Source organism: Rhineura floridana, chromosome 6 (genome assembly GCF_030035675.1).
Source record: "Rhineura floridana isolate rRhiFlo1 chromosome 6, rRhiFlo1.hap2, whole genome shotgun sequence".
In the NCBI taxonomy this organism is placed as follows: Eukaryota; Metazoa; Chordata; class Lepidosauria; order Squamata; family Rhineuridae; genus Rhineura; species Rhineura floridana.
Window position 1 is genome coordinate 1,329,429 of NC_084485.1, and position 66,719 is coordinate 1,396,147.

General features: G+C 51.3%; 6 protein-coding genes across 13 annotated transcripts in view; 2 read left to right on the forward strand and 4 right to left on the reverse strand.

Moving 5' to 3' along the window:
• Positions 1-391: 391 nt before the first annotated feature.
• Positions 392-6,510, reverse strand: ZSWIM3 (zinc finger SWIM-type containing 3). 3 transcript variants are annotated; one of them, XM_061630731.1, is made up of 3 exons: positions 6,191-6,209; positions 5,212-5,354; positions 392-3,194 (listed from the first exon to the last, which is right to left on the reverse strand). In XM_061630731.1, exon 3 carries the CDS (start codon positions 3,188-3,190, stop codon positions 1,133-1,135), a length of 2,058 nt encoding a protein of 685 aa, XP_061486715.1. In that variant the 5' UTR covers positions 3,191-3,194; positions 5,212-5,354; positions 6,191-6,209; the 3' UTR covers positions 392-1,132. The 3 variants fall into 3 exon arrangements, with proteins under 3 accessions (XP_061486715.1, XP_061486716.1, XP_061486714.1); XM_061630732.1 differs by lacking the exon at positions 5,212-5,354 and having other exon boundaries at positions 6,191-6,510; XM_061630730.1 differs by lacking the exon at positions 5,212-5,354 and having other exon boundaries at positions 5,573-6,275.
• Positions 6,497-15,956, forward strand: ACOT8 (acyl-CoA thioesterase 8). 2 transcript variants are annotated; one of them, XM_061630734.1, is made up of 6 exons: positions 6,502-6,688; positions 8,984-9,120; positions 11,615-11,840; positions 12,553-12,710; positions 13,235-13,426; positions 13,536-13,742. In XM_061630734.1, the coding sequence occupies exons 1-6, from the start codon at positions 6,543-6,545 to the stop codon at positions 13,652-13,654; spliced, it is 978 nt and encodes a 325-aa protein (XP_061486718.1). In that variant the 5' UTR covers positions 6,502-6,542; the 3' UTR covers positions 13,655-13,742. The 2 variants fall into 2 exon arrangements, with proteins under 2 accessions (XP_061486717.1, XP_061486718.1); XM_061630733.1 differs by having other exon boundaries at positions 6,497-6,688; positions 13,235-15,956.
• Positions 12,855-21,252, reverse strand: SNX21 (sorting nexin family member 21). Of its 2 annotated transcripts, none has more exons than XM_061630735.1 (5): positions 20,784-21,252; positions 17,303-17,365; positions 16,489-16,781; positions 15,800-15,957; positions 12,855-15,153 (listed from the first exon to the last, which is right to left on the reverse strand). In XM_061630735.1, the coding sequence occupies exons 3-5, from the start codon at positions 16,757-16,759 to the stop codon at positions 14,482-14,484; spliced, it is 1,101 nt and encodes a 366-aa protein (XP_061486719.1). In that variant the 5' UTR covers positions 16,760-16,781; positions 17,303-17,365; positions 20,784-21,252; the 3' UTR covers positions 12,855-14,481. The 2 variants fall into 2 exon arrangements, with proteins under 2 accessions (XP_061486719.1, XP_061486720.1); XM_061630736.1 differs by having other exon boundaries at positions 15,052-15,153; positions 15,807-15,957; positions 20,784-21,248.
• A 15,891-nt stretch (positions 21,253-37,143) lies between these two features.
• Positions 37,144-43,081, forward strand: TNNC2 (troponin C2, fast skeletal type). Of its 2 annotated transcripts, none has more exons than XM_061630739.1 (6): positions 37,144-37,254; positions 38,706-38,757; positions 39,496-39,639; positions 39,720-39,834; positions 42,215-42,351; positions 42,805-43,081. In XM_061630739.1, exons 1-6 carry the CDS (start codon positions 37,252-37,254, stop codon positions 42,834-42,836), a joined length of 483 nt encoding a protein of 160 aa, XP_061486723.1. In that variant the 5' UTR covers positions 37,144-37,251; the 3' UTR covers positions 42,837-43,081. The 2 variants fall into 2 exon arrangements, with proteins under 2 accessions (XP_061486723.1, XP_061486722.1); XM_061630738.1 differs by having other exon boundaries at positions 37,156-37,263.
• A 2,198-nt stretch (positions 43,082-45,279) lies between these two features.
• UBE2C (ubiquitin conjugating enzyme E2 C) lies at positions 45,280-49,562 on the reverse strand. Its single transcript, XM_061630737.1, has 6 exons — positions 49,180-49,562; positions 49,052-49,079; positions 48,199-48,285; positions 46,890-47,094; positions 46,139-46,198; positions 45,280-45,532 (listed from the first exon to the last, which is right to left on the reverse strand). The coding sequence occupies exons 1-6, from the start codon at positions 49,275-49,277 to the stop codon at positions 45,474-45,476; spliced, it is 537 nt and encodes a 178-aa protein (XP_061486721.1). The 5' UTR covers positions 49,278-49,562; the 3' UTR covers positions 45,280-45,473.
• A 4,885-nt stretch (positions 49,563-54,447) lies between these two features.
• DNTTIP1 (deoxynucleotidyltransferase terminal interacting protein 1) overlaps positions 54,448-66,719 on the reverse strand; it is a 15,818-nt gene continuing 3,546 nt past the window's right edge. The window contains exons 3-13 of one of the 3 annotated variants that reach the window (XM_061630741.1): positions 63,136-63,232; positions 62,719-62,808; positions 61,988-62,056; positions 61,653-61,709; positions 61,349-61,410; positions 60,868-60,913; positions 56,585-56,643; positions 56,327-56,387; positions 55,467-55,538; positions 55,183-55,238; positions 54,448-54,808 (exon numbers count right to left, since the gene is read on the reverse strand). In XM_061630741.1, the coding sequence (XP_061486725.1) occupies positions 54,661-54,808; positions 55,183-55,238; positions 55,467-55,538; positions 56,327-56,387; positions 56,585-56,643; positions 60,868-60,913; positions 61,349-61,410; positions 61,653-61,709; positions 61,988-62,056; positions 62,719-62,808; positions 63,136-63,232 (817 nt within the window). In that variant the 3' untranslated portion in view covers positions 54,448-54,660. Of the gene's footprint in view, positions 54,809-55,182; positions 55,239-55,466; positions 55,539-56,326; positions 56,388-56,584; positions 56,644-60,867; positions 60,946-61,348; positions 61,411-61,652; positions 61,710-61,987; positions 62,057-62,718; positions 62,818-63,135; positions 63,233-66,719 lie in introns of all 3 variants that reach the window. The other 2 variants (XM_061630740.1, XR_009763311.1) reach the window with 2 other exon arrangements.

Sequence of the window (66,719 nt, forward strand, 5' to 3'; positions counted from 1 at the left end):
AACATAAGTGGAAGCCGAAAGGGGGTGGGAAGGAAATAGCTCCCAAAGGAGCGATGTCGAGCAGAGAAGCTGCAGGTGGGGAAGTATTACACACCCCACCCACCCTGCCTTCTCGTTACCCGCTCCCAAAACATGATTTTTGCCAATCAAAAGCCATTGGGTTTGTGCGCAGTAGCCGAGGCCTTTAAGTGGCCGGCAACGCTAAATGAAAAACCTTCACTCCATTCCACCAGGCTGCTGAACGAATTACCTTCCCAAAAGAAACAGAGAGAAAAAATACCCTTAAATTATTATGGCAAGATTTGTTCATCACACAGTTTGGACCTCAACTATATTCTGGTCACGGGGCAGACTGGAAAATAAATTCAACAACAAAGAAGCACAGCCAAACTTGTATTTTCAACAATATATTTGATCTAAATACATAGCAGCAAATCTAAGTACATAGCAGCAAATCTAGTCCCTGCTGGGAGAGGCTTCGGAGCAAAGCAAGCAAGCACCAACTCAGCATGGCCCCCCTCCCTTCCCAATCACCTTGTCTGCCACTGTGAAGCAGCAGGCCTGCACCTCAGGAGCGTTAAGGCAGGAACACAACTGGAACAAAGATAGCATTGCTTGCATGCGTTGGGCCTAGATTCTCCTCTTATGAAGCACCAAAATACAAACATTGCAGGATGGTTTGCATAAAAAGACACGTTAACAAAAAGAAAAAAGGGAGGGCAGAGGAAGCATACATTTGAGTCAAGAGCAATGAGTAAGGTTTGGCAAGGAAGACACCAAAGTGAACTCGCAGGACAGGAGATTCCACGGAGAAGGCCCTCCATGGGAAGTATGATTGTCAGGCCTGCAGCCATGCACTGCAAAACCTGAAGAGCGTACATGGGTCAGTGTCACACTTAGTCAACGCGGGCCTCTGTTGTGTTCAGGTCTGGAGCAACCACGCTGCCCTCGATTTGCTTGCTAGTTTTTATTAAGAGCAGCCTCCGTGGGGGAGAGAAGAGACCATTTTATTGCTGAAAAGCTAAACAGCAACCCTGAGTTTCTTTAGTTGGGAAGAATCACTGTGGGCTTGGAGCTCAGTCCGGGCCACCACCAGCCACCATAACTCCACACTAGACTTCTCAGGGGGATTTCAAGCCAGAGAAGTCTGGATGTCTTCAATAGCGGGAGCAGAAGTTACTGACGTAACGTCCACTTCTTCCATCTCCTTTTTTACCCAGAGGAAGGGGAGGTCCCCCACATTCCGGATATTAAGGGGCTTCTCCAACGCCTCCTCCCCCCGCAACTCACAACACTTAGTCCAGATGTTCACAATCATCTTGAGGGTAGAGGAGCGCTCCTCCAGTTCCTCCCCGTCGCTCTGCAGCAAAAGGTTCCCGAGTTCCTTGCTGAGAGACTGGATTTTGTCCCCTCGCTCCTCAGATGCTGATGCCACTAGCACCCCCTGTGTGCCTGTGGAGTGCCCAGGAAACTCAAGAAGGTTCTTCCCCAAGACTGAAAGGTGCTGGTATTTCTTCTGCCAGCGCTTGCCAACCATGGCTTCTCCTACTACCTGCCTATTAGCCAGCAGCATGGACAAGATGTGCCGGCAGGGCAACTGGTAGCGGCAGTGGAAGTAGCAACTGCAGCTCTTGCCGTCTTTGCTAACCTGATGAGTGTCCTCCAGCAACTGAACTGTGGTCTTGTTCTTGGTGGAATTCAGGAGCTGGGTGGACTTCTGCACCACATCCCATTCGTTCAGACACAACTGGTAAGCCAGGTCAGTGCAGGTCTCCCTCAGAGCGGCCAGCATGGTGGCCACAGGCTTGGCTGGACTATGTTTGGTGAATTGCTTGGGAGGCTCTGTGGCATTTTTGACTGGAGGTTGCTGTGAGGTGGTACTCGAGCTGCGTTTCACGGAGGCACGGGTCTGGGCTTTTAGTTCCTCCATGAGGCTGCTGCGGCTGTCCTTCTCCAAGCTGCAGAAGCCCTGGTTCAAGTTCTCTAGGCCTTTGGTGTTGAAGCAGTCAGCATATTCTACAAAGCGAAGGATGCTCGTCTCCAGGGACAGCTGAGTGCTGAAGAGGTTGGAAAGTTTTTGAGTGATAAGATCCAAGCTGTCTATGTAGGTGCTGCAGGAATGGAGGCCCTTCTTAGCATGCATGTACCACAGCATCTCGCAGGAGAACCAGTTGGTCTGAAGATATTCATACAAGCCTTGGTCTACTAGACGCTTCACCTGCTGAGAGAGCATGTCCAGATTTGAGCTGGAGGTGGAGAAGACAGCTTCCCTCAGAGCCAACTTTAAATTATGTTTCAAGGAGAAAGAGGCATGAGACTCCTTCAGCTGCTTCTCCAGGAACCGCACGGTGTGAAAGACAGACAGGAGGACCTGCGCCGAAGGAAAGAGCTCCTTCAGAGTAGCCCGGTGGCGGAAGGACATGTCCACAAAGACCACCTTGACCTTCTGCCACTCAGGGTTGAACTCCTTGAAGACAGAGAACATTTTCCATGCGTTCTCCTGAGTGTCCTCCTTCAGAATAGCAAAGTGAACCAGCTTCCCCACACGGTCCTTGCTCTCCACAAGGAAAGCATACAGCACGTGCCCCCTCTCACTCTGCACCTGGTGCAGCAAGAGGCTCTCAGGAAATTTGACAAACAAGCTCTTCATCTTGCTGGTCTGGAAGTTCAGCCTCTCCAGGTCCTGGTCACTTCCAACACTGATGGAGGCCAAAGAACCCATATCGACCCGCAAGAAGTTCTTCATCACTTCGGCAACTCGAACCAAAGCAGAGTTAGAGTTGTCTTTCTCAGTCTGAGGGATTTCTGGCTCCTTGCAAGGGGAAGGTGGGAGAGAGGGAGTCTCCTCCGAGTCCATTTCAATCTCCACTTCGACCTCGACACTGGCGTTACTGTCCATTTTGCAGGCTTCTGACTCTTCAGGCTGCTCCCTGCGCAGCTTAGCTGGAGGGCTGCTGCAGGCTTTAGAGCTAGCCAGTCTGGCTGCCGCTCTGGTTCCAGGTGGGGCATCAGAGCTGATCAAGGAAGCCTTGGACTCTGCATGGACATGGTTACCATTCAGCTCACTGATCACTAGTCGGTCTATTTCCTCATTATACTGAAGGACAAAATAGGCCGGGCACAAGTTGGGTTGTTGCTGCTTCTTCTTGCTATATTGTCTCGACCGGACACAACCAAACTTCACCTGCATAAACCTGATGGATTGAAGAGAAAAAAGGGAAGTCAAGAGAGCCAAGCTTTGCTCTGTGATTCAGTTCTGCAATCTAGTGCATATGTTGCCCTGCTGGGCCAGTTCTGTGGTTAAGAACATTGCACCACTCCACAATGGTTAGAGGCAGTGGAAAAGTCTGTGGTCTAGAAAGTGGTGTTCAAGATCACAGAGCATAGTCTAAGGACAAACGATGCAGTAACCTTGCTGACGCTAAGCAGGTCTGAGGCTGGTCAGTGTCTAGATGGGAGATGGCACACAAGGGGATTCACAGGCTTTTCATTCCATGGTGGAAGAAAGGCAGAATATAAAGGTGCTAACTAAAAATAAACCCTTGCTGAGCCATGAGAACTTCCTTTGGTAGCTTCGGAGACGTCATTATTCGCCCAGCTGATCTTAGTCTTCTGGTGGGGACAAACAGATGAGAAACAAGTTCAAGCAGGGCTTGAACAGGGGCTTTTATTTATTTATTTATTATTTGATTTCTATCCCACCCTTCCTCCCAGGAGGAACTTCCTGTATGGACCAGCACAGTCCTGGCCTGCCTCACATGCCCTGTAGCCTTCCCAACCACTGGGGCCCCGATTTTGCCAGCACTCTGATACAGAGTACCTGATATCTTAGCTCTCACGGTTAGTGGAATCTTTCAAAGAAAGCTTGATATGCTGCCAAGAATCCTAAGTGAGCCAGTGAATAATATATTAGAATGGAATCTCCCTTTCCAATGGGAAGCTCTACGCCATTGCTCAATAATTTTAGATGCCAAGGCTGGGTAAGCCCACAGCAGCCATTTGGTGAGCTAGGTACAATTCTGTAATCCCAATTTATTTGCTTCTGGAGAAACCTGTTGGACTAGGAAAACCAGGCTGGAAATTAGATAGTGTGATCTAGCAGATGGGGCATTGGCCTAAGACCAGAGTTTAAATCCCAGCTCAAACAAGGTTTTATCAGTTCGCTTCAGCACTCCATCTACCGCCTTGTTGTATTATGAAAGTGCGGTCTACAAATTTTGAAATAAATATACAATGGGTCATTTCCAACAAAGTCAGTCAGAGTAGAGCCACTGAATCCAATGAACACAAGTTAGTCATATCCATAGATTTCAATAGGTCTACTCTGGGTAGGTTTGATATAACCCAGTGGCAACAATGGCAGCCTAATTATTAGGATTACTAGGAGAATCGTAAGATCCCCCGTGGCGCAGAGTGGTAAGCAGTGGTAACGCAGCCGAAGCTCTGCTCACGGCCAGAGTTCGATTACAACGGAAGGAGGAAGTTGAATCTCCCGTAAAAGGGGTTGAGGTCCACTCAGCCTTCCATTCATCTGTGGTCGGTAAACTGAGTACCCGGCATATGCTGGGGGGTAAAGAAAGGCCGGGGAAGGAACTGGCAAACCCACCCCATATATACGGTCTGCTTAGTAAACGTCGCAAGACGTCACCCTAAGAGTCAGAAACAACTCGCACTATAAGTGCGGGGACACCTTTACCTTTTACTAGGAGAATCAGTGAGTTATTGCTAAAGTGCCATGAGATTATAATTCTAGCATTATTCTGAGTGGATCACCAAACTCTCTTAACAGCAGCAAAGTCCTAGCAAAAGATATTTTTGGTGTGGGAATTTTAAAAACAATCCAAAAAGGTGCCCACCCTCTTGACCAATGACAGATACTACGTGGAGACCAGATGCTTTTGCAGAAAAGATCCCTGCCAGCAAGCATGGGGCCCACAGCCCAGTGATACAGCCCAGGCTTTGCATGTCAAGGGTTCAATCCTCAGCATCTATTCTATACAAAAGGGTTTCAGGCATCTGGGCATGGAGAGACGTCTCCACCTGAGATCTTGGAAACCTGCTGCCTGTTAGAGAAGACAGAACAGGCTAGAGAGACTAATAGTTTGACCCAAATAGGGCAGGTTCATACAAGGAGAGGTAGAGGCAGCCAGTGACTTTGGGACACAGAGGTATGCATCACTCAGAAGCTTCTGGCTTTGCCAAATACCAGACCTGAGAGAGCCAATGCTGTGAAGAAATAATTGCAGGAACAGGAACACTTATGAGGCTGCTTTGAAGTAGTTTGGTAAGATGCAAGGACCAATCAACAGGGCTTCACATCAACATGTTCTGTGCTTGAGGCTGGAAATCTCATTCTACAAGAACAAGGAGGGCTGGTAAAATTTCTGGAAAAACGAAGAGCAAGGGCTGAGTATGATAAGATGGCCTGCTTTAGATATCTTCAGAGTTCAATGGTGAAAAGAAGGTTGGTTAAGTGGGAGCACCTCAGAAAAGGCTTGCATGAGCAGATGCGGGGCTGGCATGAGGATAACACACAGAGCGCCACAACAGGCCCAAGCACATGCACTCTTACGTGACATCCTCACGGATGTGGGTCCCGTTCTTGCGGTTGTAAAACCGGACAGAGACGCAGCTCTTCAGGCCGTACTGCAGCCGGTTCTCTTTCTTGTAGGTGCTGAAGCATTCCCGGAAGTCCTCGTAGTTCTTGAAGCAAGAGCCAGGCTCCATGGCCGCCAAGCGCACCCACGCAGGTCCAGCAACCTGCCTGCCTCCTACCCAGAGGCCTGGCAGGGCATCCTTGCCTGCCCTTCAGGATAACGGTGGAAGGGGGCTCTCTTCAACAGATGGGTTGCCACTGGTGCTGCCTCACTTGGGCACCTTTGGACTTCCCAAACCGGGGAGGAGAAAAGGAGCTCTCCCTCCCTCCCTGGGTTCTCCCCTTTGCCTCCTCTCTGGAGAGAAGCAGAGACTTAACCCTTTCCTGCCCAACAAGTTCTCCTGAAAGGGAATAAGGATTGGGGTGGTGGGCTTAACCCCTTCCGGTCTGGAAGGTTCCCCTGGGATGAGAGGGTGGCATATTAACCTTTTCCTGCCCCAAAAGGAGAGGTTTAACCCTTCCCTGCCCAGAGTCTTTATTTCTCCCCTAGAGAGAGAGGGATGGAGGAACTGAAAGAGAAAGAAGGCCCCATACCCTTCCAGCCTCCCTTCCCACCGACCCTCTACGACCGCTCTAGAGATGGAGACCCAAAAGCACCGCTCCGCCTTCCTATAACTAAGGGGAAAAGGCCGCCCCCCGCAGGGGATCCACCAATCAACGCTCATGTCGCTGCACTGACAGCTGCTGGCCCAATAGGAAGGCGGGATTCCTCCCCACGTGACGAAGGACCGAACGGCTAGCCGACCAGTCGCACGACAGGTCCCCGCCTCCGCCTTCAGGGCGGGAACTTCCCGTTTCTGCAAGCCGAGGCAGGAAGTAAGCGGAGACGAGCTTCCGTTTACGTTACGCGCACTTCCGGTGGGCTCCTGTCAGGTGACCGTTCAAGATGGCGTCCCCCGCAGATGTCGGCCGGCTCCGGGCCCCCGATCGGGAAGGAGAGGGAGGCAAAGACGAGGCCGCCCTGGGGGACCTGCGCAGCGTCCTTGTCACGAGCGTCCTCAACCTGGAGCCGCTGGACTTGGACCTCTTCCGGTCAGAGAGGCGGCGGGGCGGGCCGTTGCGGGAGAGCGAAGGGGTTGTGAGCTCCTCGGGGCAGGGGCCTTGGCCGTGGCAGCATGAGCGCCTCACAGACAGCGCCGCCTTTTGAGCTGCCTTTGACAGCCGCACCTCAGGCTGTGCTGGTAAAGCTTCCCCCCATTAGCGTCGGGGGATCCTGGACCTGGCAGGTTTCCGCCGGTAACGCACCTGTGAAAGGCAACGCATCGCAGAGCGACGTCACTGAGGCTCTCATGATATTACTTACATTTATATCCCGCCTTTAAACTTTTGGGCATTTGGTTGGCCACTTTGGCAGCTGTGAAAATGGCAAATTCCATGCTAAGGATCATTGGAAAAGGTACTGAAAATAAAACTGCCAATATCATAATGCCCTTACACAAATCTATGGTGCAGCCACATTTGGAATACTGCGTACAATTCTGGTTGCCTCACCTCAAAAAGGATATTGTAGAGTTGGAAAATGTTCAGAAAAGCGCAGCCAAAATGATCAAGGGGATGGAACAACTCCCCTGTGAGGAAAGATTGCAGCATTTGGGGCTGTTTAGTTTGGAGAAAAGGTGAGTCAGAGCAACATGATGGAAGTGTATAAAATTATGCACAGCATGGAGAAAGTGGATAGAGAAAAGCTGTTTTCCTTTTCTCATAACCCTAGAACTAGAATGCTAGAACATTCAGGGCAGACAAAACAAAGTGCTTTTTCACACAGTGCAGAGTTAAACTATGGAATTTGCTCCCACAGGAGGCAGTGATGGCCACTGACTTGGATGGCATTAAATGAGCATTAGACAAGTACATGGAGGATAAGGCTATCAGTGGCTACTAGTCTCCATAGTCAGAGATGGTATGCTTCTGAGTACCAGTTGCTAGAAACCACAGGAGACAAGAGTGCTCTTAGCCACTGTGGGAACAGGATGCTGGACTGGATAGGCCATTGGCCTGATCCAGCAGGCTTTTTTTCTGTAGTTATGCGCTGGGTTAGATAGGCCTTTGGTATGATCCTGCAGACAGGCTCTTCTTAGGTTCCCACAATAACAAATAACACATAATGTTCCTTCTGCACTTACAAGGAAGCGTTCCTTCAGTATGGCAACACCTACTCTCTGGAACCACCTGCCTATTAATATTAGGCAAGCACCTTTGCTGTACTGTTTTTAACACCTGCTAAAAAATATATATTTTCAGACAAGCTTACCCAGACATGTAATGTGTTTTTAAAGCTATTTATTATATCTACTTTTTGATTATTTTTAATGTCTGATAAGTTTTTAAAGTTTGCTTTTATCAGTATTTTCTAATGAATATTTTATATTATTCTATAAAAACAGTTTTTTAAATTAGATGGTAAATAAATCTTTTAAAATAAAATAAATAAACAAGTAGAAAAAATTAAAATGTAATATAATAAAGCTATCAGTGGATTCATATCCATCTTGCAAACAAACACAACAAATTGTCAGCTTGCAAAAAGTGAGAAAGCCCAAGTATGGGTTGTATACAACATAATGCTAAGTCACTCTTTCCATCAGCACAAGGATTTCTCCTTTGGCAACGGGACATTCTCCGCCTCTCCTCCTCCCTGTGTGTCCATGTATTCTGCTCTGAGGTTCTCCCCTAACCCATACCACCCTTTTTCTTTGTGCGAGATCTTATCCCAGTGTGCCTCTGTGTTGGAATTGCTTTTAAGATGTTTTTAAAGATTTTTTTTTAAAAGATGTTTTAAAATATGTTTTGTTTTAATATGTTATACTTTTCTTTTTACTATGTTTTAGAGTGCTTTTAGTGTTTTTGTTTGCTGCCCTGGGCTCCTTCTGGGAGGAAGGGCGGGATATACATTTAATAAATAAATAAATAGATGATAACTTGAATGGGGGCTTTGCTCTTTGAAAGAAAGACCCTTACTCTGGAATAACCTGAGAAAGAAAATGGGCTCTTATGCTTCCCCACCTTGCCTGAACAACAAATCAGAATTGTACACTGGGAACTGCTACTCAATAGAAATTAGCATGTTCTGGTGCTTGACCCCAGATAGTTTGAGAATGGATTGTAAGGCTCTGGCTTGCCATGTAGAGAAAAAGCACCAGCTGCGCTTGATATGACCCCACATTATCTGCCCTGTCCCCACAGCCATGGCTCTGATGAAGGGAAGCTTGCAGGCAGGGCTGCCCCTTAGTCTGTGTCAATAAGAACAAGAAGCCAAAGGGCAATTGGCAGACAGAAAGGTGCCTTCTGCCTTGGCTAACCTCTCTTTGTCACCTTTCTTTTTCCTAGTGGGAGGCACTACTGGGTGCCAGTCACACGGCGACTGTTTGGTGGGCAGATAGTGGGCCAGGCCTTGGTGGCAGCAGCAAAAGCTGTGAGTGAGGATGTTCAAGTCCATTCGCTGCATTGCTACTTTGTGCGAGCAGGTAATAACGGACTCTGGGGAGGGAGGGGTGGCATCTTGGAGTGACTTGTAGGCAGACCCTGGGAAACTGCTGAACTGACAGTAGAAGGTGATCAAGCCCCCCCTGAAATACAGGCATACCCCGCTTAACGTTGCTTCACTTAACGTTGCCTCGCTATAACGTACATGCTCCATCCGTCCCCATACCCCGTTTAATATTATTAATATTAATATATTATTAATATTAATATTATTAAAAGTATTATTAAAGCTAGATTAACTAAGCACATAGAAGAACAAGCCTTGCTGAAGCAGAGCCAGCATGGCTTCTGCAAGGGAAAGTCCTGTCTCAGTAACCTATTAGAATTCTTTGAGAGTGTCAACAAGCATATAGATAGAGGTGATCCAGTGGACATAGTGTACTTAGACTTTCAAAAAGCGTTTGACAGGGTACCTCACCAAAGACTTCTGAGGAAGCTTAGCAGTCATGGAATAAGAGGAGAGGTCCTCTTGTGGATAAGGAATTGGTTAAGAAGCAGAAAGCAGAGAGTAGGAATAAATGGACAGTTCTCTCAATGGAGGGCTGTAGAAAGTGGAGTCCCTCAAGGATCGGTATTGGGACCTGTACTTTTCAACTTGTTCATTAATGACCTAGAATTAGGAGTGAGCAGTGAAGTGGCCAAGTTTGCTGACGACACTAAATTGTTCACGGTTATTAAAACGAAAAGGGATTGTGAAGAGCTCCAAAAAGATCTCTCCAAACTGAGTGAATGGGCAGAAAAATGGCAAATGCAATTCAATATAAACAAGTGTAAAATTATGCATATTGGAGCAAAAAATCTTAATTTCACATATACGCTCATGGGGTCTGAACTGGCGGTGACCGACCAGGAGAGAGACCTCGGGGTTGTAGTGGACAGTACGATGAAAATGTCGACCCAGTGTGCGGCAGCTGTGAAAAAGGCAAATTCCATGCTAGGGATAATTAGGAAAGGTATTGAAAATAAAACAGCCGATATCATAATGCCGTTGTATAAATCTATGGTGTGGCCGCATTTGGAATACTGTGTACAGTTCTGGTCGCCTCATCTCAAAAAGGATACTATAGAGTTGGAAAGGGTTCAGAAGAGGACAACCAGAATGATCAAGGGGATGGAGCGACTCCCTTACGAGGAAAGGTTGCAGCATTTGGGCCTTTTTAGTTTAGAGAAAAGGTGGGTCAGAGGAGACATGATAGAAGTGTATAAAATTATGCGTGGCATTGAGAAAGTGGATAGAGAAAAGTTCTTCTCCCTCTCTCATAATACTAGAACTCATGGACATTCAAAGAAGCTGAATGTTGGAAGATTCAGGACAGACAAAAGGAAGTACTTCTTTACTCAGCGCATAGTTAAACTATGGAATTTGCTCCCACAAGATGCAGTAATGGCCACCAGCTTGGACGGCTTTAAAAGAAGATTAGACAAATTCATGGAGGACAGGGCTATCAATGGCTACTAGCCGTGATGGCTGTGCTGTGCCACCCTAGTCAGAGGCAGCATGCTCCTGAAAACCAGTTGCCGGAAGCCTCAGGAGGGGAGAGTGTTCTTGCACTCGGGTCCTGCTTGCGGGCTTCCCCCAGGCACCTGGTTGGCCACTGTGAGAACAGGATGCTGGACTAGATGGGCCACTGGCCTGATCCAGCAGGCTCTTCTTATGTTCTTATGTTCTTAATGTTCACTCGCTTCGCAATAATGTACATTTTATTGGCATGACGCTGCCGCCATCTAGTGGTAATTGCGTGCAGTACAAGTGAAGACAATTGCTTCACTTAACGTTTATTTTCACTTACTCTCCGGTCCCATTGCGAACGTTAAAGCGGGGTATGCCTGTAATTCTGCCAGTGGCCAGCTTACGATCCAGGGAGGCTCACAGGCAAGGCATGATGAACGAAGAGGTCCATTTGTGCTCATTTGGCCTCCACATCTACAGATCTGAGGGAGTCTGCTTCTCATCATGCAGATTCTATTTTCTGCTGTTATGACTACTAGCCATTCCTGGCTCTATTCTTTGTATTCTTTTAAGCTTTTCCCCAAAGGCCAGCTCACACAGCTACTCCTCGTAGCTGTGTAGTTCCATTGCAGTTGGGAAGGCCCATAGTTCTGCGGCAGAGCATCTGCTTTGTGTGCAGAAGGTTCCAGGTTCAATCCCGTGACATCTCTTGGTAGGGCTGGGAGAGACTCCCTGACAGAAACCCAGGAGAACTACCACCAGTTAGCGTAGACAATTGTAGGCTAGATGGACCTATGGCCTGACTCAGTAAAAGGCAGTTGCTTATGTTCCTACATGATTCACATGGATTCCTCATTGAATTGTCTTGAGGTCTATCTCCTTTTCCTTGGCTTAAGCCTGCTGTTGCTTTTAGTAGTGAATGGTGGTTTGTGTGTGTTGCTTCCCTTGGCCAGTGGGGGGCACAGCTGCAGCCCCAACTCTCCGGAAGGGCAGGTGAGCTGACCACAGGTCCTTCCTGCTTGTAGGGGACCCCACGGTGCCGGTCCTGTACCAGGTGGAGCGCACTCGCACCGGGAAGAGCTTCTCAGTGCGCTCAGTCAAGGCCATCCAGCATGGAAAGCCCATCCTCATCTGCCAGGCCTCCTTTCAGCAGGATCAGGCCAGCCCTGTGAAGCACCAGTTCCACATGCCTGAGGTGCCCCCCCCGGAGGAGCTGCTGACCCAGGAGGAGCTCATCCAGAAGTACCTACAGTGAGTGGCAGGCACCCCTACCTCTGCTGGAGCGGACAGCGAGCTTGAGGATATGCTTGCAGCTAAACTGACGCCTTCCTGAGGCAGAGGCTCCCGGCTGGCCCAGGCAGCTGCCATGGCTGGAGTGGACAGAACCACATGAAGTGGGGGAAGGGTATTCATTAGGAGGGCCAAACCTTTTCCTGGCCCAGCTGTACGGAGCTTAGCTCTGCATGTGCTTGTAGGTCAGAGCTCGCCTGGGGCTCTGCTGCAATTCCAGCAGTCCTGGGCTCCCTACCCTGCCCTGCCCTGCCCTGCAGACGCACAGGCCTTTGACACCTCAGATGTCAAATGGCCCACCCTACCTTTGTGATTGTACCTTGTTTTAAACTGTTTTTAATGTTGTATTTTAAATCGTGTCCCACTCTGGGACCTTGGGGTAAAGGGCGGGTAACTAATCAAATAATAACCACCCATAACAGCTTCTGCCAGCGTTGGCTCGTGTCTGGCTGAGATGGGGGCAGCTGAAAATGGGACCTGCCCTTTCAGCAGCCAGACCCTCCCCAACCTGCATTTTCCTCCATGCCCTCCAGATGTTGCTGGGACTACCTGACCACTGGGCTTGCTCCCTGATGGGAGTTAGAGTCCAACAATGTTTGGAGGGCCCGTCCCTCCCCGGTTCCCTGCCCCTATCCCTTTGGTTCACCTCGTGCTTGTGCCTGCTTTTTCAAAGGGACCCAAACCTCCTGGAGAGGTACAGACAGGGACTCAACAAGATGCTGGCCCAAGAAGTTCCCATCGAGATGAAACCCGTCAACCCCCCCGACTGCTTCCACCAGAACCCACAGGAGCCGAAGCAGCTGTTCTGGGTGAGGGCCAGAGGCCACATTGGTAAGATCACGGATGGACCCTTCCAACATGTTCCCCTTTGTCAGCATCCTGGGGATTTGTCGCATGCTGCCTGTCCCAGAACAGATCCCAAGTCTGAGGCCCAGAGAAGCCACCTAAATCAAATATGAATGTAAACTTGCATGCTTTAGCTTGAACCATTGTTTATTCATTTTACAGAACTGAAACACACACACACACACACACTTTTGGGCAGAGATGATTGTGGAGGGGGAACATGCAGGCTCCTGCCCTGGAACTATAGGGCTTCTTCTCTAGGTTAGCACGTCTCCAGAGCCAGCTTCCCAACTCTGATGCCTAGGAACCTGCTGTGGAGGTCATTTGGGCCTTGCAAGTTTGCACAGGGCTGTCCCTGCGTCCCTCTGGCTCCTGCATGGCAGAGGGCCTTCAGCAGTCTCCATGGTGCCCTCTGACCCCTCCGCAGCTGCCCCTCCCCACACACTGTCTTCTCCTTCAGACGCTGTAGGACAGGGCTGGCCTTTCAGCCGGTGCCATCTTCGTTACAGGTGAAGGTGACATGAAGCTGCACTGCTGCGTGGCTGCCTACATCTCGGACTACGCTTTCCTGCATACAGCCCTGCTGCCCCACAAACACCACAGAGTCAGTTTCATGGTCTCTCTGGATCACTCCATGTGGTTCCATGCCCCCTTCAGAGCCGACCACTGGATGCTGTACGAGTGTGAGAGCCCCTGGGCTGGTAAGGTGCTGCCGGATGTGCAGGGTGGGTGGGAGAGAGAGACTCTGGGAGAAGGAGCGGTCTGCTTTGAGGCAAACAGTGCTCAGCGCCCCCCCTCTTCCACACACAGGTGGGTGCCGGGGCCTTGTGCACGGACGTCTCTGGCGCAGGGACGGTGTCTTGGCTGCCAGTTGTGCCCAGGAAGGTGTCATCCGTGTGCAGGAGCACCACACCAGGAACAAGCTGTAGCGCAAGCGCTTCCTGTCCCGCTGCAGCACTTACGAGGAGGCACAAGTGGGGCCCACAGGACCTTGGCCGGAAGACAAGCTGAGTGGGTGGGATTTGCACAGAGACCCAGAGGGAGGAGCACTGAGGAGCATTGCTTTATCGGGCAGATCAGTTACAGACTGTCCCCATCGCTAATAAAGTGTCTGCACCCCGCCCTGCAAGGCTCTGGTCTCCTGAGGCTGCATGTGGGGGGACGACCCAGATGCCACCCCTTTCCCTCTGCGCTACCCCACGGCAGGAGGGAGAGCAGCGAGCCCCTCTGCCCACCATGGCACAGGACAGCACAGCTGGGGCGCCAAGGCAGAAAGGACCGCCTGCAGCCCCCTTCCCAAGCTTCCCTTCTTCACCTTTTGGGGTTCCAGCACTTCCCGCCCAGCCCAGCCCAGCCAGCAGCAGCAGGGGCCAGCAGGACCGGCTTCTGCCACCATGGCCTGCCTCCCAGAGGCGTGCCCTCCGCCCCCCAGAAGCTGAACTGGCACAGCGGTCAGTGTCGAGACAAGCATGGCAGACGTTGCCATCCCTTTCCCCATCAAGCATTCAAGTAACATCAACGTCCCCCCGAGAAGCAGCGCGTTCCTCTACTGAGTCCTAGAAAAATCCCAGCAGTGCTCCTCTTTCGGGCACTGCGCTCCTCAGGCTGGTGAGCGGGCTGCCCTGGCACACGGAGGCCAGGTCGCCCGGAGTACAGCCCCTCTGGACCTGCTCGCACCCCAGCCCCGCCCTGCGCTCACAAAGCAAAACCAGCCAGGCTGCTGTCCCTGAGCACCTGCTGCTGCACGAAGGCCCCGTCAGGGCAGCGCTTGCTTGATGAGCAGCTCCTTCAGGGTGGGCAGCAGCAGCCCCACCTCTCCGGCCTCCTGCAGAGCCTGCAGCCGGGCCTCGGCCTGCCGCTTGTCCCTGCCCAGCATCCAGGAGAGGTGGATGTAGGCCTGCAGGAAGGGGGCCAGGAGCGGGTGGCGGTCCTGGGCCTCCAGCAGCCACAGGGCCTGCTCGCAGGAGGCGTGGGCCTCGCCAAGCTGCTCCAACTCCTGCTGGCAGACGGCCAGGCCAGCCAGCGTCAGCAAGAAGTGGCCAGAGTGGCAGGCCCCCAGTTTCTCCTGGAGCCGCTGGCTGTTGGTCCAGACTGCCAGGGCCTGGTGGTACACGCCGCTGCAAGTCAAGCGCTGGGCCCCCTGCAGGTCATTAAGGAAGAAGAACTCCAGGTAGTCAGCTGAGCGGCGGATCTCCGGCAAGGAGTGCAGGTGGGACAGGAATTGCTCAAAGGCCCGGCTGCGCTTGGCAATCGTCTCGGCTGTGAAGTTGCGCCGCAGCCGTTTCTGGGGGAAGGAGACGCCTGCCATGTCACTGCCAAAATGGCGACGCAAGCGCCGGTTCAGCCGCTCAAAGTCCGAATAGCGGCGGGCGATGGTGGCAGGAGCTTTGTCAAACTGCCCTGCCCGGATCAAGTAGATGGTGTAGAGCTGTGGGCAGAACAGACAGGGTGAAGGGAGCTGCCCAGAAGTGAGGGGACCCGCTTCCAACAGCAAAGCTGAATGGCAGCAGGCAGGCAGGCCTTCCCTCCCTCTAGCTGGCCGGCCATGTGTGGTTGTGCCCCACCCTCCACAGACGAATCCCCAAGTGCCAAGGAATTGCTCAGAAGCAAGGTGGGGGAAGCAGCAGCAGCGGCGTTACCTGAGGCTCTTCTGAGCCAGCAATGCCCAAACCGCAGCACAAGGAAAGAGAGAGAAGAGTCAGGGCCAGACCCCCCAGGAAGCCCCCCAAACCCAGCCAATAAGGCAAGGTGTGGCAGATGGGAGACTCACTTAGAAGGCAGAGAAGACTGTGAGGACGCTGCAGGCAAGGACTCAATCCAGGGCTAGCTAGCCACCCTCTTCTCTCTCCTTGCCACAGAGCTGGAACTGCCCGAGGGGATCCCACGGCTCCGGCAGATGGCCATTTGGCTGGGCCTGGCTCAAGGCCAGGACAGCTAACTGCTTTCCCCTCTCCACGGCCCCCTCCTCCCTACCCGCAAGAAGTCGGCTCCTTCTCCAGTCAGTTTTGCTGCCCCAGAACCCAGATCCTTTCCCAGGCCTGGGATCCTTCCATTGCCCTCCCCCCATCACTCACCACGTACTTGGAGTTGCGCTCATTGACCACGTTGGCACTGGTGACTTCGAAGAGGAGGCGCTGGGGTACGAAGCTGCCCCGCGATTTCCGCCAGAGCTCCTGCAACTGCCGCGTGAGCAGGTTACTGCCCCTGCGCTCCGTCGAGGGGGGGCTGTCCTCTGCACCAAAGGGGGGGGGGAAGAGAAAAAAGCATGTATCAGAGGAGAGTGGGGGGCTTTCAATTTGCATCTTCCCACTTTGGGTGGCGGCAGTTCCCCGGCTGCAGCAGTGGGGAAACTTTGGCCCTCCAGATGTTGCTGAATGAGAAGAGCCTGCCTGCTGCATCTGGGCAACGGAGGCCCATCTAGCTCACCATCCTGTTCTCACAGCGACCAACCAGATGCCCATTACGGGAAGCCCACAAGCAGGGCCTGAGTGCCTCCGACTATGGAAACAGAGCATAGCCACCTTGGCTAGTAGCCCTTGATATCCTCCATGAATTTGTCCATCCCTGGCCTGTGGCCATGTTTGCGATGGCTGATGGGAGTTGTAGTCCAGCAACATCTGGAGGGCCAAAGCTTCCTCCCGTAAGCTCCTGCCTACGATTCGCCATGAAGGTGCCACCTGTACACCGCCACTGGCGTGCCCCATAAACCACCACTGCCACCCTCTCCACGGCCAGCTTCCCGCTTCTGGCTTCAGGGTCCCACCTCCGTTCTCCGTGGTCTCGCCCAGCAGGCCCGGTTCCAGGGACTCCCCCTGCTCCCCTCTTGCCTCGCTGGTGTCCTCTTCTTCCTCTTCCTCCTCATTACTGGTGAAGCTCAGAGTCCCGCTGAGCCGCGTGGAGAGGCCCTCCGTGTCATCCTCTAGCTCAGAGCTTTCCGGAAATTCTTCCGCTTCTGAGCTGCAACCCGCCAGCCCGTCCCGCTCCCCCTCTCCAGCCAGCACATGCCGCAAGCGGTGCAGGATGCGAGATGCCATCCAGCTGGGGCCGCAGGAAACCCTGCAGGAGAAGAGGCAGTTTGGCCTCAGGGTGGGTCACCCACAGGAGGCCTCCAAGGGCAGGGGTGTCTCCAGAGGAGCCCAGCTCCCAGGCTGCCCCACATCATGGCTCTTGTTCTCTGGGGCTTCCATGCTGCTGGGCCCCAAGGCTGGTGTGGTGCCCACCACCAAAGAAAGAAACAATGGCAGATTAACCCTAACCCTAACCAAGAGACATCCCTTACGTGGTAAAGCCAGGCTGGGATGCAGTATGGCCGGGCCAGCTGGATTATTCTCTCCCCACCGCATGGCCAACTTTAGACATGTGAGTGGGAAAACCCGCCTGTTCATCATGAGGCCAGGTGATGGACAGGTGGGTTGTCCCACCCACCTGTAGCAACTGGCCCGCAGAAATGGTGGGGGAGAGATGGCAACGAAGCAGACTGCTGAGTTCAGTCCCGCTTCCTGCAGTGGCTCCACTTGCCCAACCCTTGGAGTCAGGAATGATGTCAAAATGAATACCTTGATTAAATTAAGACTTACTTAGGAAAGCTTGCTTTGCGAAGGCTGTTTACACTCCTTTTGTCCTCAGCCTGCCGCTTAGGGCTGATTAAAAAAAAAAAAGTTGAATGTATCAATGATACCAAAAGCATTAATTGCTCAACACTAGAAATCCAGTTCAGGCCCAAGTATTAGGCAATGGCTGAAAGCCTTGAGGATGGGAGAATCTGAGTCCTGTTGCGAGACATAGGAAGTTACTTAATACAGAGTCAGCTCTACCTAGCTCAGTTCTGCCCACCCAAATTGGCAGCAGCTCTGCAGGGGTCTCTTGCCGATTACTGGTCCAGATGTCATGAGAACACTGTAAACAGGAGGCAACATATTTACTGTATGTGGTTTGGCCTCTGATGATGTGTATACTGACAGACTTGCAACAGGCAGCCATAAATCCCCAGATAAAGCTCTGGGTAAGGTGGCCAACCCTCTCTGACCTACCAGTCCTTCCTCCCTGGGCTCCTTCTGGGACGAAGGGTGGGACATAAATTTAATGAATAAATAAGTATGACCTCTGTCTCGCAAGGTGACCCTTCTAGCCTTCACCCTGCTCTGCCCCTTTCTGCCCCATTTCGCTTTCTTTTAGAAAGCATTTTGTGCCCTCCCCCATTTCAAGGTGATTCCAAGCACATGGGGGATGTTTTTAGACATCCACCTGCAACTACTGGGAGAAGTCATCTGGAGATCGGTTGGGCTGCAAGGTTGCTGGTCAGCAGATGACATAGAGCTCTACTTCTCCTTTCTAGCAATTATTCCAGGGAGATGGTAGATGTTCGGAACCGGTTTCCGGAGCTCATCTGGGATGGATGAGCTAAATCCTGGCAAGACGGGGGTCCTGTAGGTTGGAAAACCCACAGATCAGGATGGAGCTGTGCAACCTGTCTTAGATGGAATTGCATTCCCCCTGAAGAGTCGGGTACACAGCCTGGGGACTCTCCTGGATTCAGCACTCTCAACGGAGGCACTGGAGACATGAGCAGCCAGGAGTGCTTCTGCAGACAGTGGATCTCGCTCAGTGATACATACTGTGGTTGCATCCAGGCCGGATTGCTGAAATGGAGGGGTGGGCAGACTTCAGGGGTCTACATTGTGCTTTTGCTAGAACTCTAAGCTCTGCCAACCAGAGCCAGGTGCAAAATGGTGGCTTGGGGGGTGGAGCAAATTATGGCTCCATAAGCTATACACTGGAATAATCTGCATATAGAAATACAGATCTCCTACATCTGAGTTGCTACAGGTCACGGATTAGCCAGTGTAGTGCAGAGCTTGGAAAAGTTACTTTTCCAAGCTCTGGTGTAGTGTAGTGGTCATAGCGTCGGACCAGGACCTGGGAGCCCAGGGTTCAAATCCCTGCTTGGCCAGGAAGCCCATTTGGTGACCTTGAGTGAGTCACCATCTCTCAGCTTTGCCTACCTCCCAGGGATGTTGTGAGGATCAAATCAGGAGGGGGAGAAAAATGTATGCCACCTTGAGCTCCTTGGAGGAAAGGTGGGAGATAAATGTAATAATAAATACTTTCAAGACTGGCCAGCAGAATGGCACAAAGAGCTGGTCAAAAGCAACCAATTAATATTCATATTTTACAGGAGGGGGTGATATGTGACTAACACAAATGCAGAAGATTGGTTTTTTTTACTTGCTATGGTTAAACTATTTATCAGAAACCCTTGCTGATGTACTGTAAATCCCTTGGTAGGTCCTGGTCTACCTTCTGCCCACCCCTGACTCTGGAGGGGCCACTCCGTGTGGGCTGCCTTTGGAAACAGCTTGGAAACTGCCAACCTACAGAGTATGGCAGCTAGTGTGCTGCTCAGGGCCAAGCATCCCCCCAGTTCTTTATGATCACACTGCCTTTGTTTCTGGGCCCACTTTAAAGCTCTGGCTTTGGCTTTTAGAGCCCCAACCCAGGCGTGAGGCACGTAAGGTCCTCCTGATGTTGTTGAATTCCAGTTCCCATCAGCCCCAGCCAGCCTGGCTAATGGCCAGAGGTTTGGGGAGTTGTCCACCAACATCTGGAAGGCCACTTTCCCCTGCCCTGCCTGGCTTGGGGCCACTTTGTCTGAGGCCCTGTGCTGTGGTCCGTCTACAGGAGAGCTTAAGTTGACAGACTTACAGGGGAGGGGGAAAGGGGACTTGGTGGCGGCCCGGCACTTAAGGAGCATTTGCATCCCCAGGAAATGCAAGTGGCCTCATCTTTGGAAGTTTTAAATCAAAGTATATGAAATATTATTTCAACGTCCTGTTTGTTAACGGCTGTTATTTTTATTAATTGCTGTTGATGCATTAATGCTGCTAAGTTTTCAAGGGGTGAAATGTGGTTTTTCCTGGCCTGTTTTGTTAAGTTTGATTATTTTGTTATGATCATGTTTATATGGTAACTTGTGCCCTGCTTTGGAGAGGCAATTGCACATAGTAATTAAAATTAAGTAAGATGATGAATCTTTGATTTGGGGCTTTTTTGCTCTGCATTTCAAAATCCAGACTACAGCAGCCAGGTGCTAATGCGGCAGGCAGGCAGGGGCAGTTTGTAACGGGGTCTGATGAGGCAAGGGTGGGAATTAATAGCCCCCAAGTTCAGTCCTGGAGCAGAGAGGGAGCAGCTGCAGGCAAGAGCCAGCCAGCCAGCTCGGGTGCCTACCTTCCGCCGCTCCCCAAGAGAAACCAAAACAAGGCCAGCGCTCAGCCCAGCCCGCTCCCAGCCCCGGGGGGGGGTTGTGGTTTCTGCCATGACGGAGCAGCTGGGAGAAAAACACCCCCCAGCAGCAGCAGCAGCTGCCTCCGGCCTAAATATGCAAAGGCGCAGGAGCGCCGGGCCAGAGGGCAGCCTCCCGTCCCAGTGCAAGTGGGCAGAAGGGGGCCACAGCAAGGCAAGCCCTTGGTCTCTCTTTGGAGGGCAGTTCAGGCCCTGGTGCGGGGGGGGGGCGGAACAGCGACCCTGGCGGGCACTCTGTTGTGCTTCCATCCTAAAGAGGCGCTGAAGCATAGACCTGAGGCATGGTTAATTGAGGGGGCACACTCTGCACATGCACAAGGGCACCCTGCGGATCCCCTCACACATGGCAGGCCTGAGCCCTGGCGCTGCGCATCGGTTTGGGGGGCTGAGCCCTGGCCTCGGACTTCAGGGTCGGGACGCCGCTGGGCCCCAGGGCTGTGGGGTCGGACCTGCCCAGAGCCCCCAGCTGCGGCGGAGCGGTGTGCCCAACTGAGGAGGGGCAGTTGTTGGTCGAACAGGGCCGTTGGGCGCGCCTGGATGCGAGGAGAAGAGGGTCTCGCACGGCACACTCTGCAGATACTCAGAGGCTGCGCGCTTTCTCCTTGCCCCACATGCCTGGGGGCGGCTGAAGCCCGCCTCAAATCAACACCCCTGCGCCGCCTCGGAAGGCAGCGGCCCGACGACGTCTCCTCCCCCTCGGCAGGACCCCCGCCCGTTTACTAGCGGGCGAGGGGAAGCCCAAAAGGGCCAGTTTACCTGGAAGGAAGGTGGGGTGTCGGCGAGGCTCGCGTCCCGCCTGCTCCCTCCCTGCGTCCGTCCGTCCTCCTGGGCGACCGAGCTGACCGCGCTGCGATGGCCGCTCGAGCTCCAGCGGCTCCTCCTCCTCTCGATCCTTCTCGCCCTGCGCCGGGAAGGAGGCGCCGCCCAGCGGCCCAGCTGGTGTGCCCGGGATGCGCCTGCGGCTGCGGGGCCGCCGAGTCGAGGAGGGGGCCAATGCGAAGCCCCGAAAGCGGCGCGGCGGCACAGTCGGGGAGGGGACGAGGACGGAGCGGGAACAGGACAGCCCCCCCGGGAAGCGGCGAAGGGGTTGCTGCCCTCGAGGGCCTCTCCTGCCGCCGCGATCTGCTCGTCCTCGGCTCTTCCCTGGAGCGCTGCCGCTGAAGCAGCCTGTCTTGGGGCTCCCCTTCACGGCTGCCCAGCGCCAGGTCTCTGCCCGACGTGTGCGGGCGGCGCTTCTTCCTTTCGCTAGAGAAGTGAGACCGCGGCGTTGGTCGTGGGCGCCCAGAGAAGCTGAACGGTGGGGTTCAGGACGGGCGGAAGAAAGGCCGCCTTCACCCAGCGCAGAGTTAATACATAATTGTCTTTTATGTAGTTTTATTATAATGTGATCTTTAGTGTGTATATTATGCATGTGTTCGATTTTATTGTAAGCCGCCCTGAGTGCCCTATTAGAGCCTAGAAGGGCGGGAGAGAAATATTTGAAATAAATAACTAAAATGAACCGTGGAAGTGGCTTCCGCAATGGCTACGCTATGCCTCCACGGACGGAGGCACCGTGCTTCTGAATCCGTTTCTGGAAGCCGCAGGAGGGAAAAGCCCTGTTGCCCTTGGGCCCCGCTTGCCGGCTTCCCTTTGGGGCATCTGGCTGTCCCCTGTGAGAACAGGATGCCGGACTTAGGTGGGCCACTGGCCTGACCCAGCCGGCTCTTCTGATGTTCCTGTCAGGTCAAAGGGCGCTTTTCACCAGGAAGAATGATGCTATGTAACTCAAAAGCTTGTGCATTCCCCCACCAACATCAGTGGAGCCAACAGAACAGTTTTCTGTTCCCTGTCTCTGGTATCCTCTGCAGGCAATTCCATGTGTAATAAATGGTGATGATTACAATGTGGCCCTCAGCAGCCCTGCCAGATTTTAATCTGGGTTTGGAAGAAATTGCATCCACAGCTTTATTTGTGAGGAGAAAACTTGCCAAAACGGTGTGTGAGAGAAGCCAGCCAGGGTGGTGCAGATGTGTAACTTAATTCTGCACCTAATGGTCTTGGGGGTAGGGCAACTCTTTAGACAGTAAAGAGCACCATTACTCTGGCACATTGCTCTGTTGAGCGGGGCCCTGGACACCTGCCCAGAGAAAGCCCTGCCCTGCTGGCACCACGGATGAGACATGATGCCACCCTTTAATCATGCTGCATCTTTCTTTCGGCGTGTGTGCCTCTGCTCCATAAATGGAAAGCCCTTTCTTTCTACTGGGCGGCTGCTCTGGCGTTGTGATAGTGGCAGGCTATGTGGTGCAACAGACGTCTGACTCTTCTACTACTGGTTGGAGACCAAAGTGGCCTCCAAGGAGCCTGAGGTTGTTGGCCTAGGCTAGGGGTGGCAACTTCATGCTTGGCAAAAGATTTCCACGAAGGAATCTGTGACTTACCCACCCACCCCTTCGTCCCAATTAAAAATTAAAGTTGCACTTCTAGGTACTCACTCACACATAGTCCTCTCGGAGATACAGCCCATTGAACTCAGTGAGACCTACCTCTCGGGAAACATGAAACTGGGTCAAGACGCACATGAAATGTATAACTGCATTTGTAATCTTATCTACATTTATAAGGCCATGCCAGTCTCTTGTGACACCTTAAAGATGAGCAAGTTTATTTTGGCAGAAGCTTTTGTGGACAGAGTGCATGCATATTATTAATTTGACTGTAACTCACAAAAGCTTATGTCGTAATAAATTTAATTTTTAAGGTGCCCCAAACTCTTGGTTGTCTCTGTCTAAATGTTGACAGGGTAAGTTGCTCAGGGCAGAGAACCTACTTTATTTCTGATGTAAAGAGCTTTGTACCCCAATGATGGGACGTAATTAATGAAGTGGAGACAATAACATTTTTCTACCTCATAATAGTAAAACTTGTGGACAGCCAATGCAGCTGAATGTTGAAAAAAAGTACCTCTGCACACAGCAGAGATATGTGGAATATTACCTGTGGAATTCCCTCCCCTTAAATATTAGACAGGCGTCATCTCTTATCTTTTCGGTGCCTATTAAAGACCTTCCTCTTTCAACAAGCCTTTTAAGTGGAGACTTTATCCCAGTCCGCTTCTGTGTTGGAATTGCTTTTTAATATGTTTTTAAACTTTTTAAAAAAACAATTTTTATTTTATTTTATTTTATTTTTAGACCGCCCTATAGCAATAAGCTCCCAGGGCGGTGTACAGCATAATAAAACAGGTTAAAATACAAGTGGATGTAAATACAATACACAATAAAACATAATTAAAAATTTTCAATTTTCAATCCAAATTTTAAAATTTTTAAAATGCCTGGGCGAAGAGGTAGGTCTTTACCTGGCGCCGAAAAGATAACAAAGAAGGCGCCAGGCGTATCTCATCAGGGAGGGTGTTCCATAGTTCGGGGGCCACCACTGAGAAGGCCCTAGCTCTAGTTATTGTTCTCCATGCCTCCCTATGCGTTGGGACACGGAGAAGGGCCTTCGATGTCGAGCGCAGCGACCGGGTAGGTACATAGCGGGAGAGGCGTTCCGCCAGGTATTGCGGTCCAATGCCATTAAGGGCTTTATAGGTAAGAACCAACACTTTGAATCTGGCCCGGAAACATATTGGTAGCCAGTGCAGCTGGACCAGGACAGGTGTTATATGATCAAATTTTTTTGTCCCAGTAAGAACTCTGGCCGCAGCATTCTGCACCAGCTGAAGTTTCTGAACCGTCTTCAGAGGTAACCCTACGTAGAGTGCATTACAGTAGTCCAATCTAGCGGTTACCAGAGCATGGATAACTGTGGCAAGGTTCTCCCTATCCAGATAGGGTTGTAGTTGGGCTACCAGCCGAAGCTGGTAGAACGCATTCCGTGCCACCGAGGCTACTTGAGCCTCCAGTGACAGGAGCGGATCTAATAAGACCCCCAAACTACGGACCTGCTCCTTTAGGGGGAGTGTAACCCCATCTAGGGCAGGTCGGACATCAACCATCTGGGCAGAGAGTCCCCCCACCAACAGCATCTCAGTCTTGTCAGGATTGAGTCTCAGTTTATTAGCTCTCATCCAGTCCATTATCGCGGCCAGGCAGTGGTTTAGTACATTAACAGCCTCACCTGAAGAAGATGAAAAGGAGAAGTAGAGCTGCGTATCATCAGCATATTGCTGGAAACGCACTCCAAATCTCCTAATGACCTCACCCAGCGGCTTCATATAGATATTAAAGAGCATGGGGGACAGAACTGAACCCTGTGGGACCCCATACTGGAGTATCCTGGGACTCGAGTAATGCTCCCCAAGCACCAACTTCTGGAGACGATTCTCGAGGTAGGAGCACAGCCACCGCCAAGCACTGCCTCCAACTCCTAAGTCCGCAAGACGTCCCAGAAGGATACCATGGTCGATGGTATCAAAAGCCGCTGAGAGATCAAGGAGAACCAACAGAGTTACACTCCCTCTGTCTTTCTCCCGACAGAGGTCATCACACAGGGCGACCAAGGCTGTTTCTGTACCAAACCCCGCCCGACTGACATGGATCCAGATAATCAGTTTCATCCAAGAGAGCCTGGAGCTGGTGAGCGACCACACGCTCTAAAACCTTGGCCAGGAACGGAACATTTGCTACCGGTCTATAGTTGTCAAGATTTTCAGGGTCCAAGGAGGGTTTCTTTAGGAGCGGTCTCACCACCGCCTGTTTCAGGCAGGGTGGTACCACTCCCTCTCGTAAAGAGGCATTGATCACCTCCTTGGCCCATCCGGCTGTTCCGTTCCTGCTAGCTTTTATTAGCCATGAGGGGCAAGGATCCAGAGCAGAAGTGGTCGCCCGCACCTGTCCAAGCACCTTGTCCATGTCCTCGAGCTGAACCAACTGAAATTCATCCAATAAAACAGGACAGGACTGTGCTCCAGACACCTCATTAGGCTCAACTGCTACAATATTGGAGTCAAGGTTCCGACGGATGTTTGTGATCTTACCTTGGAAGTGTCTCGCAAACTCATTACAGCGGGCTATTGATGGTATTATTGCGTTCTGAGGACCAGAGTGTAAAAGTCCCCGAACAACCTTATAAAGTTCCGCTGGGCGGTTAGAAGATGACTGAATGGAGGCAGCAAAGTACTGCTTCTTCGCTGCCCTCACCGCCTTCACATAGAGCTTGGTAGAGATCTTCACAAGTGCAAGACCACAGCCGTCAGGAGTTCGTCTCCATTTGCACTCAAGCTGTCTCCTTTCTTGCTTCATCTAGAATATCCTTTTTGAGATGAGGCGACCAGAACTGTACACAGTATTCCAAATGCTGCCACACCATAGATTTATACAACGGCATTATGATATTGGCTGTTTTATTTTCAATACCTTTCCTAATTATTCCTAGCATGGAATTTGCCTTTTTCACAGCTACCGCACACCGGGTCGACATTTTCATCGTGCTGTCCACTACAACCCCGAGGTCTCTCTCCTGGTCGGTCATCGCCAGTTCAGACCCCATGAGCGTATATGTGAAATTCAGATTTTTTGCTCCAATATGCATAATTTTACACTTGTTTATATTGAATTGCATTTGCCATTTTTCCACCCATTCACTCAGTTTGGAGAGGTCTTCTTGGAGCTCTTCGCAATCCCTTTTTGTTTTAACGACCCTGAACAATTTAGTATCATCAGCAAACTTGGCCACTTCACTGCTCACTCCTAATTCTAGGTCATTAATGAACAAGTTGAAAAGTACAGGTCCCAATACCGATCCTTGAGGGACTCCACTTTCCACAGCCCTCCACTGGGAGAACTGTCCGTTTATTCCTACTCTCTGCTTTCTGTACCAATTCCTTATCCACAAGAGGACCTCATATTCCATGACTGCTAAGCTTCCTCAGAAGTCTTTGGTGAGGTACCTTGTCAAAAGCTTTTTTAAAGTCTAAGTACACTATGTCCACTGGATCACCTCTATCTATATGCTTGTTGATACTCTCAGAGAATTCTAATAGGTTACTGAGACAGGACTTTCCCTTGCAGAAGCCATGCTGGCTCTAGTTCAGCGAGGCTTGTTCTTCTATGTGCTTAGTTAATCTAGCTTTAATAATACTTTCTACCAGTTTTCCAGGGACAGAAGTTAAGCTAACTGGCCTGTAATTTCCGGGATCCCCTCTGGATCCCTTTTTGAAGATTGGCGTTACATTTGCCACTTTCCAGTCCTCAGGCACGGAGGAGGACCCGAGGGACAAGTTACATATTTTAGTTAGCAGATCAGCAATTTCACATTTGAGTTCTTCGAGAATCTCGGGTGGATGCCATCCGGGCCCGGTGATTTGTCAGTTTTTATATTGTCCATTAAGCCTAGAACTTCCTCTCTCGTTACCACTATTTGTCTCAGTTCCTCAGAATCCCTTCCTGCAAATGTTAGTTCAGGTTCAGGGATCTGCCCTATATCTTCCACTGTGAAGACAGATGCAAAGAATTCATTTAGCTTCTCTGCAATCTCCTTATCGTTCTTTAGTACTCCTTTGACTCCCTTATCATCCAAGGGTCCAATCGCCTCCCTAGATGGTCTCCTGCTTTGAATGTATTGATATAATTTTTTGTTGTTGGTTTTTATGTTCTTAGCAATGTGCTCCTCAAATTCTTTTTTAGCATCCCTTATTGTCTTTTTGCATTTCTTTTGCCAGAGTTTGTGTTCTTTTTTATTTTCTTCATTCGGACAAGACTTCCATTTTCTGAAGGAAGACTTTTTGCCTCTAAGAGCTTCCCTGACTTTGCTCATTAACCATGTCCTGCCTCTGCTGTTGGAGAACGTATAATCCCTGAACGCCAGTTGCTGGGAACCACAGGTGTCGGGGTGGGTGGGATTGCTATTGTGTTCAGGTCTGCTTTTGGGTTTCCTATGGCGGCATCTGGTTGGCCACTGTGAGAACAGGATGCTGGATAGATGGGCCTTTGGCTTGGTCCAGCAGCCTTGTCTTGTGTTCTTAAATCACAATTATCTGACCCACCTCTTGCAGCTTCCTTTGTGAATGTTGAGGTCCGTGTTGGTTAAACAACAGTGTGCCTGTTTGAGTGGTATTTTCCTGCCTCCACCCTCTATTGTCATGTGTAATTCAGCTAGTTCCCCTTTTCCATAAATATTTTACCTCTTTTGGTGCATTTAGACTAGTTGTTAAAAGGAGGGACGCAAAGTTCTTGAGACAATATTCTGGGCAAATGGTATAAGGAGGGTTCAAGGCCTCTCCACCACCACCTTTAGTTTGCTAAGATGTGATGCAAAGTCAAATGCAAATCAATGCAAATCATTCTTTGGTGTAAAATCAGCAAAGTGCCTCACATTGTATATGTGGTCACACTTTAACAAGAGTACCTCCCCAGTGTTTGAGAAGGAATCTTAGCTATATACGTGCTTCACTTATAGAAACATGATTTTTTTCTGCAGCATGCTCTGATCTCATCTTCCTGGAGCATGAGGCAAGCCCTTCTGGATCAGGCCAACAACTCCTCTAGTCCAGCACTCCGTTCTCTTCTCTTAGTGGCCAACCAGATGCCTATGGGAAGCCCAGCTAGGGTAGAGCGAAAATTAGACCTTTACAGGCTTACCACACCTAGAATGTAGCTCCTGAACTATAAATTATTACCGGATTTGGCTCCTAGCATGTAGTGCTCTTTCTGTCTTCTTAATAGTGTGAGCTGATGCTTTAATTAAATAAATGGGTGTTACTTACCCTCTAGCTGCTTAACTTAGTTTGCCACTTTGTCACCAGGGTGGAGTCTCTTTGGTAGCTGGGGTTCCTTGTAGCTCATGGATCCCTGCAGCTACAACAAAGATTGCTCTGGTGAGAATGCTTTGCAGGGGCAAATAGTAGCACCCCTTCCCTCTCTAAAGGGCCTTCCATGTCAACTTGTGTCTGTCAGAGGCAACCCGAGCAAGAAACCATCTCTACATACCCTAAACATCCTGACTTCCCTTTAATCTCAGTAAGCCTTTCTTCTAAGTAAAACCACTCTGTTCTGCATTTGATTTTGCTCCGGTGAATTTCTTCAGGAAATGGCTTTTTGTACTAGAGGACACTGGGAAATGGTGAATTGATTCTGGGAACCTCAAGGAAAGAGGACTGACTAGCAGCGTAAGACCAGTTCTGGCCATCATGACCTTGGACCTTTGTGGTTCTGAGCATCCTTTTGTCTTTGACATGGCTTTGCTGAGATGCTGCTGACCATAGGCATCCATCAAGGCTGAGGCCAATATGTTGAATTCTCCTTCAGTGTGGACATGTATCCCTTTGCCCGGGTGAACTGACTGAGGCCTTGGCAACCCCTGATGTGGATGAGTCCAAGCATTAGCAATTAACTGACTTGCATTGGTGTTCCTTTATACTTGGCCTCTCATTTTTCTTAGTAAACTATATAGTTTGTGTAAAGTCTCCTGTGGGTTTGTGTGTGCCGTAACTTCTAAGCCTTAACATTCCACCTCTTCTGGATGGGGTTGCAATCCCCCTGAGGAAGGTTTGCAGCCTGCAACTGCTGATAGATCTCCCTTTGTCACTGTCCCTGGCAGGGAGCCCCTCCCAGCAGGGAGGCTTCAGCTCCTGGTGAAGACCGTTTTGTTTGCTCCAGGCATTCCAGAAAGTTGCCAAAGCTGATGGTTCGTCCTGGTTTGACTGGCTGGACTGCAAAAAAGGCAAATAATTGGGTGTTAGAACAAATTAAACCAGAACTGTCACTACAAGCTAAAATGATGAAACTGAGGTTATCATACTTTGGACACATCATGAGAAGACATAATTCACTAGAAAAGACAATAATGCTGTGAAAAACAGCAGGGAGTAGAAAAAGAGGAAGGCCAAACAAGAGATGGATTGATTCCATGAAGGAAGCCACAGACCTGAACTTACAAGATCTGATCAGGGTGGCTCATGACAGATGCTCTTGCAGGTCATTGATTCATAGGTCACCATAAGTCGTAGTCGACTTGAAGGCACATAACAACAAATTGTTCTAATCTGTTTTCTCTGTTTCTGCTGCATCAGTTTTATATATATGTCATGATGAGTTCTATCCAAAGCAGTCTGTGAGTGAGTGGAACCGACTTCTGCTTGTGCAAGAGGACTTCACTTTTCTCGCCTCCCCCTGCACAGCCTCAAAATCTGCTTGGGAGAGTTGGGGACCATTTGGAGCAGTGTGTGTGTGTGTGCGTGCATGTAGGATGCTTAAAGGGGAAACCCATTTGCCCAGTGCTGAATTCTCTTCATTGTATATCTGATGAAATTATAACTTATGAAGTCCAGGAAAGTTTCTCCCCCAATATTTTTGTTAGGCCTTAAGGCGCTACAAGGCTCCTTGGTTTCTTTTGAATCACCCTTGGAGTTATGGCAAACATGAGGGCCAGCGTCTAAAGGCTGACAAACCAACGTGTAGCTTTCAACTGCTGTGTGTGTGTGGGGGGGCTTTTTAGAATTTGTGGTGCATTCTAAGGAGTTGGATGGTCTTGGGCCCCAAAGAGGTAAAGATCCTCAGGAATAACTGCTTCTCCACTGTGGGTTCTTCTCCCTTTGCAATGGGAGGCTGCTGGTGTGAGAAACATATCCCAGGCAAAGGGACTCCTTTAGCCCTGATTTAGCACAATCTGTTCTTTGTAAGTAATCTGTGACTCCTGTCATGCCAGCTTGATCCCCTTAATTATTTTTCTGGGTCACTTGTAGCAAATAGTTAAACTTTTTGTATATTTTCCCATCTCGGTGACCTGGTGATTTTACAGCCCAGCTGCATCAGCTTGCAGCAATTTGGCACCTCTCTATCAGTAAGAGGGGCCTGGTTCCGCCAAGGCCGTAAAACTCCTTCGGCTTGTTATGAGAAACCAAGAGGAACGGCGCCAGGTGCTGTGGGAACATCCTTTCATCATTCCTTTGATGAAAATGTTAATTAGGTGATTGTCTTCGGCTGAGGCAGGGATTTTCTCCATAAGAGGAGGCCTCGGACTCTGGGCTGTGTTCCACTTGTGGGCACCACCTTGCTTATGGTGATGCTCTGCGGTGGCTCCATTATCCAACCTGACTGGCAGACCCGGAGGGGAAGAACGCTAACTTCAGAAAGATCGGAAGCTTTGTAAGTACAGCTGAGGCAGTTAGCTTTCTTATTTTTATTTTGTGCCCAGAACCTTTTGTAGACTGTTTTGTTATATACCTTGCCCCTTTGGGTGTATGGTCCTAGGATTTGATTTGCTGCTCAAAAATCATTTGTATGTACCTTTTTATCTTTTGTACCCTTTTATCCCTTTTCTTATTTTTTTCTTTTAATAAACTTTACTTATTTTAAAGCAACGTGTGTTTATTCCAGAGAAGGGGCTCAGTTCCTAATTTCAGTCCTGGCTACTTGACCAAACTACCGTGTACTAGAGGGACGTTTTCACCTAAGACTTCTGAAGGGGCCAGGAGGGTATCTAGCCTCTGGTCCTGAGAGGCTCAGGTGTTCAGTGGGCTCTGGGGGTCCCTTCACCCCAGAGTAGTTAACCAATAGAAGGGTGGTGGCAGTACTACCGTGCAGGGTTGGTGTAAGCATACACAACCTTAGCATACCAGGATTGCTAGGATCAATTGCCCGAGGCTGGGGATTGATTCCTGGGACAGTAAAAGTAGGAGGAGTGGAACTCCCTGCTTTCACTACATGTTGGTAGCGTTTGGGGTTGAAAAAGGACTGAACCTATCTCTGGTTAAACATATTTTTGAAAAAAGGTACAATTCGGAAGAATTAAAATTGTTTAAGGTTCTGGCACAAAGGTTTGTTGTTTTGGAAAGTCAGGATGGCTACAAGATCTAAACAAAAGAAGGCATTAGATCAGGTTGCTGCTGAAAGTAGTGATGAGGAACAAACAGATATGTTACCTCAAGGCAATTTTGAAGCAGCAGGAGGCAGCGCAGAGGGGCCGCCAGTTCAAAGCTTTACTCCGGAGGCAGAACAAGCACCGTCGCCTGTACAGGGTCGACGGAGTATGGATAGTCAAGCCAGCCAGAGTGGGGGGGAGCCACCCATGGATATGTGGGCAGAAATGCACAACTTCTTCTCGAAACAGATGGCTCTTATGACTACCCTTGTACAACAACAACAAGCTTTTGCCCCATCAAGCCAAGGACTGAGGTCTGGCAGAGTGTGTTTGGGAGGAGCAGATCCAGCAGATTTTCCGTTTTATCAAGCGGGAGAGGATATTTCTGAGTTTTTCGTAATCTTTGAGCAAGCGTGTGTGGACCAGTCATTAGATAAAAAATACTGGATGAAAATTCTACGCACTCAAGGAAAGGGAGAGTTAAGAAGTCTAATGTGTAAACTCCCGAGAGAGCTAGCTGATGATTATGAAAATTTTGTAAAATTGGCAACAGCACAGTTTGCGCTATCCACTAGGGCGTGTTACCAAAAGTTTGAGACTTTGACAAAAAAATCAAAAGAGACGTTTTCAGCATTAAGCGCCCGTACTGCTCATGCTATGGACTTGTGGATTGCAGCTGCAAAAGCTAATACTTTTGAGCAGTTAAGGACAGTGTATACTCTGGAGAAATTTTACAAAATGCTGCCAAAAGAGCTTGCCGCGGCTGTGCGAGGCAAAAAGCCAAAAAGCTTGCAGGAAGCAGGTCATTATGCTGATGAACTGGATTCCTTTCAGGACAAAGAGGAATTGCCTAAGGTATATGTTAAAAAGCCGGGCAATTTCAAAGGAAACCAACAAGCGGGAGGAGGAAGTGAATGGAAGAAAAAGACGTGGCCACCTATAGTCAAGCCTGAGGACAGAGGGGAGGGTTCTGTTCCTGCTGCTGTTCCTGTGCGTCCGCCCGTTTACCAACAGAGTAAAGCAGTTTTGGAGAATTTATGCTTTTTATGTAAGCAACCGGGGCACAGAAAGGACCAGTGTTCCCAATTGATTAAAAAGCAGAATATGGGCATCAACAAAGGAACTAAAGTAGCTGTGGTGCAGACAGCCCGTGATTGTGAAGAACCAGGAGGGCGGTCGTCTCCAGAAATTTCCCGTTGGTCGTCTTCTGCTTCTAATTCAGAAAATGACTGGGAATTTTCGGCTCCTAGCGCTGAGAATAGCCCCGTCCCCCAAAGGAGAGGAGGTGAAAAGACCCCTGCGGTGAGTGTTATTCAACCGGGAGAAAAGAAGGGGGGTGGAAAGAGGAAGCCAACCCAGGAACTACTCCAGAATGGGAAGGGAGAGAATGGACGACTCCCTGCAGACAACGCTAACTATTCCTGTTTGCCTGGTCAAGTTGCTTGGTCCAACAAAATGTTTAAAGAGACTATTTTTGTGAATTATGTTAACTGCATTCCGAGATTCGGGAAGTGAGGCTTCTAGCCTATCTCGCCATTTAATTCCGCCTGAGTTAATTTTACCAGGGGTTAAAGCGTCAGTACATGTCTATGGGATGTCTAATAAACTTTGTGATGTGGCTGATGTCTGGATTTCATACAAAAACTGGTCGGGAAAACATAGAGTGTTAATTCATGATTATTCTGACCAATTTTTTGATTTCCTGTTGGGAAATGATATTGCCTATGCACATTACTTACATAATCAGAAGACTGGGGATGTGAATGTGAATGTTTTAACTCGAAGTGCAGTTAAGAAATTAGAACAAGAACCTGATATTGAAATTTTGCCACTAGATGGTGCTGTGACACAAGAAGTCTGTGATTTAAACCAGCCGCTGCCAAACAGAGCTGGGAATAGGGCTGATATTGCATCTCCTGAGGAAAGTCTGGAAGAGTTGAAATTAGATTCTGTTTGTTCTAAGGCGTTCAGGGAAGCTCTCTTACAAGATGAGAGTTTGCAAAAATGTAGGGAGGCAGCAGTAAATGCTCCCTTGGAACTGTCTAAATCTGTGACAGTAAGATTCTATTGGAAAAATGGGTTGTTATACAGAAAGCATGTGCTGCAGGATGCAGGACTTACTATTAAAGCCCAGAAGTGCCAATTCGGGTTGGGAGAGGTTTCCTTTTTAGGCCATAGGGTGGGTAGTGGCTGTTTGAAACCTTTGGATGCCAAAATTGAAGCAATCTCTAATTGGCCAATACCCCAGACCAAGAAACAAGTCCAGTCATTCCTGGGGCTTGCTGGTTACTATCAGCGGTTTACTCCTCACTTTAGTAGCCTTGCAACTCCTTTGACTAATTTGTGTGAGAAATGCAAACCAGCACGAGTGGTGTGGTCGTCGGATTGCCAACGGGCCTTTGAGGCTTTGAAAACCGCATTAATAAATTATCCTGTTTTAAAAGCCCCAGATTTTGCCGAACCTTTTGTGGTACAGACTGATGCTAGTAATTTTGGTCTGGGTGCTATACTCTTACAGAAGGATACGGATGGAGAACTCCACCCTGTAGCCTATCTGAGTAAAAAGCTAATAGAGCGAGAGCGCCATCTAGCGACGATTGAGAAGGAGTGTCTTGCCATAGTTTGGGCCCTGGAGAAATTAAGGCCGTACCTTTGGGGACGTCACTTCCATTTGCAAACGGATCACGCTCCCCTGTGCTGGTTGTCCAGAATGAAGAATTCGAACCAAAAACTATTGAGGTGGGCTTTGTTATTACAAGATTTTGATTATTCCATAGATTATGTAGCTGGGAAAAATAACAAAGCAGCTGATGCTCTATCTCGCATGTACCATTTAGATGACTGATGATGGTCCTGTTGACTTGTAACTGATCTTGATATGTTCATGCCTGAAATTTTTATAATAATTCTGTAATTTGGTTTTATGATTATATTCTGGTAAGTTTTCTTTCTTGATGTCTTCTAGAAGCGATGATATCAAAGGTGTTCAACCTTTGATGTCATCTTCCTCAAAAAGGGGCGTGTCATGCCAGCTTGATCCCCTTAATTATTTTCCTGGGTCACTTGTAGCAAATAGTTAAACTTTTTGTATATTTTCCCATCTCGGTGACCTGGTGATTTTACAGCCCAGCTGTATCAGCTTGCAGCAATTTGGCACCTCTCTATCAGTAAGAGGGGCCTGGTTCCGCCAAGGCCGTAAAACTCCTTCGGCTTGTTATGAGAAACCAAGAGGAACGGCGCCAGGTGCTGTGGGAACATCCTTTCATCATTCCTTTGATGAAAATGTTAATTAGGTGATTGACTTCAGCTGAGGCAGGAATTTTCTCCATAAGAGGAGGCCTCGGACTCTGGGCTGTGTTCCACTTGTGGGCACCACCTTGCTTATGGTGATGCTCTGCGGTGGCTCCATTATCCAACCTGACTGGCAGACCCTGAGGGGAAGAACGCTAACTTCAGAAAGATCGGAAGCTTTGTAAGTACAGCTGAGGCAGTTAGCTTTCTTATTTTTATTTTGTGCCCAGAACCTTTTGTAGACTGTTTTGTTATATACCTTGCCCCTTTGGGTGTTGGTCTTAGGATTTGATTTGCTGCTCAAAAATCATTTGTATGTACCTTTTTATCTTTTGTACCCTTTTATCCCTTTTCTTATTTTTTTTCTTTTAATAAACTTTACTTATTTTAAAGCAACGTGTGTTTATTCCAGAGAAGGGGCTCAGTTCCTAATTTCAGTCCTGGCTACTTGACCAAACTACCATGTACTAGAGGGACGTTTTCACCTAAGACTTCTGAAGGGGCCAGGAGGGTATCTAGCCTCTGGTCCTGAGAGGCTCAGGTGTTCAGTGGGCTCTGGGGGTCCCTTCACCCCAGGGTAGTTAACCAATAGAAGGGTGGTGGCAGTACTACCGTGCAGGGTTGGTGTAAGCATACACAACCTTAGCATACCAGGATTGCTAGGATCAATTGCCCGAGGCTGGGGATTGATTCCTGGGACAGTAAAAGTAGGAGGAGTGGAACTCCCTGCTTTCACTACAACTCCCAAAGTTTGAAAGGAGAAAAGGGGGAGCTCTCCAAGATTGCCCTGGCCTGTTGATGTTATCTCCTGCCGGGGGGGGCATGTTTTTATGCGTTTGGGCCTTCTGGATCACTGTGAAGGGGCCACTCGGGATTGTTTTGCCTCTAGCGCTGCCTGGTGGGAGTCCTAATGGTGACAAAAGCCACAAAGAGTTTTGTAGCACCTGGAACACTTAAGCTGCAATAGACTCACATAAGTACCCCCTGGAAATGGTTGACAGCAACTGTGGGCCATTTGGTGCTCTGCAAAGTGTGTGCGTGACAAGCAGCCGCTTTGAACGTAGAGAGAAGAGAGCTGCACATTGAGTGAAGTGAAAGCATCCCTGCAGTGCAGTTCTGATAAGCTGAAGAGGCCTACAGGACCAGGCCTGGATAGGCCCATCTAGCACAGCCTCCTGTTGCAAAGTGGCGAACCCACAAGCAGGCCATGAGTCACACCTTTCTCACATTGCTGCTCTCCAGCAGGTCCGATGCAGGAATTTCAAGTGCGAATTTGCTTGAAAATTTGCCTCCACAGATGCACTGGTTGCATGTTTCCAAATAAAGCGAACGTTACAAAGGCATATGGAGTTTTCAGTGCGCTGCAGCTGCTGCAAACTTTCCTTCTGTGAATTTTCTTAAGCTAATTTAGGATCCACGCTGATGATGTGTTGAGGAAACTCCTAGGGCTTTGACACTTGAGACCCCTTCTGTGTGGGGCGGGGCTGTTCTGGGGCACATGGTAGCAAGCGATGGGAGGAGGAACATTTCCACAATACAAGACCTACATCTGCCAATCCTGAAACCTGTAAACTGCCTTTTCGAGATACAAGAGACCCCCCCCGACCTGAGTTTGTAGCCCCCAACTCCGCCAAGGTTCCTTTGGTGCCCCCACAATCTGGTGAGGCTTCAAGGTAGGGCAGGCAGCCCCCTCCCTGCCCAGAGCCAGCTACTTCTCAGCCTTATTTAGCAACGGGCTCCACTGCCCGCCTCAGCAGCTTTCCTTAGGAATGTCTATTAATAGGGGGAGGGGGGGAAGTCACCTGCTCCCATCAGTCAGGACCCCTCCACGTCCATCTGTCTCTGCTTTGGGGAACTGTGATGCCCCCCAGCAGGCACTGCCCTCCGAGGTCCCCTGGGACTGCCTTTCTAGACCAGCCTGGGGCTCCGTCCTTAAGGGGCCCCCTTTGCAAGGCAGAGGCTGCTCCTCCGTGACCCTCCCTGAGCCTGCAGTGCCATTCTGGCTTCCTGCCCCTCTCTCCCCCCTATGCCTTGGGAAGGGCCATGGCTCCGTCTCATCTGCCTGCATGCAGAAGGTCTCGGGTTCAGCCCCCGATGGCAGCTTCACGTAGGGCTGGGAGACACTCCTGCCTAAAATCCTGGAGCGCCATTGCTGCCAGTCAGTGCAGGTGATACTGAGCCAGATGGGCCCGATGGCCTAACTGGGTGACTTCCTACATTCCGATGTGGGCTTTGGTTGTGTAGCCTGCTGGCCAGTGACTCTCCACGGACTGAGGTTGGAAAGGGGGGAGGAAGGGGAAGCAATTTTTTTAATTACTCTTTGGTCTTCCCCTTGTTCTCCCCCCCCCCATCCCCATGTCTCAGACTTGGAGGAAACTGGATCCCGGTGTAAACAAGTGAACACATGATTGGCTCCAAAAACTGTTCTTGGGTGCCAAGTAGCCCTGTTGGAAAAAGAGCCTAATCAAGAGAGAGTGTGGCCCCCGCTCAGCCTAGGCAGAACTGCCTTATGATGGGATGGGAGCCCTGCTCCCAGAATACACCTTTCCTCAGCTTGGACAGGCAGCAAAGGTCAGATGTACTTTGGAATCCCCCGCCCCAGTCCCTCAAGGGAGCAAGCTGGGTGTGTGTCAAGACAGTCCTTGGCAGCCCCTACTCCATTCTTAATATGGGATGTTTATGTCTGGGGGGTGGAGCAGGAGGACACCCCCTTCTTTGTTAGTTCTATTTTTGCCCTCTTCTGGCCTGTGGTGGATGCTCAGTGGATGGGCATGTGTGTACATAGTCCTGCTTTCAGCTCCTTGTCTTTCTCTGGGGGAGGTGTTGGATTTCTCCCTCTGGGCACCCTTCGCCCTCCTCAAGCCTCCTGCAGCTGCAGGACACAGCCAGGAGTGGCTTGGCTAAATTTGGTAAAATGCCCCATCGGCCAATGAGCAGGCAAGGAGGAAGGCGATTGGCCGCTTGGAGAGCTGCCTCCCCCAGTGTCCAATGGGAAGAGCCTGGGCGGGAACCTGCTGAGCAGGCAGGGTACAAATTGCAGTGCCCGGGGGGGTGGGGCAAGGAGAAGCTTTTGTCCTCCACTCGGAGTGGAGTGGGCCGTGGTGTTTCTTTCTCTGTGGGTCGCTGTGGGGTGTTTCCTGCCACCATGGTAAGCATGGTAAGAGCACGGGCACAAACGCCCATTCTGAAGGCGGTGCCCAGGATGGTTGGAGCTGGACCTCCTCCCGGGACGCCGGACCGGACTGCGGCATGTGCACAGATGGCGAGATGGACTGGTTGGTCGCGTGTCCGATGGGACAGGCCGGTGCCGGGGTGCAGGGCCAGCACAGACGTGGCAAGATAGCTGCCAGGACACAAGCACTGCTCCGGGAGAGCTGCTCTGTGTGGGGCCAAGGGCAGGCCTGACCCTGTGGCCAAGGCTGCTGCATGGATGCAGGGGGGGCTGTGGGGACGGGCAAGGGAAAGGCTGGGGTGGCTGTTCCCTCTTTGTCGCCCCTGGGCAAGGATGGGAGCGGAGAGGGCCCTGGGGGCCAATGAGAGAGCTTTGGCTGGGCAGCAGGGCACCCAATGGGCTGCTCTTTTAATTTGCTGTTTTTGCTGAAGGGCACCGAATAGACTCTTCTGGGCTGCGCTGCTTGGGGAACGTAGGGAGGGGCAGGTCTAGTCTGGGATCAGAGCCCGGCCCAGGACACAAAGGAGCTGGCCCTGGAGGAAGTCATGCCACTGGCCGCAAGAGTTGGCTGGGAAGCCTGGGCCTGCCGGCGCCTGAGCCACAAGACCGGCCTCGAAGGAGTAACTCAATCCGACAGCCAACAGGTGGTGCAGCAGCTGGCAGCCGGCCCGCTGCGCACCCTAGAAGGAGGATCCTGGCAGGCACTGCTAAGAATAGCTTGGGGGTCCAGGAGCACCCTCCCCGATGGCTGGCTGCTGCAGGCGCCGAGCTCCACTGCCCAGGACCCAGAAGGCTGGCCCACCCAGCAGCAGAAGACAAAAGAGCCCTGGGCCTGGACCCCTGCGCTGTGTGGGGCAAGGCTGGGCACCCCGGAAGGATGGCCGCAGGCCCCCAAGCCCTGCTGGCCCCCAAGCAGTCCTCCCTGCCTTAACGCCCCATGGAGGAACTGCTCAGCATCTTCCATTGGGGGAGGGGGATCCGTGGCCAGGCCTTTCAAGAGAAGGGGATGAGTTGATGGGTCCCCGTCTTCTTCCTCTGAAGCCTCTTGGCAGCCACAAGTGCCCAGCAGCAGCAACCCTTGCTTCTCTCAGCCCCAACAACCACAACCCAAGTCTAGGGGGTTGGGTACCATGAATCCCTTTGTGCTCTTTGGAAGGTCAGGGAGAACAGGGGCTGGAGCCCTGGGTCAAGGCTTGGGGGGGGTCTCCAGTGCCTTGGGAGCGGTCCAGGACAATTTGGCCCGTGGCAGGCCAGTCTAGGGGAGGAAAGCCTTTTGTCATCTTGGGAGGGGAAGAGGGACTCTTGAGCAGCAGCCACTGAGGCGAAGGCAAAGAGGACGCCAGGTAGGCAGGGGAGGGCACTCCTGGGCATGGCCCCGGCTGGGCCTCGCTCTGCTGTCCTGGTGACCACCTTGCCTTGCCTTGCAGACGGATCAGCAGGCAGAAGCCAGGTCCTACCTCAGCGAGGAAATGATTGCGGGTGAGTTTCAGGACATCCTTGAGTCTCTCTCCCTGTCCTCCCCCATCTGACTGGGCACAGCAGGCGTCTTGACTTGGCCAAGGGACAAAGTGGGCATGAAGACCACCCAGCGGGTGATTCTGGAGAGCCAGGGCTTGATAGTTCCTCCGATGGCAACCAAAACATTGTGACCCCTCTACAAATTAACCCCCACTTTGCTTCTTACCAAGCCCACTCGCTTGGGGGGCTCTTGAAATGGCAGCCCCAAATGTGGCAGGGCGACTCCTGCGCCCTGCAGGCCCGTGAGGGAGAGCGCTACTGCTGCCCCTGCAGAGTGGGCCTGCTGCTCTGGCCCTGGGCTGCACTGTTTGGCCCACCATAGAAATCTCTGGGACAAGAACTGTCGTCTGTCGTCTTCCTATGTGGGCCTGTGGCACTTGGAGCAGTCTTCCTGGGTGATTTGTCCCCGGGGGCTTTCCCCTCTTATGCCTTCAGCCCGAGCACGAGGGGGTGGCCAGGGCTTTTCACACCCGAAAGGAGCTGCTGGCCCCGCAGAAGGGCTTGGGCAGCCAGGTGGCTGCTTTGACCGGGGGGGGGGGGTCGACGTCCCCTACCTACTTCTTAAAAACAGCCCACCTTGGGGCTAGTCCATCTGGCAATTTCGGAAGATTCAGGGGGCTGGTGGGGAGCCCCCGAGCCCGCTGAGCGCCAGGGCACCCCCAAGCTCTACTCCGCCCCAACGCTGCGCGTCTCCGGCAGAGTTCAAGGCCGCCTTCGACCTGTTCGACGCGGATGGCGGCGGCGACATCAGCACCAAGGAGCTGGGCACCGTCATGAGGATGCTGGGCCAGACGCCCACCAAGGAGGAGCTGGACGCCATCATCGAGGAGGTGGACGAGGACGGTGAGGAGCGGGCCCGGCTGGGGGAGCGGGAGGGGGCGGCGCGGCGGCCGAGGCTGACGCCGGCCTGCGTTCCACTGCAGGCAGCGGAACCATCGACTTCGAGGAGTTCCTGGTCATGATGGTGCGGCAGATGAAGGAGGACGCCAAGGGCAAGTCGGAGGAGGAGCTCTCCGAGTGCTTCCGCATCTTCGACAGGTGAGGCGCGGCCGAGCGGCCCCGGCACGGCTTCCCGCACGCGCAGCCGCCGCAGCCTCGATGCGACCCGCGGACCAAGGCTGGCGCGCCGTCTGCGGGAATTGCGCCGCCAGAGGTCGTGCTCCAGCTAGCAAACCAGGCAGGGGGACTAGGAGGGCGTCCCGCGGGGTGGCCCCGGCCCGCTTTCATGCAAAGCAGAACGGCGGCCTCCCGCCTCCCCCCAGCAGCGATTCGAGGCGAGTTTCCCTCCGGCTGCAGCTGCCCCCACAAGGAGCCAAAACGCGGCGGGAGCAGCGCCGGTCCAGCCGCCGTCACTCACTGCCCAGAGAACGGCTCAGCTCTCCGACGGGAGCATCGACATGGCCGTCTCCTGTCTCTGCTAAAACCAGCCCCCCCGAGGGCAGCGGACTCAGTGCTGCCTGCCTGCCCCGAAGTGCCGCCCATCTTGGCACTCTTGCGCCCCAGCCACAGCAAAGGATGCCCCAGGCGCGCTGCCGCCTTTCATTGGCCTCCGTCCAGCTGGTGTCGAGCTTGCCGGAGGAGGGGAACCTGGGGACCGTCTACACCGGGGGGGGGGGAACGGAGCGGGGATCAGAAGGCCAAATGTAGCCTGGTCCTGGCGTGACAAAGTACCTGAGCTGCCTGTAGAAGGTCCCAGGGTCAACCCCGGCATCTCCACGCAGGGCTGAGAGAAACGTCTGTTTGGAAAACTGGAGAGGTGCTGCCAGTCAGTGTAGACAATATTGAGCTAGATGGGCCAGTTGTCTGACAAGTATAAGGCAGCTTCCTATGTCTGTCAGAACCCAGGTGGCTCCACTTGCAACTTCCAAGTGCTGCACCAGCTACAGCTGTTCCTAGTCAGAGATCTTGGCCCCTGTGATCTGTGCCCTGGTGGCTTCCTGGGTGGACTGTTGCAAGGCTTTCTTCGGGAGGCTGGCTTTGAAAACCTGTTAGCTACTAGGCTAAGTTCAAGGGTCTAGTTTTGGTGTACAAAGCCCTATACAGCTTGGGACCAGGATACCTGAAAGACTGTCTTATCCCTTATATGCCCAGTTGATCATTGTGCTCTGCAGGTGAGGGCCTCCTGCAGATACCATCTTATCAGGAGGTCTGTTCTGCACAACATAGGAAATGGACCGTTAGTGCTGTGGCACCTACCCTTTGGAATCCCCTCCCCTTAAATATCAGACAGGCACCATCTCCGTTATCTTTTCGGTGCCTACTGAAGACTTTCCTCTTTCAACAAGCCTTTTAAGTGGAGACCTTGTCCCAGTCTGTGATGGAATTGCTTTTTAATATATTTTTTAAGCTTCCTTTAAAATGTTTTTAAAGATGTTTTGTTTTAATATTTTTTAATGATTGTTGTGTTTGAAGCCAGGATTCACTAGAAAAGACAATAATGCTGGGAAAAACAGAAGGAAGTAGAAAAAGAGTAAGGCCAAACAAGAGATGGATTTATTCCATCAAGGAAGCCACAGACCTGAACTTACAAAATCTGAACAGGGTGGTTTATAACATGCTAATGTAGGTCACTGATTCATAGGGTCGCCATAAGTCGTAATCGACTTAAGGCACATAACAATAAATCAAATCAATAAATAATTAAAAATGGTCTTGGGAGCTGCAACTAGCACAAAATGCTGCAGCAAAGGGTGCTTGTCTATAACATGAACTCTGAAAAGAATTGCCCCGATGTTAACGTTTAAGGCCCTAAGTCCTGTAGGCCCAGGTATCTCAGAGAATGCCTCCTCCCATATTGACTTGCCTATGTTTTAAGATCTTCAGTTCAACCTGTGGTCCCCATTGTGATTAATGGGGCGGGGCTGATGGCCAGAAGGCAGCCCAAGGTCACGGAAACTCACGGTCCTCCCCAGTTGTGCAGTGGCAAATGCAGAAGTGCAGGGTTCCTTCTTGTTAGTCACAATCATGTCCCCTCTCCCTTTTCTGCTGTTGAGTTGAGAGTGAGACCCTTGTCAATGCCGTCTCCCACAGCAGACATCCCTAGGAGCCAATAAGCCTGAAAAGGGAGTGTTAGCTACTGAGAAGAGTCTTCTCAGTGGCTGACTCGCCTCCTTTCATTCTGATTGGCTCCAATCAGCAGGAAAGGTCAAGGAAGCATGTTAGAAGGCTCTTCTCAGTGGCCAACACATTCCCCTTTCATGCTGATTGGCTCACAGGATGCTGGAGGCATAGGAACCCTGCTCCCCAAAAAGTAAAGGGTCTAAGTCTCCTCCCGTGACCGTGGACAGCAACACGCCTGGTTCAGCCTTGGCTGCTGCCAGTGGGATTCACCTGGCTCTGATCGGATTACAGGGAGGGGTTCTGTTTGGAGGAGCTCAGTGCTCCCCCCCCCAACATTTTTCTCTCCTGCCCCCAATAGGAATGCTGATGGCTACCTGGATGCAGAAGAGCTGGTGGAGATCTTCCGGGCATCTGGTGAGCATGTCACCGAGGACGAGATTGCAGAGCTGATGAGGGACGGCGACAAAAACAACGATGGGCGGATTGACTTTGACGGTGAGAGGCCTGGGCAGGCCTTGCCTTCTTGGGAGCCGATGTGGGTGTGTGCTTCAGGGCAGCTCTGTGCCCCTTAAGTCTGCGAGGCCTCAAGGCTCCCTGGCTCAGGACTTGATGCCTCCTGACCCTCAGAGTTTAGCACGGGAGCACAGTTTTGTCTCACAAGCCCAGGACCTTTCAACGTCCCGAGAATCCCTCCTCTTCCTGGAGACATGCTTCCCACTCCTTACGTGGGGCTTGGTGACTAGACTGTGGCCTTGTGGCAGTTCAGCAAACACGCAGGGCAACTGCCAGGGTGCGAGAGGCGCAGCCAGGCCAGAGGGGGGCATTGGAGGGGGCATTTGTGGCAAGGGTGGGGGGCCGCTGTGTTTTGTCCGTAACTACTGTGTGTGACGTCAGTGCCCCACTGCCCAATCCTGCTTCTGGGCTGACCCTGCCATCCTCTCCCCCCAGAGTTCCTGAAGATGATGGAAGGTGTGCAGTGAAGCGACTTGGACATTACTGCAAAGTTGGTGGCCGCCGCCAGCAGCCAAGCTTCCTGCTCTTGCCTCTGCTCCAGCCATCAACCCTTGCGCCTGGCCCTAGAGCGACCCCGACTCCTTCCATCCTGCTGCTCCACAGCCGAGAGACTCCTTCCCAGCTAAACTCCGTGGGTGGCCACCGACCCCAAACTTGTGAAGTTCTATTGATAACGCTGAAACTTCAATAAAGAGCAAAGGACTGGAACTGACCGAGGATTGGGGTGGCATTGGAGTGGTTGTGGTGGTGGGGTGTCATCGCCATTTGCAATGGGGCCCTGACCCTTTGGGAGGTGGACCGGGCTCAGAAACCGGCATGGCCGTCCAGAGATTGCTGGACTGTCGCTCCCCAATGGTTAGCTGCGCTGGCATTGATGGGAGTTGGGGTCCAACAACAGCTGGGGGGCTCCAGATTCCTCACTTTGGAACGAAATACCCTCCCCTTGCAGCAGGTGGGCTGTTTGCATCCCGCACTCGAGTAGAGGAAACGACCACCTCCCACCTGGCACTGACACTCGCTGCCTGCTTCCCCCCTCCTGCACTGCATATATGGGCTAGGCCACCCTTCCTGGCTCCAGCGGCCTCCTGCCCACTGCTGGAAATAAAGCAGAAGCAGCCGCCGTGACTGGTTCCCCCAGTATCCCCCTTGGTCCAGAAACGCTCCACTGCCTCAGGGCATGGCCCTCACAGAGGCCCAACAAGCAGCATTTTTGCTCCAGGGTGCTTGTGGCACCATCTGCTCAATGCAGCAGCTAGGCAAATAAAGCCCCTAGACTAGGGCCACGAGCACTGCCAGAGCCAGGAGGCGGCTTCTCCCCTTCCCCATGGGGCTCTGGGTGGGGTCACTTGGTTAGCCACCTGCCTTCCTTGGTCCAGGGGATAAAGCCCCAAGGAAGCGAAAGGGGTGAAAGGCCCTTCCAAGCTCAGTGTCCTAGAATGGGGCAAGGGCCTGTTGGAGCTCCTTTTCCGGTCCTGGGGCCCTTGGATCCACGACAGTTCTGATGGATACCATCGTCACCTCCTCTAGTTCCGCAAGTACTGCTCATAGAGCAGTCCCAGAAGACTAGCAACCGAAGGGACACGATCCAAGGACTGTAGATCAGGCTGCACAAAACTGGCAGTGCCAGCTGTCTGGTAGAGGACCAAGGGAACAGAGGGAGGCTTTGCCAGACTAGGCGCAAGCACACCGAGGGGCAAAAGAGACTGTCAGTTTATTACAGTAGGGCCTCGCTTTACAGCACTTCACTAATACAGCGGTCCCAATTAGATGCAATTAGACTAAAGCCCCACTCATACGGTGCTTGTTCCGCTTTTACGGCAGTTTTCTGGCATCGCGCACCATTCTATTCAATGGGTTCCGCTTTACAGCGGGGGTCTGGAACATAACCCGCTGTATGAGTGGGGCCCTACTGCATAAAGAAAAAGTGGGTTTCTGGTCCTCACTGCTGCAAAGCTAAGCTTATTAGCACACAGTAAGGACCTGCTGAAGATTCCAGGAGGCAGAAGTAGCCTCAACCTGGAGCCTCTGAACAGCTGGGATAGCTCCACACTTGGCTTTAGAAAAGCTGATTGGGAGGGAGAGTCGGGACCAGCAGAAAGGGCTTCTCCATGCGGCACATCCTGACTGTCTGGAATTCAAAGCCACAAAAGAGCAATTGAGGCTCCTTCGGTTAGACAAGTTCTATGCGGGACTAAATAAATTTGGGGGGGTGGGGCGGAAGGGAAGAGATGCCCATCAGTGGCATTTACTCAAAATGGCTGTGGGGAACCTTTGGCCCTCCAGATGTTGCTGAACTACAACTCCCATCATGCCCATCAAGTATGGGCAATGGCTAGGGACAATGCAAGCTGTAGTTTAGCAACATCCGGAGGGCCAAAGGTTCCCCACAGCCGCTCTAGGCCAAGACAGTGTGTCTCTGAATACATGAGCTGAGGAGGCTTTTGCCTTCAAGACCTGCTTGTGGGCTTCCCAGGGGCATTGAGCAGGGGGGTTGGCCTTGTGGGCCCCTTCCAACTCTACTACGATCTGGCTGGCCATTGGGGACACCCAGATGGTGGCCTGGATGGGCTCTCCTTGCATCTGATTCAACAGCACTCTTCTAATGAACTTCAACTATTCCAGGATGTAACAAGTCCCCGTTTGCACTTTCTGGAGGCTTACAAATGGTTTTCTCTTTTGAATGCACAGACTCATCCAGTTTTTACTCCAATCTGGCAATTCACATTCAGGCCTGCACATGCAAAATGGGGGTGTGGCCCACCCTTGTGTCAGGGGCCAGCTCCCTCCTACAAAGTTCATAGGGGAAGGTGCTCTGAGTTGCCCCACATCTCTGGGTCTTTGCCAGGGTAAGGCAAGCACCAGCCCAGAGCCTGGACAGACCCCACCTTAAAGAGGCCCTGCTAGCATCAATTTAGAAAAAGAATACCTGTTTATTTATACATTAACCCACAGGACAAAATGCCAAATAAATTTAAAAACAGTCTATAATACAGTGTGGCATTCATACACAGAGCATTCCAGGGGAGAAGGGAAGGGGTGGGGAGACGGCACACCACCAGGGTGGAGACACAAGAGAGCAACGGGAGCGGGCGGGGAGGAGAGTATCAGGTTTCCTGGCTCTTCATATGCTTTGCATACGATTCATGAAGGTATTTCTTGTAGGCTGTGGGGAGAGACAAACAAATATGCAGCTCAGGGAACCTGACAGCAAAATGGGCTGGTGCCTTGCAGCCCCACAATGGCCTTTTCATCATGAGCAAACGCCACCTGCCAACGCGAGACCTCCCTTCCCCACGGCATGCCGGATGGGATGCAGGAGGGACCCCCACTTCCCACATCACACCCTCAGTGTTGAAAGATGCCGGAGCTGGCAGTGGCTGCAGCTTTGTTACGTCTGCTCTCCGAGTCTCTACTGAGGCAATACCCAAGAACTCAGACTTCCTTGGGGCCCCATAAAAAACCTGCCCCAATTCTCTGGTCCCAAGCTTCCTCCTGCCCGTGAACAGCTTCATTTTTAGCCAAGAAGGCCAAGGCCCAAGTCTGCCTCCGAGTTGTGACCCCCAGCCCAAAAGCATCAGAGTGGGCTATGAATGTGCTGTGGAGAAAGGCTGTGTGCTCTGCACGTTCTCCATGGCGCTCATCTCCCATAGTTTTCAGAATAGGCTCTGGAACTCAAGATGATGCCCTGCAACTCTCCTCTGTGGAGGAAGGAGTGCTCATCGCTATGCCTCCCTCCCTCGACCCCTAAGCAAGATTAGGAGAGACTCACCTGCCTGGTTCTTCCAGAGGTCTGAAGCATCTGTGTTGAGGGGACTCTCAACGTTTGGCTCTGAGGGTTGGGGAGAGACGCCATCAGCCCAGGTGTCTGGCATGGCAAAAGGCCCCAGACCACCTGCGGGGGTCATTTAACTCCTCCCCCACTTAATCCAGGGCAGAGATCTTCCTCCAGCCCAAATGCTGTTGGGGATACCTCCAAACCTCTTCCTTTGCTCTTTTCTGTTCCACAGGGATCATGTCAATGGGCTCTTCTCTTTTCCTCCCACTCCCACTTCCTGAGCTTGTGTTTTTACTGAGGTGGGGGAGATTTGTGCACCCAGCCTGAATTTAAGGAGTGCTGGGCAAAAAATGAGGAGATGGAAGGCAAGTGAGGGCATCTGAGGTGAATGCGTGCAAAGGAATCCCTCTGGGTGACAGGCAGGGGAGCAGCAGAGTGGGCGCACAGCTGCAGGTTTTGGACTGAAATTTTAAAAACAAAAAATGAGGTACGGAGAATAGATTTCATAGCAAAGGGGGCTGGAACAAGCAAGAAAGAAGTTCTGTGATTATGTTAGCCCACCTTGAATCTGCCCGGTGGGACTGGATACAAATTCGGATGAAGTAGGAAAACCTGCCTCTTCCCATGAGCGCTCACAAACCGCCATGAAGGTGGGAGAGATGGAGATGGAGAGCCCGGCCTGGACCTGAGGCTGGCAGGCCAGAGCAGCTCTCCCACACGAAGGGCCGGAGCGCTTCTAACTCACCTCCCAGCAGGCTCTGGATGGAAAGCAGGATGGTCCGGACATCGTACAAAGCCGACCACTTGTCCTTGAGGATGTCCAGGCAGATGTTACCCTGCAGGTCCACGTTGGGATGGTAGCAGGGAGTGAGGAATTTGACAGTGGGGGCATTGTAAGGGTACCCGCTGGGGAACTCCAAGGACAGCTTGTACCTCAGGTCCTCGTACACCTTTTGGGGGGTTGGGAGGGTGGAGGACAGAGAAGCATGCATCAAGTGGTGGGGACGCCACAGTCTCCCCCCATCCAATCTACTTTGCCTCTTGCCTCCAGACAAGACACCAGAAGCCTCCACACCGTCCCTGGGATGGTTTGTGGGGCGTGGCAAGGCTTATGCAATAGGGAACACAGCTGGCATGCCACTGGAGACCTTCAAGAGGCAGCTGGACAGCCATCTGTCGGGAATGCTTTGATTTGGATTCCTGCATTGAGCGGGGGGTTGGACTTGATGGACTTGTAGGCCCCTTCCAACTCGACTATGATTCTATAAGTTGTCCCTTTCTGCTTTTCAAGTCTCAGAAAATCCCCCCCCGCCACCTTCTTCCCACTGGGGCATCTGGTTGGCTACTCTCAGAACAGGAGACAGGACTAGATGGGCCGCTTTTGGCCCAATCCAGCTGCAGCCGGACTCCCCTTAGGTTCCCAGATGTGGCTGTTCTCTGGGAATGGGAACAGTTCTCCCTCTTCTTCTGGATACCCTAATAAGAATTTAAACCCTGGCAGCTCTCTCATATATGCCCCATTTCTTCAGATTTTAAATTTTGGGGAGGCTCTTTCCTAACTGGTTTGTACTCAGCTGCAGTATCCAAAATGTTTCTTTAGAGATGACAGCGGCTGAACTGCAGCCCCTACCTCCTAACCAGTTTGAAGGATGCAGTTATCCCTATCTGACAATAACAAAATGTACTCTGCACATGCATAGAGGTCTTGCTGTTAAGTCTGTGTTTCAAAAGCAACATTCCTGGTAATGACAAGGACCTGAGCCTTCAGAATAGCTCTTTGGTCCCAAGACAAAACAATAATCTCCCTGCCTTTCCTGTACACGGCGTCCTTCTCCACTCTCATCCTGTGTGGTAGCCACACTATACCCTTAGTGCCACGGCTCATTGGTGGAGCACAGACTGTGCATGCCAGAAGTCCTCACTTCAGTCCTGGGCATGGAAAAGGCCCTTGCCCAAGACACTGGGGGATTGCTGCCAGGAGGATGGATTATCAGGCCCGAGTTGGTGTGAGGCATTTTCGAGGCCCCCAGCTTTCCCCTCCTGACCCAGCTCACCGTCCCAGCTGCTCCATGAATGGTCCCAATCCACTTGAAGAGATTGTCTGACTCAGGGAAGGCTGAGATTCCTTTGTCTCCAGACATCTGCATGGAAAAGCAAGTTAGAGCCACCGCAAAAGAGGTTTGGGAGTCACTTTGTGAGGAAAGAGCCTTGAAAGAGGCTGCCCTTTGAATCTGATTTGTTGACAGCATCACAGAGTCCACAAGAGCACAAAGTGGCACGTAAGTGTTGCCTTTAAACCAGCAAGTGTAGGTAGGTCCACATTCCTGACACGGCTCAGTTGAGTCATCACACTGAACAACATGCCGACATCACCAGCCGTTGAAGCAGGAAGCGTCGACCAAGCACCACGCAAAGGAGTCGCTCTAGCCAGAAGGGCTTTTCTGCTGCATCTCCTCAAAGGCTCTGGGCCCTCCCCGCTTTCCTCAGAACAGTGTCCTGGGGACCCCTGACCCCACACCCTCCCACTCTCCAATCCATTGGCAACAGGCCCCTTAAAGATCATCCATCCCAGGCTGAGGGTGGGCAGGAAGAATGAGGAGCGCCCACCAGTTAAAGGGACCAGCCAGTGAAGTCCCCCAGCTCCCCCTTTGTCTACCCCAGAAGACCTGCTGTCAGTCAGTGTGGGCAATACTGAGCTAGATAGGCCAACAGACTGACTGGTATCAGGCAGATTAATAGGTTGCCACGCAAGAAATGCCCCCCTCCGCGTTGGAGTGGCCGCCTCCTCCCCGCCGCCGCCACAGAGCATCCATCAGCCCAACCTGCCTCCTTCCCGGCCAAGAGCCGAGTCCCCCTCGCCCACACCGAGGAAGGGAAGGGGCCGAGTGCCGCCGCGGAGTCACTCACCATCAGGGTCATCAGCTCCTGCTGCAGCCTGCGGGGCAGAAACGTGAAAGAAGGGTTAGGCCACCGCAACCCCAGCACATCCCGAAGGGCACTCTGCACGTGCCCAGGAGCCCGCCCACCCACGCTACCTGCTGCGGACGGAGCCGCGGGCGACGCCGCCGCCAGTCTCGGCCGCCTTCCTGGAGGCGCGAGCGGCAGCGCCGGGGTCGGTGTTCTGCGAGGCCATGGCAGGGGGCGCGGCGGGTCACCCGTTGCCCAGAGAGGGAGGGAAGGAAGAAGGCCGGCCGGGCGCTCTCGCTCTCGCTCTCGCTCCGCCGCTCCTTTGCAGCCCGAGAAGCTGCTGCTATTGCTGCAGCAGAAGTTTGAATGTTGCAAAGCTCTTGCCGCCCAGCCAATCGCCGTCGCGCTCACGTTCGATCTGCCCAATGGGTGCGTGCGGGCCGGGAAGGCGTCCTGGAAACGGGCCCCAGGCAGGCCGGGATTGGCGGCGACGGCCCGCGCGGGAGGCGCCCATTGGCTTCCTGTATCGAGCTCAAGGGGCGACGGGGGGCATTTTTAAAGGGGCCGCCACTGGAGACTCCTCCTCTCCGCGTCTAGCGGCGGGAGCCGAGCGACCCGGCCGAGGGGCAGCAGGCGGGCGTCGCTCTTCCTCCCTCCCGGACAGCCGCTGGGCTCTTCCTTCTAGCCGAAGGGGGTCTTAGTTAACACTCAGCCTTGCCTACCTCGCAGGGTTGAAACGGAGGGCGGACCCAGACAGGTGAAATGCCCGCTTTAAAAAAAATGCTACGTGGAAACCTGGGAGTTGCACCACAGCACAGCCTGAGTAGGGTCGGAAGGGGAAGGGGGAGGGCTCCTCCTTCCCCCCTCAGCAGAAACAGCCGATTCCCCCCCATCCGCAGGAGAGCTGCTGGCAAGGGCCTGTGGCGCCTTGCAGGGCTCAGTGTCCAGTAGCATCTCCTGGTAGGGGTGGGGAATGTTTCCTGCGTGAAACCCAGGCCAGCCCCTGCCAGTCAGTGCATGCAACACCGAGCTAGATGGAGCCATGGGCTTGAGTCCCTTTTTGCTGATGATACCAAATTGTTCAGGGCGGCCAAAACAAAAAGGGGTTGCAAAAAAGCTCCAAAGGGACCTCTCCAAACTGAGCAAATGGGCAGTAAAATGACAAATGCAATTCAATGTAAACAAGTGTGAAGTTGTGCATGTAGGAGCGAAACAACTTTCCTTTCACGTATACGCTGATGGGGTCTGAACTGGCAACGGCTGACCAGGAGCAAGACTGTAGCCGATAGCTCAATGAAGATGATGTTCCAGTGTGAAAAAGGGTAAATTCCGTGTTAGGGAACATAAGGAAAGATATTTAAAATCAAACTGCTGCTATCATGCCATGGTATAAATCTGTGATGTGGCAGCATTTGGAATTCTGTGTCCAGTTCTGGTCAACTCACCTCACAAAGGATGTTGTAGAGTGGGAAAAGGTTCAGGAAAGGGCAACCAGAATGATCAGGGGGACAGAGCAACTCCCCTACGAGGAAAGGTTGTGGCATTTGGGGCTGTTTAGTTTAAAGAAAAGGCAACTCCGAGGCGACACAAGTGCATAAAATCATGCCTGGTGTGGAGAAAGCAGCTAGGCCTCTCTCACAACTCTTGCATTCTTGTGCATCTACTCCAGTCCTCCCTCCTTTGCTTTTCTCCACTTCATCCTCTCCTGTCTTGATGCAGCTGTTTTCCCTCCCACTCACTTCACCCTTTTCCCAGTTACATTCCTCTTGGTTTTCAAGTCTCCCAGCTTGCTGCCTTCTCCTCTCTCCACCAATACTTTTCTCAGGCCACTTCCTCTCTCATACTTCCCATCTCTGTCGACTCCGCTATCCCCGCCCCTCTCAAACAGTTGTTATTTTGCCAAATCTCTACGCACCGCCAGCTCTTCTCCCTTCCCTGTTCGTGCCTCTTTTCCTTCATGTTCTTGTCAGTCTATGCCAGTGGTGGGGAACCTGTGGCCCTCCAGCTTCCACCAGCCCAGCCAACAGTGATGCTTTACGCAGTAAGCCCTCTCAGCCACACTACCTCATGGCTGCTGCTGGCCTGGAGAGTAGCTGGTGGGTACCTCCACAGGCAGCAGAGAGGGCAGCCCTCCACTTCCCCGGAGGGAGGGAGGGGTGCTCAGGTGAGGAGCCGGGCTGGAGCCAGCAACTTTATGCACAGGCCAATGGGGCGGCTGGCTAGCCCAGGCAGTGCTGCAGCTGTGATGGCGGCTCCTGAGCCTGGCAAGCAGTGGCTGTGGTGGCCCCTGGGCTCCAACATGAACCCCTCCCCATCTCCCTCTCGTGAACCCCTCTTGCCCTCTGTCCCCTCTGACGCTTCGTTGCCAAACCTAGTCAAGCTTTGTGCTGCTAGTCCCTCTCGCCCTCCTCCAGGTTTTCCCTCTCCGCTATGAGAAAACCTTCCCCCCTCCCTCCTATTTCTTGTTACACGTATGCAGAGAGCCTCAGTGTCTGCTCTGCGAGTGCGCCAGTGTGTGTACCGGAGCAGCAGGCTTTTACCCTGCACTGAGATCACTGAGAGTTAAGACTTAGTAAAATAAGAAAAGCTACTTTGTTTATAGAAATACATAGTAGACAAGAAAGGCATACCTAGTTGTAACTAAGTTGGAGGCGCAATGCCCAGACTTTGGTGTTGTCCTCATGACTCAGGAGAGAGAGCAAAGACAGAGATGTCTCCTCTCTCCTGGGACAGCCAAAGAAGAAGACAAAGGAAGGAGGGGCAGGTCAGCTTCCCTGAGCACATCAGTTTACAAGGGAAGAAAGTTAGTCAGAGCATAGCACAGGTCAAGGCAGGCAAGCCTAGCCAGCTGGAGGACCCTGACTCTATCTCCCTTCTGGAATACACACAAAAGAACAAAACAAGAGTTGCTCTTGCCCCTCATTTCTCATCCTCACCGTTGCACTTTCTTAGGAACGGAACGCAGGAAGCTGCTTCCTACTGAGTCAGACCTTTGGTCCATCTAGGCCAGGGCTGTCTACACTGGCTGGCAGCAGTGGCTCTCCAGAGTTTCCCGCAGGGGTCTTTCTTTCCCAGCCCTCCCTGGAGATGCCGCCATCGCGGCCTGAATGTGGGGCCTCCTTTGTGCAAGGTTGATTCTCTCCCAAGGAGCTGTGCTTCTTTCTCTCTGGCCTCCTTCAGATCAGCCGCCTCAAGGCTGCATCCCTGGCCCTCTGGTGCTCCTCTCCTCCATCCTCCCCTCCTCCGTCCTCCCCACCAGCACACGGCCTCTCCTCCCCCCTTATTATCCCAGACTCCCCCCCCCCCGACCATTTGAAAATTGGTGGTGGTCTTCGTCTTCCCTGATGTAGCAACGGTCACACGCGGTGCAGAGGAGGCGCTTTGATTTTCAGTGGCATTTTCATTTCTTGTATTTTACCGTATTGCAGTTCGTATTCCATATTTGACATACAGTAAACAACAATATAGAAGAAAAAAAAGAAGCAATAAAATACAATTAGAAATCAGTACTGACCTTGAACCCGGACATGCAGCAGGGCCACCTGAACGAAGCTTGCGGACCGCTGGTGGTCCACGGGCTGCAGGTTGAGAGCCCAGGAGGTGCCCTGCAGCCGCCGCCGCCAGAGCAGGCCAGTGGGGGCCCACCAGGTCCAGCCTCCTCCCCGCCCGCTGGATGCCCCTTTTGGGAAGCCCAGAAGCAGGACCGGAGCGCAAGAGCAGCTCTCTCCGCCCCTTGTGCTTCCTCCCAGCAACTGGTGTTCAGAAGCACATTGCCTCTGGCAAAGGAGACGGGACGCAGCCATCGTGGCTGATAGATAGCAGCCTTATCTTCTCCCAAGAATCTGCCTAACCCTGTTTTGAAGCCGTCCAAGTTGTGTCCTTTTGCCTGTCCTGTGGTCCTCGTCTTTGGTGAGGGCTTTTTCAGCAAGGAATGTTCTTCTGCATGTTGGTTCCTGGCTCCCCCCGGCGCCTGAGCCCCCACAACCTCTCTCTGTGGCCTGAACTCTGGAAGCCATCCCTCACAGGCTTGCTCCTGCCACTCTGTTGGGAGACCATCTCACCTCCCTGGTCTTTGAGGACACTGGAAGCCGCCTACGTTCCACATCAAAGGGCCTCCTCTGAGTTCCGACTCATAGGGAAGCTCGGAGGATGATAACAAGAACTAGGGCCTTCTCAGTGGTGGCCCCCGAACTGTGGAATAGTCTTCCCGATGAGGTGCGCTTGGCGCCGACGCTGCTGTCTTTTCGGCGCCAGGTTAAAACCTTCCTCTTTTCTCAGGCATTTTAGTCTTAGTCTTTTAAATATGTTTAACTGATTTTAGATTTGTGGATGCCTACATACATGTTCCTTGCACCGAATTATTGGATTTTATTGTGTATATTTATATTCCTCTGTTGTACACCGCCCAGAGAGCTATGCTAGTCGGGCGGTATAGAAATTCAACAAATAAATAAATAATAAACCCCACCCCCAGCTCTCAGTGCTTTGTTAAAAACAAGACAAACTTATTAGTAACCAGATCACTGCCTCCTGTGCCCACCCACAAGGGCACTTGCAATGCTCCTGGTCAGAAAGGAGCAGAAGTCGTAGGCCAGCAAGGAGGTAGAGGTGGGCAGGAGGAAGAAGAGTAAACTACGGCTGCTGCTTTCCCTCCCGAGAGATGTAGGAGATCCCCACCCATAGCAGCTGGCTCACCCAGAGCTCCTCCTCACAGACTCTTCTTAGCTGAGGCTTGGATGTGTCAGATTGCCAAGGACGTATTCGGGAGCAGTTACTCTGTGCGTCGTCATACTTTGGACACATCATGAGAAGACATGATTCACTGGAAAAGACAATAAAGCTGGGAAAAACAGAAGGGGGTAGAAAAAGAGGAAGGCCAAACGAGCGATGGATTGATTCCATAGAGGAAGCCACAGACCTGAACTTACAAGATCTGAATGGGGGTTCATGACAGATGCTCTTGGAGGTTGCCAATTCATGGGGTCGCCATAAGTCGTGGTCAACTTGGAGGCACATAACAACTGTGTGTGGGTGCGCACATGCTGAGGTGTGGGTGCAACTTCTAATTCAAGTTATTTTGATTAGTTACTAACAAGGTTGTTTTGTTGAGTTTATTGGATTTTTGTATATGATTTTTATCCATGTTTTTATGTTTAAGAAAATAGTTTGTTTTAATTATGCTGTTGTATGCATGCATTTTATATATTTACTTAAGATATTTTGTAATGCTTTATTTAATGCTTTAATTTAGGTTATAAACTGCTTTGAGATTTAAATATATACATATATAAACATGGTGTAGAAATGATTTAAATAAAGATAAATAAATAGATTACTGTGCATTTGGTCCAAGGACAGGCCGGCTCCCTCCCCGTCTTTCAAGAGAGACAGCAGGGTTAAGCAGATATGTATTTATTTTAAACCTGATCCTAAACAAGAACAAGGTACAGAAACAGGAAGCGGATGAGCCTGCAGGAAGGATCCTGCATGGTACCAGTGCCCAGGGCTGGGTCAGGCTGCTTCTCTCCTGCCCCAAGGAAGCCCAGCGACAGCCCGTCACCACCAGACAGGTTGAGGAGCAAGCCCAAGGGTTTTCCACGAGGGGCGGCCTATGTGTCATGAGTACCCTCTGGCAGTGGCACCGGCGGCTGCTCCACTTCGCTTCGGAGGGTATCCATAAACTTCCGCATCTTTGCAACCATCCACGGTGGAGGGGTAAAGGGCTTCAGTTCATCCAGCTTCAGATCTAGGGAGCCTCTATGGAAGCAAGCAGGAGTGAACACCTGAGAAAGACTTTATTTTATTTATTGATTGATTGAATTTATTAGTCGCCCATCTGGCTGGCTGTCCAGCCACTCTGGGCGACGTACAAAATAAAAACATACAAATACATTAAAACATTAAAAATCTCAACAACAATAATAAAACCTAGCCCACCCCAAAAGCCTGCCTGAAGAGCCAGGTCTTCAAGGCCCGGCGGAAGCTCATCATAGAGGGGGCATGGCAGAGATCATTATGAAGAGAAGGCAGCCCCAGTTGGCCCAAAGCACTCTTAGGGTACAACCTGGAAGGAAAACCAGCATGGGACTCTGGCCTGCCTATCCCCACCGACCGACTGCTCTGTCACTCACCTGTACTCGTCGCTCACAGCCAGATCCTGAATGTCCTCCTCCAGGAGGAGATAGGCCTAGGGAAGGAGAAAGAGAAAGGGGTTAGGAGCTCTGTCAAGGCCACAGCCTGTCACCCCCTTTCCCCCTGCTTAGAGAGGCCCATCGCACAGCTATCAGGTGCCTGCAAAACTCCAGAAAGAAAGCAGCAGAGATCCCGGGCGGTAGAAGATCTCACAAGCAGCCTTCAATCTGCTCTACGTTCAGGATCAATTCACCCCATTCTCTCCAGGCTTTCTCACACTCACCATTTTGCCCCCTGTGGCCCTCATGTGCTGTTGTTCGGCCAGCCAGTGCTTGTCTGGAGGATCAGCTGCATACTAGGACCCAGAGACAAAAGTCAGAAGCTGGCACAGCTGATGTTCTGCATTGCTCGTAAGCAACGTGGTCATGGTTTTAAACTTTGTACAGTTCTTAAAATTGTAAATTTGTTTTAATGTTCAATGTTTTTAATTTTTGTAAACTGCCCAGAGAGCTTTGGCTATGGGGCAGTATATAAATGTAACAAACAAATAAATAAGGCAGGGCTGCGTGACACCTTCTGGACAACAACATAGCTTTGTCCCAGGCTATGGTCTGAAGGCACCTGAGGCCAGCTCCCTGCTGAAGCTAAGCAGGGTCAGGTCTGGTCAGTGCCTGGATGGGAGACCGCCTGGGAACCATATGTAAGCCGCCTTGGGTTTCAATCATGGAAAGAAAGGTGGGGTATAAATGTAATAAATTAATAAATAAAACGGCTGAGTGACGCTTTGCCGTGACCCACAATGCCTCCCCTCAGGCCCTATGCTGCTCAGGGATGGAAAGTAAGGTCTGGGGGATGTGGCTACAAGGAGCCGATCTCCTTAATGGGAAAGGAAGCTCCGGAGTCAGTGATCAGTACACACCCACACGAAAAATCAGTGAGTTCTACACCAACTATTCAAAACTCTGGGCACATACCACAAATATTCAGCAGCCGGAAGACAGTAACAGGCAAAGAAAAAACCACATGTTTGGTTTCCTGGTTGTGGCCTGTTGAGATTTGAGAGCTGTGTTCTCTTGTGGTGCCACCAGCTAGCCCAAGTGGATGAGGAGAGAGGAAGATTTTGAAGGAGGCCGAACAACTGACCTTAAACAGGTGAGGGTGCTTGATGTAGAGCCTGCCTCTGGTTCCTCCCATCCCCAGGGCTCTGAATCAGGAACACCAAAGAGGGTTAGAAGACAATGAGTGGCAATGTGCCAGCCAGCCATAACTCTAGTCACCCCTCAAATAAGCCCGAACAAGCCTGCGGCTGGCACCCCAATACTCCGCTTAGCGTTGGGGGGCAAAAATCCACCCAGCCTTCCAGCCCTCCCTACTCCTCCCGCCCACCTGGCAGAAACTTACTTGTTTGCTCTGGATCCAAGAACAAAAGTGGTGGCCTCTGTGATCCGCAGGGGATCCCACTGCGAGAGAGCAGGAGGAGGAAAAGAAGAGGCGTGAGGACCACTCCAGCCTCCCCAATAACTGCTGCTGCAGATTTGCTGCTGCCTCTGGCCTCCTCCAGCCAAGCCTTAGACCAGCCAGGCATGCAGTGGTCCACGCAGCACAGGCCTTTGGTGCCACAGACAGAAGCATCAGAAGCACCTTGCTAGGCTGGACCCAAAGCTTCTGCTTCCCACAACAGCCTACCAATACAATGAGGGCTCCAGCTGCAAAATGACAAAACAGCACAATGCTGCAAGCACACAACTGGAAAATCACCACTGACCAATGCTCTCATATTACCGAATTACGAAATGGTACACTGTAGTTTCATTCTGTATGATATTTTATTTTGAAACTAGAACTCAAGGAACTCAAAATCAATTATTGTAAGGTGACATTGGTTTTATAAATACACTCTATCGATAACTGAAAACCTGAAACCATTATAATCAGGAGAAAAATCCATAAAGTGTTGCACCAAAGGCACATCCTGAACCTGATGTCTTAATTTTGAACTATGTTCTGTGTTCTGATGTTTATCTACACGATAGAGTGTATGCACACAGATATAGTTGGTGCAATTACAATAATCTGCTTTTATGCAAGGAAGCTGAATGGATCTTCAGGCTGGATACTGTGCACCCTAAGGGGTTAAATATAAGTTTAGAATTGGGGTCATTTCTTGGGAATCTATTCTCCGTCATTCAGAATGGATGGACAGATTAGCGATTGACAACTCCAGGTTCTCTAAGTGGTTCACCTTATTTAAGCGTGACCGTTTGAGGGCGAGTTATCTGACCTACTCCATTCCAGTTCAGTTGAGGCAAGCCTTTACAGCACTCAGGCTCCAGACGATGCCAACTTCAGTTCTGTCAGGACGTTATCAACAGATCCCATGGGAACAACGCCTTTGCATCTGTGGAGCCGGAGTGGTAGAAGATTTGCCCCACTATCTGCTTGAATGCTCCCTATATGTTTATTTATATTTATTATATCTATTTGTTTCATTTATAGACCGCCCATAGCGAGTGGCTCTCTGGGCGGTGTACAAAAAGGTTAAAATACAAAATATCAACAATAAAATCAGACAACAAACAATAAACACAAGCAGCAACTAAAGAAAAAAATAAAAAATAAAAATTTTAAATTATAACATAAACGCTTAAAATGCCTGGGAGCATAGCCAGGTCTTAACCTGGCGCTGAAAAGATAGAAGCGTAGGCGCCAGGCGTACTTCCTCAGGGAGGCTGTTCCACAGTTCGGGGGCCACTACAGAAAAGGCCCTAGATTGAGTAACTGTCCTCCGGGCTTCTCGATGGGTTGGTACCCGGAGGAGGGCCTTAGATGCTGAGCGAAGTGACCGGGTAGGTTCATAGCGGGAGAGGCGTTCCACAAGATATTGCGGTCCCACGCCGTGTAAGGCTTTATAGGTCAAAACCAGCACCTTGAACCTGGCTCGGAAACAAATAGGAAGCCAGTGCAAACGGGCCAGAACAGGTGTTATATGTGCTGACCGGCTGGTCCTCGTCAGCAGTCTGGCTGCTGCGTTTTGCACTAGCTGAAGCTTCCGAACTGTCTTCAAGGGCAGCCCTACGTAGAGCGCATTACAGTAATCCAGCCTAGAAGTTACCAGAGCATGAACAACTGAGGCGAGGTCATCCCTGTCCAGATAGGGGCGTAGCTGGGCTACCAACCGAAGGTGGTAGAACGCATTCCTTGCCACCGAGGCCACTTGCGCCTCAAGAGACAAGGAAGGATCGAAAAGAACTCCCAGACTACGAACCTGTTCCTTCAAGGGGAGTGTGACCCCATCTAGAACAGGGTGAACATCCACCATGTGGGCAGGGAAGGCACTCACCAACAGTGTCTCAGTCTTGTCTGGATTGAGTCTCAGTTTATTAGCTCTCATCCAGTCCATTATTGCGGTCAGGCAATGATTCAGCACATCCACAGACTCACCTGTAGAAGATGAAAAGGAGAAATAGAGCTGCGTGTCATCAGCGTACTGGTGGCAACGCACTCCAAAACTCCTGATGACGGCACCCAGAGGCTGCATGTAGATGTTAAAAAGCATGGGGGACAAAATCGACCCCTGAGGGACTCCACAATGGAGAGTCCAAGGTGTCGAGCAATGTTCCCCAAGTACTACCTTCTGGCGACGATCCGCCAAGTAAGAGCGGAACCACTGCCAAGCAGTGCCTCCAACTCCCAACTCCGCGAGTCTCCCCAGAAGAATACCATGGTCGATGGTATCAAACGCCGCTGAGAGATCAAGGAGAATCAACAGTCACACTCCCTCTGTCCCTCTCCCGACAGAGGTCATCGTACAGGGCGACCAAGGCTGTTTCAGTGCCAAAACCAGGCCTAAAACCGGATTGAAACGGATCCAGATAATCGGTCTCATCCAAGAGCACCTGGAGCTGATTGGCAACCACCCGCTCCAGAACCTTGCCCAAAAAGGGGACATTTGCCACCGGTCTATAATTGTTCAAATTATCTGGGTCTAAGGAAGGTTTCTTCAAAAGAGGTCTCACTACTGCCTCCTTGAGGCTACTAGGGACTACTCCCTCACTCAAGGAGGCATTTATCACTTCCTTGGCCCAGCCGGTGGTACCAGTCCTGCTAGCCTTGACCAGCCAAGATGGACAAGGATCTAGAGCAGACGTGGTCGCCCGCACCATTCCAAGCACCTTGTCCACTTCCTCAAGCTGCACCAACTGAAACTCATCCAATAATGAAAGACAAGACCGTATTCTGGACACTTCAATGGATTCATCTGTCGTAACATCAGAGTCTAGGTCCCTACGGATGCATGCGATTTTATTTTGGAAGTGCCCTGCAATGTCGTTACAGCGAGCTTCAGATGTTTCAATGGTATCTTGAGGCCCAGAATGTAAGAGTCCTCGTACAACCCTAAAAAGCTCTGCTGGGCGGCAGAGAGATGTCTTGATAGAGGCAGCGAAGTAGGACTTCTTCGCCGCCCTTACCGCTTTTATGTACGACTTAGTAGAGGCACTTACCAAAGCATAATTGCATCCGTCTGGAGTTCGTCTCCATCTGCACTCCAGCCTCCTTCTCTCTTGCTTCATCACTCTCAGCTCCGGGGTATACCACGGAGCTGTATGAGCTCTGCATCAAAGAGGGCGCGCGGGAGCGATCGTGTCGATAGCCCGGGCCATCTCTGTATTCCACTGTTCGACCAAGGCCTCGACAGGAGCGCCAGTACTATCAGCTGGAAAAACTCCCAGAACCCTCTGAAAACCCATAGGATCCATAAGCCTCCAGGAGCGGACCAACTTAATAGGTCCCCCACCCTTGCAGAGGGAAAGAGTCGTCGTAAGTCTAAAACTCAGCAGGCGGTGATCTGTCCATGACAATGGAGTAGATGAAAAATACCCCACCTCCAGGGGTTCATCCTAGGGACAAATTTTTAGGAGACATGACTAAACTACAGGATGATCCCCAGGCCGATAGTCTTATCCCCTTCCTTCTAGCTGATAATGATTATATGGTCACATACAGGGTAGCTCATTATGTCCTAGCAGCGCAAAAGTCACGGGTAAAACACTCAGACATGGCAAACCAGACAGGGTAATATCAGGGTAGGCCTTACAAGGTACGTGCCGGATAGACAGATAGCTAGGCATTACTGTCATATCCTGCATTATTTTAAGCATGTTTAGTGGTTTGTATATTTGATGTATGTTTTAATAGATGCATGAAAACAAATGTTCGTCTGCCACTGCCTAAGGCCATGCAATGAATTTTGGCTGGTTCCTTGGTAAGTGATGGCATGGCCACTTTTTCCTGGGAATGCAATCTATTTTATGAACTGTATTCGGCTTCCCTTGTTGTTTTAAACAGCGTTATTAAATCTTGTCGGTCTCTTGAGTGATCTGTGATAGTGGTGGTTGCACCACATCATTTACTGGGTTTTTCACCCCCTTTTCCTCATTCTTACAGCACAATTTATCAGTGGTGATTTTCCAGTTGTAGGCTTGCAGCATTAGTGCTGTTACCCATAATAGCCTGCCAGATGTTTCCAGGGAGCTCAGCCAGGGGCACAAGCCCCTCCCCCCTCCCTGCTGTTTGCAACTCCCCACCCCCAGCAGGTCACGCAGGAAGGCTGGGCTGGCTCCCAGCTGCTGCCCTTTCCCCAGGGGAACTCTGCAGAGCAAAGGGGAGCCACAGTGCACAGTTACCTTGGGACCATCCCTCTGCACTGGCTCGCAGGACTTGGTTTTCCACCTGACAGGAGAGAAGGTGCCTGAGGCAAGGTGCTGCCAGATTCAAGTAACAAGGGGAGGCAAATTCTGAGTGGAAAGGGCCGGACAGTCTGCCTTGACGGCGGTCAGCACTGTCCCCCACCCCCCGAAAAATCCATGCAATAGCACCAGGCTGTGCTGATGTCTGGGCCGCTCCCTTCCAAATCCTGACCCAGCCCTCCGCTCCCTGCAGGCCTCCGTCCTCTCCCCAGGGAAGAGCCTCATCACCACCAGGCACTCCCCTCGTTTTGGGGAGTTCTGTCCCGGCTCCTCCTGGCTCAGTCACATCCAGCCACTTTTCCCAAAGAAGGAGCCTTCTCTGCTGCTGACTGACACCCGCCTTCGTCTACGCTGTGGGAGGGAGAAATGGGGGCAACCACAGGTCCCCCCCATACACACATCTGGCCACGATACTTACGTGCTCACACCTGAAGCCCCTCGATCGCTGGGCTGGGTCTGTCCTGGGGGCCGCCCCTTCCTCTGAAAAGAGCCAACACTTGTCATTAATGTCTCCTGGCCAAGGAGCCCAGGCAGAGCCCAGGCTGGCAGCAAACCTTCCCCAGGCCACGCCCGAACAAGCAGCACAGCGAGGAAGGGGTCCAACTATCCCGAAGAGCCACCACTCCGCCCCGTTGCTCACATCCACCCTTGAAGGGGCAAGAGGGGGGCTCTGCAGCAACAGTGCATCTGCCGGCTGCTCTATGGTGCTCCAGGGCTCCTACCTTCCTGGGGATGGGGCTTCCCTGCTGGCTCAACTCCTCCTCCACTGGCTTGGCTCGCTGGTCAGGGAAAAGAGAGGGTTAGTCGAGGAACGAGCTGGGCTTTTCCCGCCCAACTCCAAGGCTCAGTCCTGAGGCCGCTCAGCCGGCAGAGCTCTCAGGGTCATCCCTTGCTCTGGGGCAGCGCTCCCTAATTCCTGCCCAGCGGAAGGAGCTAGCTTCTGGGTTGACAGCCACAGGCTCCTAAGTGGCAGCCAAGATCCCAAGCCCTGGCACCGGGCAGTAGGGAGAGACTACCAGGCCCGCCCCATGCTGGAGACAGAGACACCGGCTTCTACCTTCATCACTGGTACTTCGTGGGGCAGCCTCGCAGAAGGCTTCTTGCCGTCACAGAACAGCAGCTTGGCCTGTGGGGAGAGGAAAGGGGCAAGGGTGCATCATAGGCGGAGTGCAGAGGAAGGCTGTGCCACCCGGGCAGTTGTTTGGCACCCTCTGGAACCCTTCAGATGCTGGAGTGCAGATCCCGGGAATTGTTTGCCAGCTGCGACTCCAGCCCCTTTAGGGTTCACCGGGAAGCAGCAATTGGCTCTGTGGGCAACGCAAAATGCTCCACATTGCCCTCTGCTGGTTGGGCACGAGCATCTTGGAGATCTAGCTTTAACAAGAGCAGCATACGGAGAATCAACCACCTCACAAAGGTGTGGAATTCCCTCCTCACAAAGGTGTGTCTGGCACCTTCATAATGTAGCTTTCTTCATATGCTGAAGACACGCTTCTTTACCCTGGCCTTTGACTCCTGAGACAGATATATTCTAGAGACCACATCATTTTATTCTATTTTTACACTGTGGCAATCTACTCTGGGTACATAAGACATCAAAGCCCAGGAGGAACCCCCTTTGCGCCAGCGAGGGCCTTCTTCCGCTGGGAGCTCAGTGTCTCTCTCTCCACGCAGAGGCAGCTTCGCACTGGGAGGTCCTGAGATCTGCGGATGTTACTTCTGCCCAGGCGGAGGGCTCCCACCCGAGGGCTCCCGCTCCCAAAACAAGCAGTGGTGACAGACACCCACCTGCTCCAGGGAGCTCCGACACGTCTCTTGAATGAGCTGCTCCATGTCCACCTCCTCCCCAACGTTCTCTCGCACATTCCCTGCTGCTTTCTGGAAAAACTTGGGAAGAGGGATGGCACATGTGGGGCTGGCATGGCATAGACCAAAATGCCACCCCTCCCTTCCCTCTCCTCCCAAACGGGCTTCACCCAACTCACTATCCTGCGAGGTGGATGAAAACTGCCCACGCAGCTCCCCCTGCTGCTGTCCCCACAAAGGTCCCAATGGCTGGGGGGAAGGAGAGGGAGGCCCAGCTCTTCCAGCCGGCAGGTCCTGCCCTGCCCCCATCAGGCACTCTCAGGCTGAATGCTGGAAGGGCCACGGCACAGTCTCACGAGGCTGCCACTTCCGACACAGGACTTCCTCTCTGGCTCTTACCTTCATGTACTTGCTGAAGACAGCCTGGATCTCCTCATTGATGCTGGGCTGCAGAACGGCTCGCAGCAGGTCCATGGAAACCACGGGGTCTGTGAAGCTGGGCCGAGAGAGGCCCAAATGCAGCCAGTCACACCAACAGCCTCACCCCACCCAGGCAGATGCTGGGCTCTGCAAATCTCTGTTTCTACAACCAAATTCCTCCGGAGAAAAGGGACTGCCAGAGCCTTGAACTTCATGTTTCTTGGGGGCCAAAGCCTATTATTATTATCATCATCATCATCTCACCCTTCCTCCCAGCAGGAGCCCAGGGCGGCAAACAAAAGCACTGAAAACCTTAAAACATCATAAAACAAATTTTAAAACACATTAAAACAAAACACCTTCAAAAACGTTACTTAAAAAAAAACTTTCAAAACACTAAGATTAAAAACTTTTCAAAAAGGAGGTTTAAGAACATATTAAAAAGCAATTCCAACACAGACGCAGACTGGGTTAGGTCTCAAATATTAAACTCCAACACTTCCCACAATGATAAGTGAACCTCCTAAAGCAGAAGTCTGCGGAGGAAGTCCCTTGTTACCTAAATCCTCACTACCCACTGCAGCCCAGCCAAGACATTTGAGGTTCTGTCGGGGACTCTGGCTGTTGAAACGCAGAGGACTGGTCACAGGAAATCAAACGCAAGAGCGCTGGAGCCAAGCTACAGTTAGAAATGGTTCTGCCCACACAGGAGAGAGAGGAAAGCAGTGGGAAGATTGCAACTCCTGCTCAGTGAGCGTGAGGAAGAACAGTGACAAAAGGCAGGCCAACAGCGTGAGGTCTAAAAGACATCAAGCTGTGGACAGAAGACTGACCATTCGTCAGAGGAAAAGATGGATTACCGACTCAACGGTTTAGGCCACGGGTGGGGAACCTTTTTGGCTTCACAGGCCAGATCCTTATCAGGGCTGGCCTCGAGGGCCAATTTGACAGCTGTGTGGGGCCACACACCTGTCAATCATCTGACATCCCAACGGCATCAGGCACAAGGTGCTGTTAAAACGAAGGTTTCCATGCAGAACTGAGCAGGATTTGCCTGCCCCCCGCTTGTCAGCTGACGGGTAAGCAGTCTTGGGGTTCATAAATGTAATAAATAAATAAACTTGGACCACATGGCAGAGGTTCCCCCCCCCTGATTTAGGCCATCTGAACTTAAGGCAGCAGATGTCTCCTGAGGAGAGGAGAGAAGACGTAATTATAGCTTGTTCTAAACAAACAGCTATCTTTTCAATGTATTGTAACTTTATTTTTTACTGGATGCTTACTGTTGTAACGGTCTTTTGAGAACTGTTTTGTGAAGTTCAACTGCAGAGCAGCAGAGGCTGACAAAGCCACAAATTTGGATTTGGGGACTTAACAGAAGATAGCAAAGACCTAGAGGAAAGGCGGGATAAGGACAAGACAGAAGCGCACAGGCCAGGAAACACAACATCACTCCAAACCATCAGAAGAAATCCTAAAGAATCCGCACACAAACCCCGAGGGCACAACCCAGTGGGAACTGCTCCTGTGGGAACCCCACTGAAATCCATGGGAGGTGCAGAAGGGCAATGGAACACAATGGAACAATCACTAATAAGCCAAGGAGAGGTTGTGTCAAAGCAAGCATTGCTTTCCTTGGCAGACATTTTAAAAATTCTGAATGCAACAGTGGTGCTTTTGGAGTATTTGGGCAACGAGGGACAGAGGAGAGGAACAGCCATAGCCAAGCCTATTAGAGACTGTTGGAGATGCTGTTTGCATGCTGACAGTCTTAACTCCACAACAAGTGCCCAACATTTTGCTCTTCAGAAAAAGGAACCTGGACCTTTGCAATTCTCAAGAGTCCCAATTCTGCAGAAAAGGGTACATGCACACACTGTGTAGACAAATGACATAAGACAAATTCCTGGAAGGTGCACTGCTTGCAAGTGATGGGTTGCATCTCACAAGCACTGGGAAGAATGTGTTTGGCCACAGCATGGAGAAGTTCATCAGGAGGGCTTTAAACTGAATCCTAAGGGGGAGGGAGACATAAACTTGGTGGTAATGACTGATGTAGGCTTGTGCACAGTAAAGGGAATAGAGATATCGGCTCTAATAGGGCCCAGTAACAGTCCTCAGAAAAATGTGCAGAGCATGGGAAACAAGCAGGACGAACTTGAACTCTTAATACAGGAGGGTAATTACAACTTGATAGGTATAACTGAAACTTGGTGGGATGACTCCCATGACTGGAATACAGTAATTGAAGGATATAATTTGTACCAAAAGAACAGAAGGAATAAAAAGGGAGGTGGAGTCACGCTATACGTTAAAAATATATATCCCTGCACAGAAATACAGGAAGATGAGCTTGGTAGCTCCACCGAGAGTATCTGGATTCAAGTTAATGGGGCAATTAATAAAAGGAATGTGGTGCTTGGAGTGTACTACCGACCACCCAATCAAGGAGAAGATGAGAATGTAACTTTTGGAAAGCAAATTGCCAGTGTTTCGAGGAGGCATGATGTAGTAGTAATGGGGGATTTCAATTATCCCGATATCTGTTGGGAGACAAATTCTGCCAAACACGAACCCTCCAGGAAATTTCTGACTTGTGTTGGAGATAACTTTCTCCTATAGAAAGTGGAGGAAGAACCAGAGGATCAGCTATCCTGAACTTGATTCTAACCAGTAGAGATGACTTGGTGGATGAGTGGCAGTTACGGGAACTCTGGAGGAAAGTGACCACACCATACTTGAATTCTTGATTTTAACAGAAGCAAAAGCTGAGAGTAGCATTATGCACACCCTGGATATCAGGAAAGCTGATTTTAATAAACTCAGAACAATTGTAAGTACGGTTCCATGGCAAGCGACCCAAAGGAGAAAAGGAGTCCAAGACGGGTGGGAGTTTCTAAAAATGGAAATTCTAAAAGCGCAATGGCAAGCAATTCCAACAAGGAAGAAAGGGGGGAAACAGCAGAAGAAGCCAATGTGGCTTCACAAAAAGTTTAGAGATGACCTGAAAACAAAAAAGGACACATACAGGAAATGGAAAGAAGGCCAGGCCACAAAGGAAGAGTACAGGCAGGTATCACAGAATTGCAGGGATGGTGTCAGGAAGGCTAAAGCTGAGAATGAGCTGAGGTTGGCAAGGGATGCTAAAAGCAACAAAAAAGCTTTCTTCAGGTACATCCATCGTAAAAGACAGAATAGAAATGGTGGCACAGCTGCTCAATGAGGATGGCAAAATGATAACAGATGACAAAGAAAAGGCAGAAGTGCTCAATTCCTACTTTGGCTCAGTCTTCTCCAAAAAGAGGGTCTATGACCCTCCCGGGAAACATGAAGCAGAAGGGGCAGGATTGGAGCTTGAGCTTGACAGACAAACAGTCAAGGAATACCTAATCACTTTGAACAAGTTCAAATCGGCAGAGCCCGATAAACTGCATCCTAGAGTATTGAAGAAACTGGCTGAAGAACTCTGAGAATCGCTATCTATTTTCTTTGCGAAATCATGGAGGACTGGTGAAGTACCGGATGACTGGAGGAGAGCTAATGTTGTCCCTATCTTCAAAAAG

What these genes read in the sequence shown, in the direction of transcription:
- ZSWIM3 (XM_061630730.1), bottom strand. Translation starts at nt 5,727, where the DNA reads ATGGAGCCTGGCTCTTGCTTCAAGAACTACGAGGACTTCCGGGAATGC. An exon ending in CACATCCGTGAGGATGTCAC is followed by an intron (nt 3,195 to 5,572) that starts GTAAGAGTGCAT and finishes TCAATCCATCAG; the next exon opens with GTTTATGCAGGTGAAGTTTG.
- ACOT8 (XM_061630733.1), top strand. Translation starts at nt 6,543, where the DNA reads ATGGCGTCCCCCGCAGATGTCGGCCGGCTCCGGGCCCCCGATCGGGAA. An exon ending in CTCATCCAGAAGTACCTACA is followed by an intron (nt 11,841 to 12,552) that starts GTGAGTGGCAGG and finishes GCTTTTTCAAAG; the next exon opens with GGACCCAAACCTCCTGGAGA. An exon ending in GAGGGCCAGAGGCCACATTG is followed by an intron (nt 12,711 to 13,234) that starts GTAAGATCACGG and finishes TCTTCGTTACAG; the next exon opens with GTGAAGGTGACATGAAGCTG.
- SNX21 (XM_061630735.1), bottom strand. Translation starts at nt 16,759, where the DNA reads ATGGCATCTCGCATCCTGCACCGCTTGCGGCATGTGCTGGCTGGAGAG. An exon ending in CGAGACCACGGAGAACGGAG is followed by an intron (nt 15,958 to 16,488) that starts GTGGGACCCTGA and finishes CCTTTGGTGCAG; the next exon opens with AGGACAGCCCCCCCTCGACG. An exon ending in AGCGCAACTCCAAGTACGTG is followed by an intron (nt 15,154 to 15,799) that starts GTGAGTGATGGG and finishes TTCTGCCCACAG; the next exon opens with CTCTACACCATCTACTTGAT.
- TNNC2 (XM_061630738.1), top strand. An exon ending in CAGCGAGGAAATGATTGCGG is followed by an intron (nt 38,758 to 39,495) that starts GTGAGTTTCAGG and finishes CGTCTCCGGCAG; the next exon opens with AGTTCAAGGCCGCCTTCGAC. An exon ending in CGAGGAGGTGGACGAGGACG is followed by an intron (nt 39,640 to 39,719) that starts GTGAGGAGCGGG and finishes GTTCCACTGCAG; the next exon opens with GCAGCGGAACCATCGACTTC.
- UBE2C (XM_061630737.1), bottom strand. Translation starts at nt 49,277, where the DNA reads ATGGCCTCGCAGAACACCGACCCCGGCGCTGCCGCTCGCGCCTCCAGG. An exon ending in TTCATGGAGCAGCTGGGACG is followed by an intron (nt 47,095 to 48,198) that starts GTGAGCTGGGTC and finishes ACCCCCCAAAAG; the next exon opens with GTGTACGAGGACCTGAGGTA. An exon ending in CCTCTGGAAGAACCAGGCAG is followed by an intron (nt 45,533 to 46,138) that starts GTGAGTCTCTCC and finishes CTCTCCCCACAG; the next exon opens with CCTACAAGAAATACCTTCAT.